The 72089-nt window shown below is 38.5% G+C and overlaps 3 protein-coding genes and 1 non-coding gene across 5 annotated transcripts in view; 3 read left to right on the top strand and 1 right to left on the bottom strand.

Annotated features, from left to right (window-relative positions):
* The first annotated feature begins 28446 nt into the window (after positions 1-28446).
* On the top strand, positions 28447-31826 carry LOC133816465 (uncharacterized). Of its 2 annotated transcripts, XR_009885265.1 has the most exons (6): positions 28447-28638; positions 29169-29303; positions 29727-29800; positions 29943-29990; positions 30860-30990; positions 31739-31826. XR_009885265.1 is itself a non-coding variant. In XM_062248942.1 (5 exons), exons 1-4 carry the CDS (start codon positions 28453-28455, stop codon positions 29983-29985), a joined length of 438 nt encoding a protein of 145 aa, XP_062104926.1. In that variant the 5' UTR covers positions 28447-28452; the 3' UTR covers positions 29986-29990; positions 30860-31159. The 2 variants fall into 2 exon arrangements, 1 of the variants encoding a protein (XP_062104926.1); XM_062248942.1 differs by lacking the exon at positions 31739-31826 and having other exon boundaries at positions 30860-31159.
* Positions 31827-50010: 18184 nt separating this feature from the next.
* Positions 50011-51178, bottom strand: LOC133815026 (uncharacterized). The gene is made up of 2 exons (XM_062247920.1): positions 50477-51178; positions 50011-50421 (listed from the first exon to the last, which is right to left on the bottom strand). Exons 1-2 carry the CDS (start codon positions 51176-51178, stop codon positions 50011-50013), a joined length of 1113 nt encoding a protein of 370 aa, XP_062103904.1.
* A 726-nt stretch (positions 51179-51904) lies between these two features.
* Positions 51905-52011, top strand: LOC133820424 (small nucleolar RNA R71). Its single transcript, XR_009886834.1, has one exon. It is a non-coding gene; the product is annotated as a small nucleolar RNA R71 (small nucleolar RNA).
* A 17751-nt stretch (positions 52012-69762) lies between these two features.
* LOC133815025 (alpha,alpha-trehalose-phosphate synthase [UDP-forming] 1-like) overlaps positions 69763-72089 on the top strand; it is a 5696-nt gene continuing 3369 nt past the window's right edge. Inside the window, exons 1-6 of the mRNA XM_062247919.1 lie at positions 69763-69873; positions 69906-70158; positions 70360-70457; positions 70619-71007; positions 71615-71729; positions 71840-71941. Coding sequence (XP_062103903.1) covers positions 69763-69873; positions 69906-70158; positions 70360-70457; positions 70619-71007; positions 71615-71729; positions 71840-71941 — 1068 coding nt within the window. The remainder of the gene's footprint in view (positions 69874-69905; positions 70159-70359; positions 70458-70618; positions 71008-71614; positions 71730-71839; positions 71942-72089) is intronic.

Raw genomic sequence — 72089 nt, 5'->3', positions numbered from 1 at the left:
TTGGTTTTAAATAAACGTACAATTTTATTATATTTGAATGTTATAATTATTGTTTGAATTAGTTATATAATAATATCAAGAAAATTCCCTATTCATTCATAAGGATACGATCTTGTACTAGTACGAGAGAATTAAGATCATTTATAATGAAAAAAATAGTCAGTAACATATTAAAGTAAGGAATCTTTAATTAATGATTACTAGTACGGTTTGCTAAGCATACGAGATGGAAGTAATCTAGATTCAGATTACTGATGTGGATAGACATCTTAGTAAATGTGTTGTATATAATTGAGATTATATATGAAAGGACCAATGAGAATTAATTATCTTTATAAACTTGTCGTTTGATGTCAAGATTTAATTCTTATCATAATAGAAATCATTTGTAGATCAGTCTAACTCCTGAGTATTCATGAACTCCTATTTATGTTTATCGGATATTTTGATTCACTCGTCAAGGTATCTTAGAATAATGAGGCTAATGACTTTTGTTTTGCAGATTCAATATCATGGATGGCTGGGAACATGAATTATAATAATGGAATCCATGCTTTCCTAAACGAATCGAATATTGGTTCCCTTAAGGGTTGATTTTGCAACTGAATAGTTATTGAGCTCAAATCTATAATTAGATTATAGGTTAATTATTTGCTAGTGAATTACTGGTACTTAAGGATTAAGAGGTAATTAGAATGGCAAAATGATAATTTGGATAAGCTCTAATTAACGAACCAATAATAGATGACAGAACTACATATATTGATTATATCAATGGACCACTAGAGAAAACTTTGTAAATATAATTCTATAAATATTGAGAGTGCAATTCCATATTTTTAATGGAGTAATCATGCAATTAATAAATAAGATTATTAGATTAAAAAGTTCAATTAATAATCTGGTTAATTGGAGTTTCGTATTATAGGTCCATGGTCCCCAGATCACCTATTTCCTACACTGACAAGGGTAAGGATGTAAAAAGAAGGATTTGTTAAGATAAAGTACTAAATTGCAAAGGAATCAATTTTTCAGGGCAAGGAAATTATTATTTGATAATCATGGGTAATTGATTAATTGTGAATTAATTAATTATTTAACTATATAGTTTTTATTTTTAAAAATAATAGGTTAAAATTAATATTAATCTTTTTTGGATTAATATAAAGAGAGAAAATAATAAATATCTTATTTATAATATGATATTTATTTATTTTATTTATAACTGATATTTTAAGATAAAGTTAATTTTGAATTAACTGATATTTATGTTGGAATAAATATCATGTCTTAAAAGCTGATTAAATAAACAAATGAAAAACATTAGGGCAACCCTAATAGGGCTGGGCGAAACACACTGTACAATACAGTGTGTGGCGCCTATCATTAGGGTTTTTTATCCCTGGGATTTGAATTTTGATTTCAAATAAATTTGTTTAATTAGTTATTTAATTATTCTTTTTTTAAATATTGTTTACCCAAAAAAGATTTGCACAATGACGTGGCAGGATTAGTACACACGAGGGCTGCACGTGGCTATTTATACTGCTATACTCTGGTCAACCATTGACCAGCTGAGACTAAGACTGATCGTAGCTTTTCAATTATTTCTAAAGATATTAGATCTTGTATTTATGTAACCTTTATTTTTCCATTATTATTTGGATATGCTTGCATTAAATAAAATTAAGAATCATCGGCCTATGAGGAACTCCTTGAGCCTATAAATAAGACTCAAAGGGCTCAAGAGAGGGGACTTTTGGGACTGGGGGACTTGGGATCTTGAGAGACCGAGAGAGAATTATAGTGTTTTTGTCCACTAAACTTGTATTGATCTCTAAGCTTGTGAAGCTCGTGAACCATAGTTCATTGATCGCAGGTTTTTGGAGTTCTACATCAATAAGAACACTAAGTGGACATAAGTCATTACCATTATTTAGGGTCGAACCACTCTAAATATTTTTTTCATTTTATCTTTTAGGCTTGAGTTCATCTTAATATTGTTGTTCTATTTGACTCTGCGTCATTGGAAATATTGAGGGTCAATATTTTGGTGCTTTCATTGAGAGTTGAACTCAAGATCTCTAAGAAGATTGAATGGCGAAAAAAACTAGGAAAACTGGGCAGACCTCCGGGAATGCGCAAACCTAGCCTCCTCCGCAAAATGTGGCAAGAAGAATTGGAAGAGGAGGAAATGGATTCAGAAACTTTGAGAACAACTATGACTGTGTTGCAAGAAGAATTAGCCAGTCTGAGAGCTAATAAAGAAAATGTAGCTAAAACAATGATGTTGCAATAAATGGAAATTGATAGGCAGTGCCAAGTACTGAATGAGCGGCAGATTGACATGGACCGCCAGCAGAGAGATGCCACTACCACCCTATAGGCAGTCATTCAGTTGGCTTGAGGACAGCCTGCACCGACCTCCCAACTTGATCACCCACCTAGTATGCACCCCTGACAAAATACACAATCAGATCATCCCCAGCATTACCACAATTCACCTCAACTGGAAAACCCTCAGAGGCCGGAGGGACCCCCTGCTACTCAACAGGATAGGCCGTTCCAAGATCCTGAGAAGCAACCACCACCTCGCGCTGGTCAAGATAATCCCTAGCAACAAAGGCAGAGTAGGGTTGGGCAACATCCCCGGAGCCCTAGACGCCAGACTGCTGAGGAACCAGACCCACCGAACAAGGGACAATGTCCTTCTGCAAGTAGAAGGCAGGTTGAATTAGGCTTTGCGGTCAGGGGTCCCCCACGACATAATAATGCCTGGGGACCTACCGACCAACGCAGACCTCCACCTATCAGTCAGGACATGCCAGCAAGGAGAGGGGAAAATAGTGCGAATAGCAGGTCGCACCGTAATCGGTCACAATTTAGAGATGGCCATGACTATAATGAGGCAGATTCTGGTAGAGGAAATGATGGTTGTCAGCAAGGAGAGAGGGGTGGAGAAAAGAACCCTCCACCAAGAGAGAACCGACCAATGAGCCAAAATGCTAAGGGGCAACCTAGACAACCCAATGTCTTTGATCGACTGGGCGCGAGTGAGCAAAGACGTAGGGAGGAATATTTGAGGGATGTTCTCAATGACAGAAGATAAAGAAACGACGAGTATGCATATCCAGCACCAATCGCTCCAATAGTACCAGACGCTGTACAGGCCCAGCTCGATGTTTTGAATCAGGCCGTCCAACAACTAGTGGGGAACTGGACATCCCATATTGAATTTGACCAGAGAAAGGGCACTCTGTTTATGCAAAGAATTGCGATGGCCGAGAATCCAAGCAAATTTAAGATGCCGGTCTTGCCCAACTTCACTGGATTAGAAGATCCTATATCTCACGTGAACAAATTCGAGATACAGATGGACATCCAAAAGGTGTTAGACGACGCTCGGTGCAGAATCTTTCCATCCACCTTTTCTGAGAGTGCTCAGGAGAGGTTTTTTAAATTCCCTCTGGCCATCATAGTGTCTTGGGAAATTTTCGTGAAGGAGTTTTACAGACAATTTTATGTTGGCCGAGTACATCCCACCGAAGCCAATCAGCTGGTTGAGATATGCCAGAAGGAGGGAGAAACCCTAAAGGGGTATGTTCAACGATTCATGCGAGCCGCTGCTGGGGCTAAGATGGTTGGCGATGAAGGAAAGATGATTGCTCTTACTACAGGAGTATGACGCCATTCATCCCTTTGGAACAGTTTGCAGAAGAATGGGGTCAAGAGCACTCAAGAATTTCTAGACCGAGCAGACAGGTACATCAAGCTCGAGGAGGCCATTGCCAATGAAGGGAAGTCTCTCACAGACGACCAGGGCCCGAAAGAAGATCTCACCAAAGTTTCCAATGGGTCAGGGAAACCAAATGGAAATGGCAAAAATAATGGGAAAAACGGAGGAAAAAAGGCAAACCATGAGCCATCAACTTTTGAGAACAAGCACCCAAAAGGTAACAGATATGAGCCGAGGTTCACTAATTATACAACTCTGGTCGATAGCCGAGTGGAGGTATATTAGGCCAATCACACTACAGTTCCCTTTAGGCACCTAGCCCTAATCAGGAAAGATATATCAAAAAGGGATACTATAAAGTTTTCTTGTTTTCTTAATGACTATGCCCATGATACCAACGAGTGCAACTAGCTTAAAGATGAGATTGAGTTCCTTATCAGACAAGGACACTTGAGAAGATATGTGCGAGCCGTTGGAGGTTCTCAGTGAGAGGCTCAAGGAGGAAACGAGCAGGCACCTGTACGCCAACGCTCGCCCCCTTTACAGCCAACACCAGTTGCTGGTACATTGCTGACCATCTGCAGTGGCCCACACCTAGCAGAGGACAGTGGAAAGGCGAGAGAAATGTATGCTCAAACCTTATGCCATGACCAAGATATTGAAATGCTGAACATAGTGGATCGAATTCCCAAAAAATCTCGAACAAAGGAAGAACGATAACTTTCTCTGAGCTTGACGCTCAACATGTTCGATTCCCCCATTCAGATCATTTGGTCGTGGATGTCCATATCGCCAATATGATGGTCAAGTAAGTGTTGGTGGATACAGGAAGCTCAGTCAACATTCTGTATAAATCTTCGCTGGAGAGAATGAAGTTATCTGTGAAAGATTTGGAACCATGCAACCAAACCATTTATGTGTTTTCTGGCAAAGGGCTCCCACCAACAGGGTTGATCTGACTTCCAGTCACAGCAGGAGTGGCACCTGCGAACATGACATTAATCGCTACTTTCATAGTGGTTGATTGTCCTGCGTATAATGCTGTGATTGGAAGGCCTATTTTAGTCGACTTACGAGCCATGACCTCAGTCTGACACTTGGCCATGAAGTTTCAACCAACACAGGAGTGGGATGCGTATTGGGAAACAAGCAAGAAGTGCGAGGTGTTACTATTTCTCGATATCCAAAGCAAAAAGAGGCAGATCAGGGGGAAAAGTCGAGAAAAGGTTGCTGTTGGCAAATGAAGTACAAGCCCTATCAGGTGAACATGTCACCAAATAGGGTGTTGGCAAAAGTGAGGATAGAGACTTAGATCCTCACTTTGGGGATTTTGAAGAAAATGTGGGACCCGTGGAGGACCTCAAGGAGGTCTGACTAGAAGAGGTAGATCCGACTAGGGGTTGTGAAAGTCGGTAAACACTTAGAGACAACAACAAGAAATAAACTGGTGGAATTTTTGAAGGAGAACCAGGAGATCTTTGCCTGGTCGCATAAAGACATGGTTGGGATAGACCCGTCAGTGATCAGCCATGTCTTGAATATAGACAAAAATTTTCCACCGGTGCAACAAAAAAGAAGGCTGCTGGACAAGGACAGATCGAAAGCCCTAAAAGAGGAAGTCGAGAAGCTAAAGGAGAAAGGATTCATTAGGGTAGCGTTTTATCCATCTTGGGTCTCTAATCCCGTACTGGTTCCCAATCCGAATGGAAGATGGAGGCCGTGCGTGGATTTCACAAACCTTAATAAAGCCTGCCTGAAGGATTGTTTCCCACTTCCAAGGATCGACCAGCTGGTTGATGCTACATCAGGGAATGAAATTTTATCATTCATGGACCCATACTCTGGGTACAATCAAATCAGTATGCATCCACCTGATGAGGATCACACTATCTTTCAAACAGATATAGGGCTTTACTATTGTAAAGTAATGCCCTTCGGTTTGAAGCTAATCCCAAAAAAATTCAGGCATTGATCAAGATGAAATCTCTTGCCAAAATTAAAGATGTTCAAAGCCTAACTAGAAGGATCGCCGCCCTGAGTAGATTCATATCCAAATCAACGGACAAGTGCGTTCCATTTTTTAATCAATCGACATTTCCCATAACGCTGTGTGACATGGGCGAACGTGCACTGGACCTTGGCAGTTAGAGACATGTTCCCCATAAAGTTGGTATGCAACTTTCTGCAATGGGCCCCGTGCAATTTGCTTGATTAATTTAAAATTAAAACCCCGAATGAGGGAATTTGTATTAATGATAAATGATTAACATTAATTACCTCAACCTCTATAAATAGGGCTTGGTATTGTAACGACCCCAAATTCGGTATTAAGGCTTAGGGCCTGGGATAGTGTGCCTGGAGGGCATAAAGGAATCCTGTGTGTGTCTTTAATGAGTTTTATGCATGATTATGATTTAATGCACGCTATATGATTATGTGATTAATTGTGATGCATGACTATGTGAATTAGTATGCATGTAGATCTGATTGAGCATATTTGTAATTTGGCCATGTTGGGCCTGACTATGTTGATACCTGTGAGCTATGACTCGAGACGATCCTAGAATGAGCGGGTTAGCGGAAAGTCAAAGCGGGAACCTGTACCAGGCTTGGGTTAAGCCTGGGGAGTTTAATTGAGAATCTGGGAATATATTTGATGATTAATCCGGTATTGGGTAGTGAGCGGGAATTTTAGGAACACTTGAGGAATTAGTGGGAATTTGGGTAATATGATTAAAATGCCCCTTTATGGACATAAAGGTTTAGAATTAGTAAGGGAGGGCATTTTGGTCATTAGGCTTGTAAGAGATAAAATAAAGAAGGTCTTTATACTTAGTGGATTTTGTAGAGAAAAGCATAGGCTGAAAAGAAAGAAAGAAGGAAGAGAAGGAAGAGGGGGAAAACTGAAGGGTTTGGCTTTGAAGATTCGGTTTGTGGCTCTCCCAACCACTTCACTTGATTTTTCTTGAGGTTAAGCTCAGTGGGAAGCTAGGGTTAGCTGAGCATCAAGGATCCTAAGCTAGGCTAGAGGATTGGCAAGGGATTAGCAAGATCACATCAGAGATTTGAGGTAAGTTCTTGAGGTTTTCGGTTTTAGGGTTTTGCTGGTTTTGAGCTATGTTTTTGAGCTAAATGGATGGGGTTTTGGGGGAAAACAGGTCAAGGTTGTGAAGGTGCAAACCAAGGAGGTCTAGGGTTCAGTTCATGGTCGAAATTCCACCCACGGTATGATTTCTAAGACCCTATCCTTGTTGTTTGAGTGATTTTCTGGTTTTTGGGTTCATTGGGTTAGATTTTGAATTGTGGGTTGCTTGAGCTTGGGATTGAGTTCATGGGGTGCTTGGGATGAGTGTGTGGTGTGTATGGGTTTTTTTTTGGGCTTGAGAAAGAGTTGGGCAAGTTTGGGGTCGAAATGGGGGAAGAAAATCGCAAGATGCAATTTTTGGTTTTGGTCTGCTGCAACTAGCGCTACAGCGCTAGGCAGGGGGCGCTGTAGCGCTAGCCCCTCTCTGGTGAGGGTGGTTCTGCTTGTAGCGCTACAGCGCCCTCTTTTGAGCGCTGTAGCACTGCACTGTTCACAGAGGGGATTTTTGGGCTTTTGTGAAGGGATTTTGACCTAGGGTTTGGGGCTCGATTCCGCCACTTTGTTTTGGGGATCTAGGACTTCCCGGGGGCTCGGGATTAGTCCCGAGGCTAGGTTTGCGACTTGAGGTTGGTGATGACTTTGACTTGTGAATTTTGCTTAGGTAAGCGCTAGGGCTCGGGTAGGATCGTGCTCAAGGAGTCAGGTGATCAAGGCTACCGAATCTAAAGGTAAGAAAACCGTAACACCCGAGATTAGGGCATGGGCCCACTGTGTGATTGTAGGGCACGACCCTTGCTTGTATTGTGTGCAAATGTGTAATCTTAGATAAACTATTGTATGTTTGAATGGTTATTTCATAATGTATGATATGTGTGATTGTAATTGAATGAACGGCAAGGCCGAGAGCGGCAAGGGCCGGGTACGGCAGTGGGGCCGGAAGCAACGCTCAGCACATGGGATGCTATAGCGAGGGTGGGACCCAAGGGATACATGAGTTATCCTACGGTAATGACCGAGACCCCAAGCTTTGGTAAGGCCTCTGGGGCGGCATGGCCGTGCTTGTTTAAATCGATGATTTTCCTATTTATCAGTGAATTATGCCAGTGATATTATTATTGCATATGTTATGTGCTATTTGGGTTTTCTTGCTGGGCTTCGGCTCACTGGTGCTCCGTGTGGTAGGTAAAAGCAAGGAGTCTGTCAACCGGCCATGAGTATGGAGAGCGTGGGGGCGGCGCGTACATGTTCGGCCTGCCTGACTGCTTTGGTTGGGGGCATTTTGTAAATGGCTGTATTGATCCATTCTTTTGATAGTTAACCTGATGTAAATCTATTTTTGAGTTGTAAATATTTTGTAAACCTTATTTTGGGATCCCAGATGTTTTATACTTACGTTTTCAATGAAGTTAAACATTTTAAAGAGTACAGCCTTAAATTCTGATTTATCCACACTTTTGGTTTTAGAAACCACTTAGAGTCAGTCAAAAGCATGATTTCTATTTTAAACTCACTTAGTAACGGCTCTAAGGTAGTAGGGCGTTACAGGTATCTTCTTGTAAAGGGTTTAGATTTTTAGAGAGAGAAACTCTGTAACTCGGTGCAATATATACGCTGCCTGAGAACCACCATTGAAGCTTGCTTAAACAAGATTCAAACTCACTAAAAACCAGAGACTCGTGGACTAAGGCTCTTTTATAGCCTGAGCCACGTAAAATCCTTGTGTTCTTTTTAATTATTTTCTTTAAATTCTTGGATTAAGTTGATAGCGAAAAAGGTCGTCAATAGTACTATTTTTACAAGGGTCACTTTTAGGACCCTTTTTGGCTAGATGGCTTGGTGGTCGTTCTAGGCTTATTGGTGGATGCTCTCCTTGAGGCCTTACCCCTCGAGGAGGTATTAGCTTTTATTAGGAGGTTATCCTCATGAAACCTATTGACTTCTTTTTACAAGCGTCTCTTTTTGGACTCTTTTTGGCTAGATGGCTTGGTGGCCGCTCTAGGCTTATCAGTGGACGTGCTCCTTGAGGCCTTACCCCTCGTGGAGGTATCAGCCTATCACAAGGTTCTCCTTGTAGAACCTTTTGGCTCCCTTGACATCCATAATGGTAGCTAATCCTCATGAATTCAAGAAATGGCTTGCAAGGTTTTTTTTTTGCTATATACCCTGCCCCTATGTGGTTGGCGGGATTTATCTCATCGGCCACTTTGATCATTTTGCTCATGTACTTTGATAATTTCAATTAAAAATGGGTATACAAGAGTCAGATATGTGCTCGCATTAGTGACAAATATGATATGTAAATAAGAAACATATTCATTATGGATGAGTAGAATACATAGGTATTCGCGGCAACAATGTGTCTACATCATCACGAGGGCAACTAGGTGACTTCTTTAATGCATAGTTTTCTTTGTGGGGATGACTTACTAACCTCTTTGATTCATCGTACTAAACGTAAAGCCTTACTAGATATTCTCTCTCAGGCGCGTATCCTCAAGTGGTCATGGTCATCCTCTGATCGGATGCATTCTATAGCTCTTTCACATAAGTCGCCCATGTCCTCTATTTTTCTCTTGAGCATAGTTCCCTAGATTCCGCTCTTCAGATGTACCTCTGCGGTGATGGCCATTTTTAACTCGTCCTTAGATAACCTTCTCCCTTTAGCTACCTCTACATTGAAGTGCTGAATATACTTTCTCAGAATTTAATTTTCACCTTGCTTTACATAGATGTGGCTCCCAGCAGGTGCTGCATGGTCGGGGAAGGCGCAGAGTTTCCAGGGGCATTCCCCTCCATGAGATGTCATGCGTGGTTCATTGGGGTGAGATGGGAGAGGTTCCACTTTGTTCTCCCTCGAAAGTGAAGATTCTTCTAGGGACTTATTGGCTTCTAGCTTCCTTTTTTGCACAGCTGCTATCTGGTTTCTAAGGTTCTTCATCGTGTTACCTAGCTCCTTCCTCCTTCTGTTTATCGAGTTTAGAAGGTCGCTGGTAGGTGGAGCTTGGGTCTTTCTCTCCTTTATGAAGGAAGTTGTGAGGACCTTCTTCCCTTTCACTCCATATTCTCTTTGTTGGGACATGTCTCTCTCATCCCTCGGCTTATTCTTTGAGGGGGTATTCACATCACGCGTGTGCTCCCAATTTCTTGACCACACTTGTGACAAGGAACCTTCTTGGTTCTTCATGCATGGGGAACTGCTCTTTGGAAGTTGGATCTTTCCACTATCAACGGTGAAGGTTGTTTCCTAATTTCTCAGTTCTTCTCCTATGCACATGGTGGAAGGTACATCAGACTTTGCTTGTGTCATGCAATAGAGCACTTCTAGTATTTTTCGCATTGTTCTTCTAACTTTTGGTTTTTTAGGCGTAGCTCATCTATCTCTCTATTATTCGTTTCAGTTCTCATCTCCTCAGTGACTCGGGGGTCTAATCCTTGCAAGTTTGGTTCCCTATGGATGACCATTGCCATGGGTCCCTGTGGCTGGGCAGTCGTGCGGAGAGAGGTATTATAACACTCTCTTGCTTCCTTTTGTTCTACCTTTATGCTTGCTATTCCCCAAGGAGTTGGGAATATAACGGACATGTGATAGATCGAAGTCATCGCTTCCAATTCTCTTAGGGAAGGTATCCCCAATGGTTTGACATGATAATGGTTTGTCTGGGTTGCTCCCCTATGGTGAGAGCTAACTTGATCGTTCCTAAGGGTTGTATCGAGTCCTCAGTGAATCCATTTAAGGAGGTGTGGCAAGGGCTCATGTTCTTGATTCCCAAGCCCATCTTCTCCAAAGCGGGACGTTATCAGATATCTATAGAACTACCATTATCCACGATGACTTGGTGCACCCTCATATGTTCTATATATGACGGTAAGGGGTTGTTGTAGGTGAAAACTTCCTTGGCATATGTAATTCTTCATTTTCTCGGCTCTCCTTCGAATGTTGGATCTCGGAAGACCGTTCTTACTTCCCCTTGTACCTCCGGGGAACGTTCTTGGTCTCATGGCGAGGCTAACCTATCCTCTAGTCTTGGGTTCTCCCTCATAGCATACCTACTCAAGTGCCGAGCCTACGCTTAGAGGACCTGGATCCCGGTGGCCTGAGCGCGGTGTAGTCGGTGGTCAAGGAGGAGGGTGGGTATCCAAGCCACCCATGGGGGTAGCTGATGGTTCTGGAGGATCCTCATTAGATTGGATAGTCGGGGATGATACCTCCTCTCTAGGGGTGGGATGTTCCTCTGGCCTACCTCCATTCTCACGTGGTGGAGTGTCTCTTCTAGAGGCTCTTAATTGGTCTTCGTCTAGGTGAATTTCAACATGAGATTCCCGTAGGCATCTTGAACGCCTTGGAATTTCATCTTGTTGGGATTAATGAAAGAACAACAACTTGATACTTGTCCTTCCCACAGACGGCGCCAAACTGTTGACGGTAAGAGCTTGCCAACCAACTTATGAGCTCAAGAGTAAAATGAAGAGTTGTATAGAAGCTTAGAAGAACTTAGGATAGCTATATGAACTTAGAATCAAATTGCAGAGTAAAAATTGAGAGAATATTTGTATTACTCAAAAATCTCTGGTTATAATGCAAAATTTTCCGACCCCTTCCCAGGTGAAGAAAAGTTCTATTTATAGGTGAACACTATTGGCTCCAAATACATGGTGGTCCCAAAGGGACATTAGGACTCATCTGCAAGCTGCAGGCAATCGTGGAGTAGGTGGTAGTGGTGCTGGGGGAGTGGAGGTCAAATCTAGTACATGTTATGGGTCTGCAAAAATACCTTTGACCTAATACTGTGTTGTACCCCCACTACTTGTCACATACGAACCTCATAGGTGTGTTGGGGGAGTCCTTGCTAAGTACCACTCTTGTACTGCCACTACTAACAAAGTATAGAACTTGCAAGCATATCTTCTATAATACAACTATACCACTATACCACTTTTCAGGTCACATCCACATCTTAAGCTCCTGCATACTTGGCTAAGTGAGAGCATTTGAAAATTCCTTCAGAATCTTTGTGTGGGGTGTATTTTTGTTGGTGGCTTTTACCGCAAGATGGGATAGGGCCCCTTCAGTAAGCCTCATGCCTCAAGAGATTCATAGGTGCTTAACAAGACCCTTGGCGCATGCGATACCCATGGCTACGTGCGAGAAAGGTGTATCTTGCGTGGCACGAAGGCACGCCGCTTTGAAACTGCGCGCGTGAGGTAGGCACATCACGTAGGAGCCTCTCAGCTTGGAGGCGTGTGGCGCGAGATGAGTGCATCTCATGAGGGCCTCTTAGCCCAGAGGCCTACGACACGAGACGGGTGTGCCTTGCAAGGGCCTCAAGGCCTAGTGGTGTGATGTGAAGCAGGTGCACCTCGCAAGGGCCTTGGGGCCTTGTGGTGTGGCACAAAGTAGGAGTGCTTCACGAGGGCCTAGCAGATTGGATGTGTGGCACAAGGTGGGTCCGTCTCGCGAGGGCCTTGTGGCCTAAATGTATGTCATGGTGGTTATGTTCGAGGCGAAATGACCTCGCAAGGTATTCGGGCTTTGCGGGTGTGTGGCCTTTTAGCAGCGCATAACACTTTTCTGCCTCTAACACTTATTTGGTGCCTTGGCGCCGTCTGTGTGAAGGACAAGTATCAAGTTGCTGTTCTTTCATCAATTTTGAGAAGAAAAAATGCCAAGGCATTCAAGGCACACAAGAATCACAAGAGGTTGAGATCCATCTGGACGGAGACCAGTTGAGAGCCTCCATGAGAGACCCTCCACCACCCGAGAATGGAGGTACGCAGGAAGAACACCCAATTCCCGAAGACAAAAGGGAAGCTTCATCCCTAGCTGCCTAACCTAGTGGAAATTGGCCAGAACCGTTGGCCGCTTCTGTGGGTGGTCTAGGTAGGCACCTTCCCCCTTGACTGCCAACAATGCCAAGCTCTGGTCACTCGGATCTTGGTCCTTCTACGCGCATGCCCGGAAAAAGCACTTGAGTACACTCCATAAGCTCCAGCTCAAAAACTCGCTTCTATGAGGATGAGATATGAAGACCACGTTAGAAAGCATGTGGGAGGTGCTGAACGACCTACTACAAGGGAAGTCAAGTATGCCCCTTCCCAAGCGTAACGAGAAGGAATACGGGAGAAGAGAGATCACCGTCCCTGAGGACGACAGGAGGACCCGTCTTTCCACTAGCAACACTCCCTGGACATAATACTGTGAAGGCCTGGGTCAGCGAAGTACCCTAAAGAGCAAGGGCAGGGGAACGACGTTGTTCGTAGAAACAAAACTGAAGTCACCTATGAAGAAGCACCCCTTGACCTAAGGGTAGAGCTCAATAGGAGAAGGCCAGACGTAAGGGTGGTACCACTCGTGACTCCCCCTAAGGATGCACTCAACGGGAACACTAACCCTTCCATCCTTAGAGACTCATTGAATAAGAGGAGGCAAGAGCTAGACTTCGAGATGAGATGCCTTTAGAGCAAGATAGTTAGCACCTCGAGAGGACACATAGACAATGATGAATTCGATCATGAATCACCATTCATTAGGGAAATTTTAATGGAGCGGCTCCCAGCCAATTTCAAGGAGCCTCACATGACCCCATACAAGGGTACTACTGACCCTAAGTACCATTTGGACGCCTTCAACGACCTGATGAAATTGCGGCGAATCAATATCACGATAAGATGCCATTGCTTCGCAGTCACCTTGAAAGGAGCCGTTTACAAGTGGTTCAAAAGGTTAAGAACAGGGACCATCAGATTGTGGAAACAATTTTCAGATGAGTTTCTCCAACAACATCATGTTGTTTGTGACTATGCAATGCCAAGTACGAGTCTAGCGAACATAAAACAGGGCAAAGATGAAAGCCTAAAAAGCTATATCCAAAGGTTCAACATGGAAGCTGCTAAGGTGGGAAGCCTAAATTAAGGGGAACTCAAGATGGTCATCATGGCCAGAGTGCGCCCGGGCAGCAAGTTGTGGAAAATATGGTCAAAAGGGAGGTCATTGACTTAGACGACTTCTATGAAAGAGCACAAAAATACATTCGCGACGAAGACGACCATGAGAACCTGAAGATAGGAAAAAGTGAACCCCCATCCAAGCCCTTGACTCATGAAGGTTTGAATGGCGCAAAAAAAAAGGAGAGTTTATGAAGGGCTAAGGGATGAACGACAGAGAAAACACACATGCGGAGGTGAAATGGGAAAAAACCTTATACATTTCATATAGACCTGAAAGATACTAGGGAGCATATATTCAACATGAATGAGAATCAAGTTCCCTTCAAAATACCCTCGCCAAAGAAAAGAGACCGACCCCAAAAGGACCCCAGCAAGTATTTCCAATACCATTAGGATATTGACCACACCATGACAGAGTGTACTCATTCAATGGAGGAAATTAAGGAACTCATATGCAGGGGGTACCTTGGTAGGTACGTCAGAAGGGAGAACCAAAGACCTCAGGATAGGTTAGCTTCACCGTGAGCACAAGAGCGAGCCCTTGAACTACAATAAGAATTAAGGATAGTCTTCGTAGGTTCAAGAGTTGGAGGAGAGTCAAGGAAGGGGCGAGATAGGTACGCTAGGGAAGCTAGGTGAAGTCCACCCCTCTGCACCATGAGCCTGGAACAGAGACTCCCAAAGAGCTTTAAGGGGGAAAACAATTTGATAACCTTCACAGAGGAAGATGCATGAGGGGTGCGTTTCCCCCATAACGATCCCCTAGTACTGACCATCCAACTGGCCAATATGAGAGTGCATCGAGTTCTTGTGGACAATGGAAGCTCCGTAGACATCTTGTATCACCCTACCTTGGAGAAGATGGGCTTTGGCATCAAGAACTTAAAACTATGCCACACATCCTTTTATGGATTTACTGGAGACTTGATAACCTTTAGGAACAATTGAGCTAGCCCTCACTATGGGAGAGCAACCTAGACAGACCGCCATCATGAAAAACTTTGTTGTAGTGGATTGCATGCCGACTTTCGATGCGGTATTAGGGAGACCCTCCCTAAGAGAATTGAAGACGGTAGCCTCGATATATCACCTATTTTTTAAATTCCCGACTTCTGGCTAGCATGAAAGGAGAACAGTAGGAGGCGAGGGAGTGCTACCATACCTTGTTGGGAAACTTATACATGATCTTTATTTATTTTCGTGTAAATCTAATATTAAACAAGTTAATATGAGACAACCTTGAACATGTTTCTAAAATTGAATTCAAAGAGAAATAATAATAAGAATACTTACATTATACGTAGGGGAATAATAGAGTCATTCCTTCAGTTTCTCTAACCATTGTATCCTTTCTGTCGCAGAATATTACCAAAAAACTAAACCGATTTTCAATTTTCTTCACAGTCTTCCAAAGTATCCTTAGAATCACCTAGACTAGAGTAGGCAATTCTCAACACATGAGAGAAGAATAGAAAAAGAACAATGAGGCTTAGAAAAAGACTTACATTTAGAGAGAATCTGAAACCAATCAGAAACCTATCAGAAACTTGTGATTTCAACTCTCTCTTAGCATTCCTTTATAGAATCAATTACGTCATTTATTTAATTAAAAAATAAATAAAATAATAGACAATTATCAGTCCTAGGTCAAAATTATCATGGGTTTTAGGCCCGTGAAATTTCCCATTTGATTATAAGCCCGGTGGACTTAAAATCAAGGCATGTATTATTTTCTAATGATTTAATTAATTAATTAAATAATTATTTAAATCCTTTATCAAATTAATTATTTATAATTTGAACCTTTATTTAAGCTTATTTATTAATTTAGATACCAATTTATCTTAATTAATAAATCTGTCATAATTTCTCTTTTCTTCTCTAAATTGTATAACTCTATGAAACTATCCAAAATTGACCTGGTCAACTTTGATAATTCTAATTGATAATTAAATCAATTAATTGAGACTATCTAGATGATTTTATCCAAGGTACAGTGGGGACCATGGGCCTATGAAATCAAGCGCCAATAAGTTATCATAAATCTAAGAAATAAATTTACTAACTTATTAATTCCTCGTGACTCCATTAAAGACTTGGAATTGCACTTTTGAATTCATAGAACACTCTATAAGAAATGTAGATACATTATTAATTATCCATTGTTACAACCATAATTGTCACTCAATCATTTTACATGATCTACAAAGAGATGGGACTAAAATAATGTTTTACCCTTCATTGTATTTTATCCTTAAAACACTTAGTTCCTTGTAAATGATATTTTAGTAAACAAATATTAATTACTGAAATGAGATCTTTATCATTTAGCACTTGAACCAAACTAAAAGGAAATAATCATTTCACTTCTTTATCAGAAGCTATAGATGTTCATATATGTGATTAACACTCCCACTCAATTATACTACCAAGTTCCCAAGATGTAAGTATGGGCTAGTTCGTAGGGTAAGCTGGAAACAAACAAGTCAAAGAACTCAAATAATACAATCAGTTAGAATACAAACCACTCATAATTAAGATTGAATTGACCTATTGTCAACTATATGATATGAGAAGAATAGATAACAACAATATGTTTACTTATCCTATCTATTGTCAATATCGGCCCAATCTAATGTAGCCAATTCATCCGATCTTATCCACTTTGCTAATGTTCTGGAAAGAACATAACACTACTATGTGTAAGTAGATCATATCATAGATTGGCAAGTCAGTGTAAATCCAGTGCACTGACTAATCTTAGGACTAACTTATTTTGAACATATAATCATATTTATATTCCACTGTAATTACGTCACTATAAATACGATTAACTATATGCTCGGGGTTTAATAGAAGTTTATATTAAACAAATAATCATGAAAATAAAACATGTAAGCAAAGTGATTGACCAAGTCAAAAAATGATTTCTTTTCTTTTATTGATAATAAACGAGATTGCAAAGAAATTGTGTTTTAATTAGGGCATAAAGCCCCAAAAAACTCCCACTTGCACTAATTGAAACTAATGTCTTAATTCTACTAATCCCGTTTCTTTGATATGTTTATCAAATTTAGCTTTCGGTAGTGTCTTCGAAAACAGATATGCAAGATTGTCTTCAGATGCAATCTTAATAACCTTCACATCTCCCCTAGCTACATATTGTTGAATAATGTGATACTTCCTTTCTATATGCTTACCCTTCTTGTGGCTATGAGGTCCTTTCGAGTTGGCTATCGCTCTTGTATTGTCATAAAACAACACAAGTAGTTTATCCATTTATGGAATAACACCAAGATCCGAATAGAAATTCTTTAGCCAGACTATTTCCTTAGCTGCTTCTGATGTGGCTATGTACTAAGCCTCCATGGTGGAATCTGCGATTGCATATTGCTTTACGCTTCTCAATATCACAACTCCACCCCCAAGAGCAAACACCATTCCAGAAGTAGACTTCCTGTCATCGACATCAGTCAGAAAATCTGAATCGGTACATCCTACAGGGTTCAGAAACCACCCTTGTAGACTAACATATAATCCCTAATCTGCCTTAAATACTTCACGATATGCTTAATTGATATCCAATGTTTCGGTCCTGGGTTTGACTGATACCTGCTCACTACTCCCACTGCATAGCAGATATCTGGTCTAGTACACAACATAGCATACATCAAACTTCCAACTGCAGATGCATAAGGGAACTTTTCTCATTGCATTTTCCTCTTCAAGAGTTTGGGGAGACTGCTTCTTTGAAAGATGAATTCCATGGCGGGATGGTAAACGTGCTTTCTTAGAATTTGTCATTGAGAAATGTTCAAGCACTTTATCAATGTAAGCTACTTGAGATAGAGCTAAGGGCCTGTACTTTCTATCCCTAATGATCTGGATACCTAGAACAAAACTTGCTTCACCCAAATCCTTCATCTGGAATTGAGTGCTCAACCGATTCTTCACATCTGATAATTTCTTAACATTGTTTCCAATGAGTAAGACAACATCTACATAAAGAACTAGGACTACCACTATTTAATTTGATTTCAATTGGTAAACACAAGGCTCATCAATATTTTGTTCAAAGCCACAGGTTTTGATTATTTCATCAAACCTAAGGTTCTAGGAACGAGAAGCTTGCTTAAGTCCATAGATTGACCTATTCAACTTGCAAACTTTTCCTTCTTGTCCAACTACTTTAAATCCTTCTGGCTGATCCATATAAATGACTTCATCAAGCTTTCTGTTAAGAAAAACTGCCTTGACGTTCATTTGCCAGATCTCATAGTCGAGAGCAGCTGCTATCGATAGGAGGATGCGAATGGACTTGAGCATGGCTATCGGACTAAAAGTTTCCTCATAGTCCACGCCTTCTCCTTGGGTAAAACCCTTTGCCACTAATCAAACTTTATATGTTTCGATATTTCCATCAACCCCTCATTTCTTCTTGTAGATCTACTTGCACCCAATGGCCCTAAAGTCACTAGGTGCTTCCACAAGATCCCAGACGAAATTTGAGTACATGAACTCCATTTCCTGTTTCATGGCTTCGAGCCATAGTTCCTTTTCAGGGCTAGCCATTGCCTGTTTGAAAGAAAACGGATAATCATCAATAGTGCCACCAACAACCAAATTGGTTTCACCATCCAAACCATAGCAAACTGTGTTTCTAGAAACCCTTCCAGCACGACGAGGGTCTGTGACTGTTTGCTTAGGAACAGTGGTACTTTCTTCATTTAAATCGACTTGCATCGATTGGACATGAAGAGTGGGAATTTCATCATCAACTCGCATTGATGAAGATGGAACATTGGTTGGAGTCAATTCTTCAACCAACTCCTCTAAAACTACTTTGCTGCGTGGTTTGAAATTTTCGACATAGTCATTTTCCAAAAAAGTCCCATTCGTAGAAGTAAACACTTTCTTTACTGAATGACTACAGAATAGTCCACCCCGAGTACCTTTAGGATAGCCAACAAACATGCAAACTTCAATTCGCAATTCTAGCTTTTCTTCCTTTTTCATTAGGACGTGGGCGAGACACCCCTAGATTCTATAATGGCGTAAACTAGGTTCATGACCATTCCAGCATTCTAAAGGTGTTTTGGGGATTGATTTAGATGGCACAACATTGAGAATGTCGTTCACGGTTTCAATTGCATGTCCTAGGATGAAGTTGGTAGAGTTGAGTAACTAAGCATGCATCTAACCATTTCCAATAAAGTTCTGTTCCGGCGTTCCGCTACACCATTTTGTTGTGGAGTACCTAGGGCAGTAAGTTGTGATAAGATCCCAAGTTGAGTTAAATGATCTTGGAACTGCATATTCAAATATTCTCCACCCCTATCAGTTCAAAAGATATTTAATGTTTTACCTAATTGGTTCTAAGAATCGCTAGGAATTCCTGAAACTTTGAAATTGCTTCTAATTTCCTATACATTAGGTAAAGACATGAGTATCTAGAATAATTTTCAATGAATGTGACGAAATACTTAAAACCACCCCTGGCTTGTACATTCAATGTTCCACAAACATCTGAATGCACAAGTCCAAGAGGTTCTTTGGCCCTATCACCCTTTGCCGAGAATGGATGCTTGGTCAGTTTGCCTTCTAGACAAGATTCATAGACGGGTAATTCACCTAAGGTGAGTTCCCTCAAAGGCCCGTCCTTTGTAAGTCTTTGAATCCTATCATAGCCAATGTGACCTAGTCTCAAGTGCCATAAATACATCATATTATCTTTATCGGTCTTTTGACGTTTATTGATCCTAGGTTTAGCTGTAACGACCCGGATTTTCAAGACTCGATAATGCGGAAATATAAATGTTTTCATTTAACAAAATGTCGCAAAAACCCATAGAAAAAAAAAACTTTTTAAAAGGTCGTATGGCCATACTTAACATTTAGTTACAAACATGTTTTATAAAGATTAGAGTGAGCCTAGTTTAGGAAAATTACACAAAATTTCCAAAAATAAAAAGGCTTCCCAAAAGGTCGGTCCACATGTACATTTGCAAGGAAGACTCCAGTGCTCACTGCTCTGCCTTGCCCTTGCTCTTACCTACAACATGAAACAGCTAGGTAAGCGAAAACGCTTAGTAAGATCAACTTTCAAACAAAGCATGTAGAGAATTAGGGTTCCGGACCCATCCGGACCCTAAACAATCAATTTCAAGAACGCTAAAGCGTCCTGGCAAACTTATGGTCATGCCTGATAACCAATGATAAATTAATTCGTAACTAGATAAAAATCCTGCACTTAGAAAAATCCCAGAACAAGCAGATATATTATATCACAACTATATCTTATCAACAATTATATCCCAGCACTCAGAAAATCCCAGAGCAAGCAGATATATTATATCACAACTATATCTTATCAACAATTATATCCCTGCACTCAGAAAATCCCAAAGCAAGCAGGTATATTATATCACCATATAATTCGAGACCAACGCTCGACAATTTCCAAAAACTCAGGCGTAACGCACCCTCAAACATAATTGCTAATCTGTAAAAAGAGAACCGAGTCTCCACACTAAGATCTAGCCAATAAATATTCTCATAAAGGGTAACTATCGTGTTACCTAGGGCATCGCTACTTATTCAAGAGTGTAATCCAATTTACACGGTTTTACAGAGACTTCTATGTTAATCAGTGGTGCTGGTGAGCAGTTGCCCCTAGGGTGTTCAGCCTCACTCAATCTTGGCAACCCCTAGTATCTCTAGGCACTCTCACTGAATGGCCAATATTCACGGCTGCTATCCGGGAATAACTTATCAGAGCACTTGCTCGGATTCTAACCGTCCAATGATTAAGTAAGCATGAGGGCCCCTAGGTCCCATTTATCTTGGTGCCCCTAGGTTTAACCAGCTTATCCTCATCTCATGGCCACTCGTCTCGGTAATGAACCGGACATAAATAAAATCAAGCAGTGTGACGGGGATCAACCGTCTAGGATATGACGGACTTCTACCGTTCATATTTTCTAAATCAGCACTCACTAGACTAACGTCTCTAAGCAACTTTCTATGACAGCCTATGTATATGCATGTATCCCTATACTAACATACAAGACAATAATCATTTCATGTTGCAGCCATACAATATAAGTTGACTTACTTGGAGTCCTTAGCGCTCAGCAAGTTTTCACCCTCCAACGTTCAGTCCAGTTACGCTTAGCCAATACTGTAGTTATCCATACAGTATACTCGGATTAATTATGGCACTCATAATTCATTATTATTATTTTGGGCAGTTGGGTCATTTTAATAAAAGTCATTTGTAAGGATTTATAATCCTTATTTGTTTTTAAACCTATTAAGGAAAGTCATACAAAATATTCGAGACTAAACCCTAAGTCTCGGGGAGACCTATCCTAAGGTCTCGATACCTAGGCTCGGGTATCACAATGGTATTTCCCCACAACCCGCTAAAAATCTTACTCTTTCAAGGTATCACTATTAACCTGCACTTTCGACTAGTCGGTTAAAATATGTAAGATTATAGTCGGTATTATATCCAGAAAATACAAATAAATTCGTTAGTTATTTTTAAAGAAAATAAACTCTTTAAATTTTCCTTTTATTTTTCTTAAGGTTTTAATATCTAAAAACCGTTTTAAGAAAATTGCCTAATTTGTCTTAAATTTCTCATTTGTCTTAAAACCGTTTTAAGACAAATTAGGAAAATCGTTATAAATTTCTCATCTTGACTAATTAATTTTCCAAAAGCAATTAATCAATTTTACTTACTAGGAAAATAATTTATTTAATTATTTTTCTCAAAATATAGGGTTTTAAACCCTCTTTTAATTTATTAACTATTAATAAATTAAATCTCTTATTTTTAAAAAGAATAAAAACTCTTTAATAAAAATAATTCATTTAAACTCAAAGGGATAATTTTAGTGAAAATATGATTTCAAGACTTACCAATTTATATCTTGAAATAAGCAAAATTTTACTTTTTACCTTATGTTCCAAAATCTCATTTTTACACTAAGTGTGAAAAACCTATTTTTCACATTTTTAACTACATACTTCGTTAGTTCATAACTTGAAATTTACTTACCCAATTGTTATCAAAATTTCCCAATTCCATTTTTGTTATGCCATTTAGCCCTTTGTAAAATCTTAGGTCAAAATGAGCATTTTTGATTGGTGAAATCATTTTCCAACAATGAGGTAAAAATGACCTTATTTTCAAGTCCTTATTTTTTCCAAACTTTGACAGTTAATAACTTTCAAACCGTTCAATATTTTCTTACCAAATTTTACAGTGGAATAATAGGTTATGCCAGTAATATTTCCACAAAATTTTAGAAAAAAATGGGTTCATTTTCCCTATATAGTGGCTGTCCAAACTTGGTTCCGAAAATAAGAACACGAAAAAACAGTTTTTTACCTAATCTTTGAAATAGCATAACTTACTCATTTCTAAACATTTTTTAGTGTTTCAAAAGCTCAATTTTATGTACTCAATCTCAACAACATCACAGTACAATTTAATTTTACAAAACCAATATACAGTGGCTGCTTGACCCCTTGGAAGTCACAGCTCAAAACATGTTTTGTTTTAGGGTATCCTACAAAACCCTTGGGGGTTTTGGTTCCCATTTTCAAAAATCAATACACATGCATCATAAAAATTATTAAACAACTACCATAACCTTATTACATCACCAACAAGAAATTTTAAGCATTAGATATACAAAATAATGCTTAAAACTAAAAACCCTACAACAAAATCATCAAAAGTAAACTTTTTACCTCTTTGGTGTTCTTGCTTAAGGTTTGGACCTTCCTATTAGCTTTGGCTCCTCCAAAACCTTTCAAAAATCCTAACCAACTTCTCCCAACAACATAGGTAATTAGCTATTTGAAACTCTATGATTAAAACTTGACAAAAGTCTAGATTAATGAGACTTTACCTTAGGGAAAACCCTTCCTAGACCAAGACTTAGCTTCCAAGTTTCTTTGGTGTTCTTGGGGTTGAAAATGGAGAGAACACTTGAGAGAGTCTCCAAAAAAATCAGATGAGAGTGAATGAGAGAGTGTGGGGATCGGTTGGGGGTTAGAATAGCTGACAATACTCTTCAAAATATCACAAAACACTTGAGTGCTTTTCTACCCACTTGCCCACTTGACTTCTTAATTAAATGAGATTTGAATTTTATCAAATTGGGTTCACACAACTCTAAATGACCACATGGCCGGCCACCCTTTGCCATATATGTGATCTTTAATTTTTTTAATTTTTTTTAATAAAGGTTTCATAAGAAGAAAAGTCCAAATTGACTTTTGACACATTTTTTTCACTCTTATTAAGTTTTAATCACCAAACTTAATATTAATTAATTAAATTAAATGTCTCTCACATTTAATTTAATTAATCACATAATAAAATTTAACCTAAGGTCCATTCATGGAATAAAATTCCCCATTTCGGCAAAATTAGGCATTTAACACAAAATGCCCTAAAATTTCCATTTTCTTTTAGGTTTATTATTTTTGACCAAATTTTAACTTTTATGAATGTATTTTATTCCCAAAATATAATTGCCATGATTTTTCGTTTTATTTTCCGAGATTTTTACCCGATCAGGGTTTTTGTGTCGGTCCAGGACTGAAAGTCTTATCTTGACTTTTAAATCACAAAATTCATATTTTGGCTAGCAATAACTCATGGAATACTTACAAACAAAATATAATATTATTTAAAATAATATTCTTAACCCGGGGGAAAAATACCGACCCGAGTCGTTTAAAGGTACCCGAAAACGTAGGACGTTACATTAGCTACTTTGAATAAATCATTGTTAAGAGCGAGGGGTTCGTTAGGTCACAAAATATAAAGCCCATTTTCCAAACATGCAATACACAATTTTGATCCATTGAAGGAAATAGATATTTTAGAACTTGTGAAAGTCATAAGAAATTGTTCTAATTGCAACATGGACACTGAAATTAAATTTCTACTAAAATCTGGAATAAAAAATACATCATTTAAAATTAAGTATTTATTTTCGAACTTCAGAGGACCTCTTCCTCTAGCTTGGACCGCAATGAATGCTCCATTCCCAACTCTAAGCTTTAAGCCGCCTTCGTCCACTTCCTCCTACGATTCAAGAAGCTGTAAAGAGTTACAAACATCATTGGATTTATCATTCTCTAAAACACATGTTTCCAAGAAAAATGAACTATAATAATTACCTTTGTTTTTCGTTGCTAGAAACTTAGGGCAATACTGTTTCCAATGCCTCTTCTCTTTGCAGTGAAAACACTTACTTTTACCTTTCTTTTTTTCTTGTTCTCTTTGCACTCATCTTTGCAGCCTTTGCAGGCTTGGGGTTGTTGTTTTTTCCACCTTTTCTCTTGTTTCCAGCATTTGAAGACGAAGTTGGGTTAGCTTAAGCCTTAGCTAGATCAGCAGCAACAACAATAGTCTCATTTTCTCCTCATTAACTAGGTCCACCCATGATAGGCTAAAAAATCTTAAACTCATTCATGAACTGCGTCAGACCATAGTTGAGTTGAACACGAACGTGCGGACACGGTGCCATCTGTACATGCGGACACGATACTATCCGAGCATTTATGTTGCCATCACGATCGTGCGAAGACGGTGCTCGTTCTGGGGATTCCTTAGTCATGATGAACTCAGAGTTCTCACCAATCAACACTATGTTGATGTTCTGCTTCCACTTAAGGAAGTTTTCTCCACTGAGTTTCTCCATCGAAAGTTGAGAAATGATGGGAGTAGACAAAACCATACTTAAATCTGCCAATTATCAACCAAATAGAAATCAATCACTTTTGCTCAATAAAACTCCTATTCATACAAATTTCAAGAAATAGCACAACATATATAAAAAATATGTAAGGTATGAGAAAAAAATACAAAAATAATCATATCTTTATTTCTTTAGGTTTTTAACTAATCTATGATATCCTTGTCCCGGTTGGCGAGAGTAAAAAATATCACTAGTTAAACAAAGTTGTAAACTTATTTCATAATGGACACCATTATTAACAACCTACTATTCGACCAAAATAAGAAAACAAAATCTCTTATTTTACGAGCTAGACCCACGGTTTCGATAATCATAGATTTAGTCCTAGTAGTCACCATAGGGGTGAGTCTAGTAGAATTTGACCTATAATTATCTGTCTTTCAAAATCTAACCTTGTCAAAATAACTAATGAACACCCTCCGTAGAGGGATGAGTTAAAGCGTCTCGAGGCCCCACTAAGCTATTGACCTTGTTAAACCAACGGTGGAGATCGAATATAATTCTTAAAAATAAGCTCATTATAAAATTAAAAATAGTATTTTTATTATTTATTTTTAGAAAATTAATGACTATGGTTCTCTAAATATTGAAAAGATTAAATTTTTAAAACCAAAGTCCTATAATTTCCTATTAATTATAAAGTGTCACATTGAAACAAATTCAATTAATTTAGAATTAATTTGTTGCTAATCAATATTTAGGTTTAACTAATATAATGAACCTATACAATTAAGTCAAACTCAGGTAAATGGGCCTTAACAATTGGGCTTGTATGGAGGAGGGCTGGGTCCAGTATGTCGTTCCCACTACAAATGCCCCCATACTTCCATACAAGGTCCAAAAGACAGGAATGTAAACATTCATTTTATTAATTATTATTAATTAATTAGGCTCACTATAGTCATGCAAAGCATATATGCCTTCACAAGAGGAACCACCTACAAGAGAGGAATTTAAATTTTACATTTTCTAATGGGCCCAAATAAAACTTGTCATTTTATGAATATTTTAATTGGCAAAAAATCCATATATCTAGAAAACATATGGGCCACTATATGCATCTAATCCCAATTGCAAAAATACCACATATAGTGTAAACAAACATATTAAAATTGAATGGGCCTAATCATGTTACTATATGAGCAATTCTATGAATTTATGTAAAAGTACCAAAATTTATTTCATTTGCAAAAATATCACAATTAATTATCTAGAATTTATGAAAAAATCAAATTAATTAATTTTCTTTTACAAAACAAAAATTAAGTCAATTTAAATGAAATTTATTAACAATTAACAATAGATAATTTAAATTTTATTTATCAACAATCAACTTGGTTTATGTTAATTTGAAAAAAATATTAATTTAATTTAAATAGGATTTATCAACAATTTACCAAAGTTAATTTAAATCCCATTGTAGAGTCCAAGAACTTTACTTAGTTAGTTAGATAGTAGTAGTAATAGTAATAGCTAGTAGTAGTTATAGTGTGTTTATTACTGTGGATTTTGGTTCCAGCCGGGACTTAGTTTGACACTCGTAGCAACACTTGTAGATTTTATAAGTTTAACCTATAGTTTAAGAATATTAATTATAACCTAAGGTTTGATTAATGTGACTGATTATGAAGATGATATTTATTATACTATAAGGTTTAGATAGACCCAATAAGATAATGACATTTGTCATGTGCATGTTTAATGAGAAATTAAGTATTTTTGAGGAATAGTTTATTAAGTGTAATATTTGAAAATCCCAGAGTCTGCCAGCAGCTTTGAAATTGTTATTAGACTCAGTCAAAGTTGTTTACTCAATTCAAATTAGGCTGAAAAAGTGTAATTACGTGTATAATATTTCACCCTATGCCGATATATCGCAGCTCTAGGGGGCGATATATCACCACACGGGGATACGAAAAACACGTAACTTCGCATGACCATTTCGACGAGCCTCAAGAATATGAGCCCAGGCGATATATCGCCTATGGTAGGCGATATATCGGCTCTAGGGCTACATTTTCAAATGATTTTGAAACCTCATTTTATTCCATAAACCTCTTGATAAGCCAGAATCTTTTTGACTGAGTCTTCAGCCTCTTCTGAATGATTATTCAAATATCTTTCAATTAAAAAGTCATTATTTTTATTCAAGCTAAATGAAGATCTTTTCATTCTTGAACTCTGTAAATAGGACGTAGTACCCAGCCATTTCTTTCATTCTTCAAGCTGAGTTCAGAGCCTTCAAGCTGCTAGGTTTACTTTAGAGTGTTAAAGACTTGGGTTGGGGTTATAAGCTTTATCTTTCTAAGCTTATTAAACACTTTGGAAGTAAGAATAATAGTGTGTATTCCAATTTCGAGGTGTAGTTCGGTTATAGTGCATTCAAGGTATTCCTAATTCTAGTTCCTTTCTGTATTGTTTCATTAGTTTTTATAGTTTTTCTCTACTCAATTCCTAACTCGATGTTTTCCATTCATGGTTAGGCAATTATGTTCTTTGAACTTAAATTTACATTTCGGTAAGTTCTTCTTCTCGGTGGTTTAGATTTATTTCCTTTTTCATCTTCTTCTTTTAGAATACTCACCTCTCTATTAATGGTTTTTAGGACTGTTCCGAAATCACGCCCTTGTTCTCACATCCCGGTCTTTGGTAAGGAAAATAGGATAGTTCCTATGTGATTATGTTATGAAAAAAGGCTCAAAATTAATGAGTTTGGACTAGTACTGTCAATCCAATATTTCTATAGAGGATTTTGTTAGTTGACAACTAATAGGGCTAAGATTTTATCAAGCAAATCAGACATATATAGCTAGTTCCAAATATTACATTGGCAGTATGAACACATTAGCTTATGTTTAATTAAGCTATTTATGACTTAGAAACTAGATAAAATTAAATGTGTCTTTCATGTTTTGATAAATATTAGTAAATCGTTTGTATAGTTTACTTTGTTAGACTTTTGTTATTAAAATTTTATTCCCTGCATTGCATACATTCAATAGAGTTTATTTCCAAACTTTAATGGTAATGCTAACTCTCTTCTTTTATGATGAAATTATGTAAAATTGCATGTATGCTGAAGTTACATATGGATTCTAAAAAGGAGCCATATAGCTAGCAATATTCTAGTGTTCTGTGTGAGTGTGAATCTTTTTTACATTACTTATCTTTGATGATAAAAAGGAGATCTCCTTTTTGAAGTCTTTGTATCATTTATTGCTCTTTACATTTTTGAAAAATGATTATAACTGAAGAAAAACTTTTATATATTGTTGCGGTGTTTGATATGAATGTGAGAAGTCAAATTGAGTGAATGAGTACCTTTTCGATATCTATCATTTTTTTAAAAAAAAAATTGCATCTATCTTTAAGTTAAGACATGATGCATGACAGGTTTTGACTTTCAAATACTTCATTTTAATTTTGCATATAAAACCATATACACTTACATATTAAAACACAGTCTCTGTTAAACGTGGGTTTGTCATACCTATTTTTTGTTCTTCTTTTCATTGAAAATTAAAGCTTTTATTTGGGTTGGTTTGTTGATATTGATTCTGGGTTGTATCAGAAAAACTGTAAAAATATATATAATAGCATTGATATGTATAATTTGTATGGTTTTGTTTTAGTATTTCTTTCCATTTGTTTATCTAGTTAAGGGAAAATGAAAGTTGGGAGATGTAATAATCATCATTATTAATGATAAATTTCGGTCAATACATTATATTTGGTGGTCGTTTTACTGATATTCTACTGATCTACATGTTTATAACTTTAATAAAGATGAATAATATATAAAATGCATATAAATTAAGTTGGCATATAAATTGTATCCATCCTCTACTGTCATCAAATGTTCCCCCCCCCCCCCCCCCCCCCCCCACTGTAGAGGAGGCATGTTGTGTTGCTATGATCAAACAAAGTGTAAAGTGAGGAAAGGCTTTCAGGGGGTCAAGAGAAGTCTCTACCTCAGATATACTGTGGACTGGATTGATTGGACTGATTCTATTTTGCCTGTAAAGATCTATACTTTTGATGTTACTGATACTTGGAATGGTTTGAACTTTGAACATCATTGTCAAGTAAGTTAATATTACCTCCTTTCTAACTATCTGAATTTTATGCACACTGGATTTCTGAAATTATTTTAACGTTTCTATGAGAAGGAATGTGAAAGTGAATCTAAATTAGTAGTGGATTCTTCTACGTTGCAATCTGTTTCCACGAAAAGTTACTAGGTATTTATGTTGAAACAGAATGAAATCATCAAGTAATATAATTTTCCTTGTGGTCTTTCTGATGCCATAATGTGCTGATCTAATTCTTTGGAATGAAGCATTAAGAAAAACTTTAGTACATTGCACTACTAATGCATGCATTTTATGAAATGCAACATGCATTAGGATTCTTATCACTGAAAAGCTGAGGAGATGGGATTCATTCAATCACATAAAGAGGCTGATAATAGTGAATCATTCTCTTCATATTTTCCTTTTCAACACTTCCACAACCATTGTTGATCATCATCACTTCATCACCATTATTTTCTCATGATTATTATTATCAATATTATTTCCCTCTTTGACCTCGCTTTCTCTCTGTTTGTTTGCAGGTGTGTAACAAGGTGATGGGGGCCCGCGGCTTAGGTCGTGTGACAAGGAGGCTTGACTCGTGGGTCTACGGTGTGGCTCGACTCGTAGGTCTATGGCGTGGCTTGACTCGTGGGTCTACGACAGTCTTGTACCAGGTTAGTTCCAAGTTTATTGTCTATATATGTATATTGATAATCTTTTCTCAACCAATAATCAATGTATGAAGTTTATTGTTTTTTTTTGGCCGTAACACATTAGTTGCTTGTATAATGTTATTTCCTTTTTTGATATGATGTTATTTCCTTTGTTGCATTTAATTTTTGATAATGATGTACATTTCGAAAACTCCATTTCTGATCATTAAAACCTGTTTTGAATTTGGGCCTTTGATCATTTTTGTTCTACTAGTTTCAGCAATGCCTTTGGTTTTGTGTCTGAATATGTGGTTTATAATGATGACAATCTACTTTAATTGTCGGCCTTATTGTTCGACTGGCTGAACATGGTCTCATCCGTCGTGATTTCAATGAATTCAACTTAATCTTATGAGTTCTCTATTTGGTGCATTTTCTTTCTAGATTGATGATGATGAGAAAATCACCATGATTGATTTTCCTCAAATGGTTTCGGTATCTCATCGTAATGCGCAGATGTAAGGAACTCTTATTAAAGACTTGAAAACTTGTCAAAATATTTTTTATCCTTTTATCCTTTTGTCCTTGTAATTGTGTATTATTTAATTATCGTACTTGATAGTTATTGTATATTTCATTCTCATATATCCTCATCCTCAGGTACTTTGACCGCGATGTTGAATGTGTCTTTAAGTTCTTTTGAAAGAGGTCAGTGATATTTTTTTCTTTTGTGTTGGAAGCTTTCTCATCTGCTTCACTTGCTTCACTGACTTGCTCACTTTTTTAAATCTACTGAGTTTCATTATTTGAGATTGCTACTCTTAAAAGAACTCTCACATATCTTCTACTAATGGAGGATTGAATTTTGATTGCTGAGTGTTGATGGGTTGATAATGCTAGTCCACTTAAAACTTTAGATGATCATATTTTTCCTGAATTTAGCTGTAGTTTTTTTATTATGCTTCTACGCCATGTTGCTGTTCCGGCTGTTGCGGTGTTTCTAGGATGCTAGTCCATATTTCTAGGATACTAAGTTGTAGAAAGAAGTTGAAAATTGGACCATATTGTTTGGAGTAGAAATACATGTGTTTTAGTGTTTTTTTTCTTTTCATGTAAATAGAAAATCATGGATTCCCTGTACTTTTTAGCTTAAGAAATTTGCTTGTCATGTCTCATTTTCTTTTTCTTGTGAACCTTTGTTATTGACACCGCGTTAGATGCATTTTTTACTGACTCAGGTCAAAAGAACACTAGAATTAAGGCACAGTATTTAAGTTTAGACAATGTTACAAAGAACTTGAGAAAGTTCTATGCACAAGCTTACTTGGGACAATCACCAAAACAAGCTCCAAAGTATTGGCTTCATTTTCAAGTTTCTGTACTATCGCTTGGTTGGAATACTTACTTTGTCTCAAAGGCATATAGTACAGGTAATTGAGTTCAAACTTGCTAGTCAAATTATATTGAACATATAGTTGATTCTTATGAAGCTCACCATTAAGATACAATATCATACAGTATGCATAAAGAGGCATTAATTGTTTAATTGCTCTGGTTTCTTTCTCAAACTATTGCAGTAAACAGGAATTTACTCTCCAAGATAAAGAATCCACAAAATGATACCATTGAAGTTGGGCCGAGAGATTTAAAGCTGACCTTTTCGTCTACCTCAGGACAACTAAAACAGATGTACAATTCTAAAACTGAGGTAAGTTGTTTAATTTCATAAAGTAACCATGGAAATATTTCTTAACCCAGTAGTTACATATTATAAAATCAGGCAAGCCAACCACAAATGGGCACTAAAAATGGAATGCTAACTTAAGTTTATACCTCAGGACTTCTGATCTGTTATCTAATTTCATGCATTTTACAGGTTGAAGATTACATTCCCTAGTTTTAACATGTTCCTAAATTTTGGTTTTAGTCTCTCTAGCTCTTCATTTCCATCTCTCAGAACTATAGTACTAAATTTCTAATTCAGATTATTTAGGAACCAGTTGAAATGAGAGTAGAATTCTTCTATGGTGTATGTTTCTAATATAACACATAAAGGAATATATAGATTGCCATGTTCTGGTTATCCAATTTATTATAATTGTTTTGCTCTTTCCTCCTTTCAAGACAATTTTTAATAAGTTAATGGCCTTTATTATAATTATTTAGTTAATATATTTATATGTTTTATATATGCTGATCTATATTCATGTGGATAAGCAAACCATGCTTGTTTGTGTCTCTCCTTGTTTGTTCAATAATGGCTGCTGTCTCTCTTTGATGAATGTGGTGCTATTTGGAGAGACCAGTGATAAGGAACACATCTTGCTATACCCTGCTGTTTCGTCAAGTTTTGGAGTTATTACAAATTTAATTTAAACTTTATATGCTTACATGTGGAAACTATCTTAAGTCTTATGTTCTTAATAATAAAAGAATTTTTTTTTTACAATGTGCAGGTATATTGAGATGATTTCTTTGGAGCAATTCTTGACAACATTTGTAGTTGAGGCCTTTAGAATGGAAGAATGTATTTCACTAATTTTTGTATACATTTCTAGTTTTGTAGTTAGTGATAAATGAATCTGAATTGGGCATAAATTATGTTGTAATATGATTTCTTAAGCCTAGACTAGTAGACTAAATATTGTAATTACATTTGAGGAATTAATAAAAATCTATTTATGTTATCTTATTTGGCTTGAACTTTCATATTTGTTTTCCTAGTTTTGTGTAAGTAAAAAAAGATTATGTTTCTCTAAGCTAATATAACACATGTGTTATATTAAAGTACAGTATAACACAAATAATGTGTTATACTAAAGTGTAGTATAACACAAAAAATGTGTTATACTAAAGTGTAGTATAACACAAAAAAAGTGTTATACTAAAGTGTACTATAACACAAAAAAACTGTTATATAATCGACTATAAATAACATAATTCAACACTTATCTATATATTAAAATAACACAGAAATTGTGTTATCGTTGACAGTACAATAACACATCTGTATAACACTGATAAAGTGTTATGTAAAGTACCCTGACCTCAAATAACATAGTCGGTCTTAACACATCAGAAAGTGTTATCGTATGTTTTGATAACACATTTTCGGTGTTATTAAAAGCATTTTTTCTTGTAGTGATGGGTACTACCTATGACAACAAGATGCATCTTCTTTTTGGTAGCCCATCACTTGAGAACTCCAAAGTTAAGAGTGCTTGACCTAGAGTAGTCTCATGATGGGTGACCTCCTGGGAAGTTTTCCTAGGAAGCGTGCGAGTTAGGACAAACCATGCTGGAAAGACTCGTATTGGTTTGCAGGGCCAGTCGTCATTCTAGGAAGCAGCCATGGTGACGTGGGGCGTTACAAAGACTATCATCATCAGTCCAGGGAAGACATAAGTACTTCAATAAAAAAGAGGGACTTAGCAAAGCCCTTTACGCATGATAGCCAAAAGAGGATGATAAAGGCTCAAATGACCAATACATCCTTGCAGTTAGTAAAAAGATAAGAAAAAGTCCTATATAAAGGTTCTGCACAAAAAAGCAAGTTTAAAAGGACCTCAAATATAATGAGGTGCTAATAAGAAGCCCATATGCATAAAAGGACATAATAATGTTCCATTACAAAATAAGCATAAGACATAGCAGGACTTGTTAAAGTTTCTCATGAATAAAACAAGAGCCCTGGAGAAACCTCTCAGGCAAAATAAGTCATGTAGCATTACAACCAAATTGAAGTAAAAAGAAAGAAGTTGCCCACACATGGGGGCAAAAGACACGGCAAGAGAAAACTTCATGGTCTCCCTCCACGAGCATTCCATTCAGCAGCCTTAGCAATAACATGATCGCCAAAAGAGGAAAAGTCAAAGCCAAGATTCTGCTTCCACACCTCATACAGGGTGCACTCCACCTACTTGTATTCGGCCACTGCTAATTTTGACTTGAGAGAAATAATCTTCTCTTGCAGTACCAGGGTATTCACCTTCGCCTTCTTCTTACCCTTGGATGAAGAGGACGCCTTCACTAGGGCTGCCTCTTTCTTGAGAGTGACCTCGACAAGCTGGCTCTATGCTCCATAATCCTAGCGGCAAGTCAGTCATTCTCTACCCCGACCAAAGATAATTCTTTTGATGAAGATACTAGATGCTATGCCACTAGAGAAGTTTGCAAAAAAAAAAAAATACTAAAGGGACAAAAGGATAAGAGGTCAAAATGTAAGAAATCATATATGTAAGGACTCACCAATGAAACTTACCCAGGTAGCCAAGTGCAAGATCGTGTCTCCTAGCTTCATCATATTAAAGCACTGAAGAGCCCTCCATTCTTTCTCAGGAATGTCCTCGATAGATCGAGCATACCTGTCCATAAAAGGAGATGCCTTATAAGTTACCCATGGCACTTCTTTGGCTCCTAGGACATCTGGATAGGTGGGGATGAATGAACCACTGGCCGAATGGGGTAGAGGCACTGAGGTGCAAGGTGGAGGACCTCCAAAAGTGCTATGACCAAGGAATTTGGTAGGAGCAACATCAAACTCATCATAAGAGAGCAAGACAAAGCGCATTGGGTTGGAAGGTGGAGCTCGTGAATGAAATGCCATATCGGGGTCCACAGAAGTTGAAGGCCCCCGCCCCTAGGAGTAGGAGAAACACGAGTCGGTCGCTTTGACTCAGGAGAGGGCTCATGTTGAACCCAGTCATCATCTCCATTAGAGGAGTTTGGGCTCGTTGGAAGGAACTTTTTCTTTCGATCTGTAATATGCCACAGTAAACCGTGATCTGAGACGTTAGAAAGACCATCAGCATTGAGAATTGCTATAGTAATAAGGTAAGCAGTCATCTTCTCCATAATGTATAACTTAGCCAAGGTCTCAATGCAATGAAGTTGTTGAGCAAATATTTTGGGAGGAACGAGGTCCCCCGAACCACCAGCTCAATTGTTCAACAATGATAATAATAACAAAAAAAAAAGAGTATGATTCTTACTCGGAGAAGTGCAAAAATGTTTTATGAATTGAGAGGCAGCCCTTGACGAAGATGAAATCCTGTTTCCATGAGCCATGATTGGAGATGCTACCCTCGATAAACGAAACTTGAGTATTGGCCTTCTGCAAAAAATAAAAGCCCTTCGACTTGGGAGTTGGCATGAGATTGTACATGAAATACATCTCATTCGTCGTAGGAGCACAACCCACACATTTTATTACGCCATGTACAGGCAACTAAGGGTCAACCAACTATTTGGCGCCCACCGAAGTGGAGCAAGCCCGAAGTAATTGAGTACTTTGTCAAAAAATGGATGGGGAGGAATCGTGCCTCTCACCTTCAGTATATGCTCATTGAATGATGTAGAACAAGGAGATGACTCATGAGCTCGACACTTATAAGTGGGCACGTAGCATTGGAACTCACCACTAATTTGATAGTTCTCCTTTAGTTCCATAAACTTATTCTCTGACATATGGGAGACAAGGGAAGCTGCTAGCAGAGGACCAGGGTTCAGATTCTCGGGCGCCACGTTTCAAAGGCCTCTCTTCGACATATCTTCAAGACCAAAAGAAAATGGTGACTTCAATACAGGACATATTACCTTCCATTTACATCCCCGCTTCTTTCTAGCCGTGAAATTTTTTAACCTAGGTGTTGGAGCTGGAAGTGTTAGAAATAAATACACTATAGACGATGGCTGAGGGGATCCAGAAGTGGCTTTGAAATCACTAAAGGAAGCCTCTTCATTAAGAGAAGAGCCAGGAGGTGGAGGTTCAGGCAGAAGGTTCCCTTTTGCAAATGCCAACTCCATTTGTAATTCCAAAAGGTTCGCTCTAAGACTAGCAATGTAGTCATTGGGGTCCCAAGAAGAAGCAACCCCTTCACCCATGAAGACGGAGTCTATTTCACTTTCAACAACCCAAATTTTTGCCTAAGGTCAGCTAACCGATCCAAGTGACGCATACATGCCTTCCTTAAGATCTCGTACACATGGTGTAAGTTATCTATAGATGGCTTCGAATCTGACGAAGATAGCTCTATGGTTCAATGTTTGGAGTTATGCTAGACGAGCCGTCAAATGCCATGACGCAACACCTGATGAAGGACACATGTGCAAATGTGTGTGGAAAATTTAGGGGGTGCTATAGGATAAGAAAATATGCTTAAAACCCCTAGACACGAGTGCATGAATGAAGGACCAGCAACGAGGTGAAGTAGATGGGTGCGGGGCACGTACGTTCTAATAGGGGCCAATGCATAACTTCTCTCTTGAAGCCTTAAGGATAAAGCAACCATTTCTAGATGATAACTTAGACCCACCAAGCACAAGGGTGCTAAAGAATAGGGTAATGCAGGAATACCTTGGATCAATAGATATGCCAACCACCACTACTACCAAAGTATCTGGCGTGAAGAATACCCACACGCACCACGGTTACCTCACTGCAACACCCCTGTGCCTACACAACTGCGAACACAAGGAAATGATCCCTCATTAGTACCTTGTTAGAGAAGTGTAAGCTGGTACATATATTAAAAGGGGGGGGGGGGGGGGAAGAGGAAAAATAAATACATGAAGGATTGAACTCCCAACCTATTAGAGTTTTAAGGAACAAGGCTCCACTAGCTAGAAGGAGTAAGAGTGTAGAAAATGCCTTTGACTAAAAGGCCTTGGAATCTGCAAGGCGAAATGATAGGTTCACATTCACTCTTAAGAATTCATGAGGAGCACCAACTCCAAAGTGTGTTTCTTCACACCACCAAAATAAAGAGGTCCAATAACAGTTCACGTGCTTTGTAGAAATAGCATTGCGAAGTCTACCTGAGCGCCTAAAGACCCTCTCATAGACTGGGGGCAAGTGTAGATGCCCAAAACTTTCTGCTCCTGAGAGATGGTAACTTTATTTTGCCTAAGGCACTAAATAAGTGTTAGAAGCAGAAAAGTGCTATGTGCCACTAAAAGGTCACACACCCACGAAGCCCCAATACTTCGTGAGGTCATTTCACATCGCACATAGCCACTGTGCCATACCTCCAGGCTGCGAGTCCCTCGCGAGACGCACCTGCCTCGCACCGCATGTCCAGGCCACGAGGCCCTCACGAGACACACCCGCCTCGCACCACACATCCTCATGACCCACTTGCTTCGCGCCACACCACCAGGCCACGAGGCCCTAGCGACGTGCACCTGCTTCAAGCCACAACACCAGGGCGTGAGGCCCCTGCAAGGCGCACCAGTCTCGCGACCCACACCTCCGGGCTAAGAGGCCCTTGCGAGACATACCCACCTCGTGCCACACACCTCCAAGCCTTGAGGCTCCCACAGGATGTGCCTACCTCGCGCTTGGGATCTTAAAGCGGTGCACCTTTGTGCCACGTGTGGTGTACCTTTCTTGCACGCAGCCATGGGCATCGCATGCGCCAAGGGTCCTGTCAAGCATTCGTAAATATCTTGAGGCATGTGTCTTGCTGAAGGGATCCTATCCCATCTTAAGATAGGAGCCATCAGTAAGAATACACCCCACACAAAGATTCCAGGAATCCAAATGCTCTCACTTAGCCAAGTACTGAGGAGCACAAGACACGGATGCGACCCCAACAAGTGGTATAGTGGATAAGGCTATCATACCAGTATGGAAGATACACATGCAAGTCTCGTACCTTGTCAGTAGTGGCAGTACAAGACTGGTACGTAACAAGGACTCCCCCAACACAGCTATGAGGTTCGTACCCGACAAGTAGTGGGGGTACAACACAGTACCAAGTCAGAGGTACTTTTGCAGACCCCTGACATGTACTTGATCTGACCTTGTAGAGTCCCAGAATATTTACTTAGCTAGCTAGATAGTAGTAGTAGTTAGTATTAGTTAGTAGTATGTTAGTTACTGTGGATTTTGGTTCAAGTCGGGACTTAGTTGGAAACTCATAGCAACAATTATGGATTTTATATGTTTAACCTCTAGTTTAAGAATATTAATTATAACATAAGGTTTGATTAATATTGTTGGTCCTAGATATATTATTTATTATAACCTAAGGTTTAGATAGAGCCAATAAGAGCATGACACTTGTCATAAACATGATTATTAAGGAATTAAGTATTTTTGATGAATAGTTTTAATAAAAGAAAGATCTAGAAGCTCTAGAACCTTCCAACAATTGTTAGGATCGTATTATGACTCAGTCAAAGTTGTTTATCCAATTCAAATTATGCTGAAAAAGTGAAAATACATGTTTAATATATCTACGTATGCCGATATATCACAGCATAGGGGCCGATATATCGCCTATGGAAGATACAGAAAACATGTCGACTTTGTACGAACGATAGAACAAGCCTCAGGAATACTGGGGGAGGCGATATATCGCCACTAGGGGGCGATATATCGGCTCCATGGGTATAGTTTTGGAAGTTTGACTTTTTGACTTTTAAAAATACCCTTAACCACTTAGATTTGCCTTTGAACGATTTTGACCGAGTTCTGGGTGTCTGTTGAACGAAAATTCAAATATTTTTCATTTTATAATAATTTATTTATTCAAATTAAAAGGAGTTAGTTTCACTCCTTGAACTCTATAAATAGGACCTAGTACTCAGCCATTTTCTTCATTCTTCAAGCATTTGATCAGAGCATCCAATGTGCTAGTGTTACTATAGAAAGATACACTTGGGTTTTGGGTTAAAGCTTTATCATTCTAAGCTTTTATAAACACTTGTGAAGTGAGAAATAATGTGATTTTGGTATTGAGGTTTAGACCAATTCATAAGGTCATTCAAGGTATTTCTATTCCTCAAGTCCAGTTCTTTATAATTCTTTAGTTTTCTTTAGTTTCTTTTATTCAGATCCTAAATCTTATTATTGATTCTTGATTAGGCATTTAAGTTCTTGAAACTTAATGTATTTCTTGGTAAGTTTCTTCTTGATGGTTTAGTTCCTATATTCATCTTTATTCTTAAAGATTCTCACCCTTTTCTACTATTCGTTTATAGGAGTTTCTAAATCTTGTTCTTGTTCCCAAATATCCTGGCTTTTGGTAAGGAAAATAGGATAGATTTTATGTTATGTTATGTTTATATTATGATATGTTTATGTTATGATATGTATACGTATAGAATATGTTCTATAGTTCTTGGGCATATGACTTGTTTAGATAACAAGCATATGATTTGTTTAGATAACAAGCCCCAAGAGTGTGTTTATAATCCTTGGGCATATGATTTGTTTACATAACAAGCCCCACAAATTTATATGACTTGTTTAGATAACGAGCCCTACAAATTTATGGGCATATAATTTGCCTAGCTAGCAAGCCCCAAGAAGTATGATGGCCATTGTAATATATGTTTTTATAGTCATATGTTTTATAGTGTATGTTTATGATGTAGTTTTATGCTTATGATATATGATATATATTTTATAGTGTATGTTTATGATGTAGTTTTATGCTTATGATATATGATGTATGGTGCTAGTAGATTTTCCTTGTTGGGCATTAGGCTCACTCCTATATTTTTAGTGTGATGCAGGAAAATAGATATGGAGGCGGAAGGATTCTTAGTAGCTTGGCTTGTGTGTTGAGGATGAATGGAATGAATGGACTGCGTGTCGATCGTGGATGACGTTTATTTTAGTCTTTTAAATTATGTTTTGATGTAATTCTGCAACTAGTTTTTAAAGTTATGTTTTATGTTTTGTAACCAATGGGATCCCATACAATATTACATTTTATTTTACATTAGTATAATATTTTGGGTTTTCAATAAAAATATGTTATTTCTTATGATTGTATCAAAATAGTAGCTATGTCTAGTAGTTTTAATTGTTCAAGGTCTTAGAAATAGTTGGGTCATTACAGTTGGTATCAGAGAAACGGTCCATTTGCATGAAGTTCTCCTTGATACACAGGCTCAAGCTCTGAATCTAACTGCCAATGTAAGTGTTTATGTTATAGTTGTTATGATTATGTGTTTAGCTAACGTTTTATGTAGAGTCCCAGAACATTACTTAGCTAGTTAGATAGTAGTAGTAGTAGTAATAGCTAGTAGTAGTTAGAGTATGTTTATTACTATGGATTTTGGTTCAAGCCGGGACTTAGTAGAACACTCGTAGCAACACTTGTAGATTTTATAAGTTTAACCTATAGTTTAAGAATATTAATTATAACATAAGGTTTGATTAATATTGTTGATTATAGAGATGTTATTTATTATACTATAAGGTTTAGATAGAACTAATAAGATAATGACACTTTTCGTGTGCCTGTTATTAAGGAATTAAGCATTTTTGACGAATAGTTTTATAGGAGAAATATTTGAAAACCCCAGAATATGCCAGCAGCTTTAAAAACATTATACGACTCAGTCAAAGCTGTTTAACCAATTTAAATTAGGCTAAAAAAGTGCAATTACGTGTATAATGTTTCAGTGTATGCTGATATATCGCAACTCTAGGGGCAATATATCACCACATGGGGAATACGAAAAACACGTAACTTTGCTTAAATGCATCGTTGAGCCTTAGGATATAGGCCTAGGCGATATATCGCCTACAATGGGTGATATATCGGCCCTAGGGCAATATTTTCAAATGGTTTTGAAACCGAGCTCATTTCAACACTCAACCTCTTAGCAAGCCTCTGAACGTTTTGACCGAGTCTTAAGCCCCTCCTGAACGAATATTCAAATGTTTTTAAAAAAAATATTCATTATTTTATTCAAGATAAAAGAAGATCTTTTCACTCCTTGAACTCTATAAATAGGACCTAGTACCGAGCCATTTCTCTCATTCTTATGGCTGTGTTCAGAGCCTTCAAGCTGCTATGTTTACTATTGAGTGATAAACACTTGGGAAGTAAGGTTACTAGTGTGTTTTTCGATATCAAGGTGTAGTTCGGTTCTAATACATTTAAAGGTATTCCTAATCTTAAGTTTATTTCAGTTTAATTCTTTAGTTTTCTTTAGTTTCTATTCAGATCCTAACTCATTGTTTTTCCATTCATGGTTAGGTATTTAAGTTCTTTAAACTTAAGATTTCCTTTCGGTAAGCTCTTCTTCTCGGTGGGTTAGATTCATTTCTTTTTCATCTCCTTTTTTTAGAAATACTCACCTTCTCATTGTTGGTTTTTAGGAGTGATACAAATCCCGTCCTTGTTCTCAAATCCCAGTATTGGTAAGGAAAATAGGATAGACCTTGTACGTTTATATGTTATCTTAAGTGATGTTATGTTATGTAATATGTATAGTATATTTATAGCCTTGGGCATATGACTTGTCAAGCTAGCAAGCATCAATGATTTATGGGCATATGACTTGCTTAGCTAGCAAGCCCCACAAATCTTTTGGGCATATGACTTCCTTAGTTAACAAGCCCCAAGTAGTATACTGGCCATTGTAGTAGTATATGCAGAAAAATAGTTATGGCGGCGGAAGGATTCTTGGCAGCTTGGGGTTGTGTATTGAGGAAGAATGGAGTCGATGGACTGCGTGAACGATTCGAGGACGACGTTATTTTTAGTCTTTTTAATTATGTTCTCTATGTATTTTCCGCACTTGGTTTTATGAAAAATTTATTTAAGATTTAAGTTATGTTTTATTTTTAAAACAATAGGATCCCATACCATATCCTGAATTTATGTATTTCAACATTTACTTAGAGTTTTTTTAATAAAGTTTGAGAATGTTTCTTATGTACATTTTCATGAAAGTAGTGTCTATGTACAGTAGTTTTAATGGTCCAAAGTCGTAGAATTAGTTGGGTCATTATAGTTGGTATCAGAGAAACGGTTCATTCGCATGAAGTTCTCCTTGATACATAGGCTCAAGCTCCGAATCTAACCGCCAAGTAAGTGTTTATGATTATAGTTATTATGTTTATATGTATAGCTAACGATTTTAGCCTTTATGTTTTCAATTAAAATGAATGGAGCATTAACTTATGAAGATATCTGAGCCATTAAGGCCTTAAGAAGAATTAGAGAACCAAGAAACACTGTATGAGTGCTAGAAAGTATTACTCGGAGACTACTTTTGTTCCACAGGGAGATAGGTCTCCTCCAAGAAACTAAGCAAATCATGATGAGATCAACGGAGCAATACGTTTTAGTAATTAGACTTATTAGAGATTATCCTACTGTGATTGCAGCCTTAGAAGATATTTGGGAGATGATAGATTATGAAGATGAATTGCCGGTAGCTATGAGATATTATTTTCTAATACTTAGGTTCACTTCAAAAATGGAATTTCAATTTACAAATGAGCGAAGACAGAGAATTTTTACGAATCTTCCACGAGGGCATTTTGAGGCATGGTGTGCAAAAATTCATGTGAGTGCAAGTGTACACTGTCAACAACAAGTAATATATTAACAAGTACCAGATATCGTATCCACAAGGACTGTTTTCTTAAGTTTAAATTGTGAAACCAAGTTCTAACAAAATGATTTAAAAACACTAAAATTAATAAAAAGGAATGTGGTCTAAAGACTAACTAATTAAATGTAGAAAATTAAAATGAACAACTCAGGAAAATTGATTCAAAGAGAAACAAATGGTATGATGGCAACTAGAATAATTATCCCCCTAATATGCAACTCTGACACTGATGCTGGACTGATGCTGCAGCAACTGGTGGTTTATTTGCCCAGAATTTTAGTTAATTTTCATAGGCTTTCGTCAAAGAACTACGATTCTAATCTTTTAATTGAATCACATATGTCTATGCTAATTCAATTTCAAAGATTTAATTGAAGCATCAATTCCATAACACTATGCATGGTAATAATATATGTCTATATCACTAAAATGTTGAATTCAAAGAGTTCAAGCATGTACCATTCAAATTGTGTGACAATTAATTTTAACCTTTTCAGAATTAAAAATTAACCCAATTACCTACTAAAGATGATCTATCAATAGCAAGCATTAACCATGATAAATATTTGAATGAATAAACATCAAATTGCATAAGCATCAATATAAAAGTGTCAAGACAATCTCATATTAGGGTTCTAATTATCCTACCTATATAGAGTTTCGCTCATACTCATAATCTCAAAAACACCAAAATGAATACAATCTATAATCTAAAATTTTAGATAATAAACTGAAAGAAAATAGAAATAAAAGTAAGAAATTCAAGCCCAAGTGATGTCTTAAGTGGTTTGTCTTCTTACTTTTCCTTCTTTCCTCCTTCGTCTCTCGTCTTTCCTTCACATTAATGGCTGCCAAAATAAATGGGTCTCTTCAATATGCACCAGGCGGCTGGTATTCTCTTTTTTCCTCTCTGGTCGTGTATATCTCAGCAAGAAAGAAGACTATCAATATCATCTAGGTCATCTCCTCCTTCTTTGGTCACGTGGGCTTCTTTTCTTTTTTTATTGATTTTTGTTTTTGTCCTCTTTACCATAAATGGGTCCAAGGCAAAATGAAGCCCAATCATCATTTATCCATTTATCATGCAGCCCAATTTAAATAATCTCCAAAGTGAGCTAGAGAATTAAATAGTAGCTTCCACGTGGGTCATCCAAGAATATTGGCTGGCAAAACGCAATGCTGCAGCATTCCCTCTTGCTGAGACCATTTAATGCTTCAATATCTTTCCAAATGTCCAAAATTCTACCAACCACTTGCCAAGGAAAAATTTCACAATTTAGGGTATATTTTTCCAGCAATAAACTAATATTTAATATTATTTTATTATGTTTAATATTTGACAAAACGAAAATAAAGAGACTACAAAACACCCTAAACCACTCTCTCTTGATAAAAAAAAATATAATTTTAAAAGCATAAAAATAACTCTAATTCCTAGAGTTATCACACCCCCAAACTTATCTCATTGCTCGTCCCGAGTGATGACATAAATAAAACAGAAGACCCACAAAAGACACCAACTAATAAAACAACTCAACACTCAAAGACACAAAATCAAAGCATACAATTTGGAATCGATCTACAAAGGATATTCAAAAGTGGGGATAATGCTCTCAAATCAATTATGCAATTGATAACTCAAACGTGCTCACAAACCAAATTCCTCAAGTATTAAAATGCTAACAAAACCAAGATTTGAATGTTATTTCGGTGAGTGTGTGAATAATCCTTTCCAATCAATCCCAAATCCCTAGATCAAGTTAAGCAAAAATCCCAAGGTTCAATTCATGCTTTCATATGTTGAACTCGATAACCCCTCTCCACTAATGTAGTTAGCTTAGCAATATAGATCAATAGGTCTTTATTTTTGGTTGTAATGTAGGCTAGGCTAAAGGTATGGATGAAATGGACATTTGTAAGCTAAAACCTCAACCTAGTTTTCCTTGGACCTCACAAACATATTGCCCTATTTTTCTTCAATAAAATGAACCCTCAAACTCACCCAATAATTCCAATTTTCCCACTTCTTTGAATACAAAACATATGCTCAATGATTACAAATACAAACTATATAAAAGCAACTTATTTATTTACAACACACATTTCCTTTTTCTTTTTTTTTTTCTTTTTGTTATTTATTTTTTGAATAAGTAATGAAAGTAAACTAATAATGACATAATCTTAACTAAATTAAATTTGAGCATATACATGTATATGAATAACAATGATAATCAAGAAATTGATACCCCAATTTGCTCTCCCCCAAACTTACACAAGGTTGTGTCCAAGACAAACTAAGCCTAAGGTTTGGTAGAGAAGAAAAGAGAGATATTCACAAAGGAGTGGGCTATTTAATTTCATGGGTAATAAAAAAAAAGGCCATTAAGCTCAAGATGGGTTAACTAGGGATAATATTCAACAAGGTAGGCTTGAAAGGCTCAAACGGTCCAACAAAATTTCCTAAATCCTTTCTAAATTGCTAAGCCTCCTAGGATTTCGCCTCAAGGGAATTATTGAACCAATTCTAAAAGCTTGAACCTTCATTCAAACTCAGCTTTTCCTAGGACTTTGGAATTTTCAAGGTTGAACTATGTGCACTGATTTGGATTCATACTTTCACTAAAGTTTGGTTAGCATCAAAAGATTTAAGTACTAAAGGCTCATTCACACACAAAAGCTATCACTTTTTATCACTATCTTTGAAATTTTATCATTGAGCCCTCCCCCAAACTTCAGCAAAACCATTACAAAAATTGATTCCAAAACAACCTATACTCTAGACTCTACATAAAACAAGATAAGAAATTTTAAGAAAGTAAAAAGACACAATTAGCAAATAAGCACAACACCCCCCAAACTTAAGAGAGAGCAAGGTCCTCATTGCTACCCAAGACAAGACAACAAAGAACAACATCAATAATATACTACAATAACAAGAGACGGTCCAAATAAAAGCTAAATAAGAGCAAAAGTCAAAGAATACTCCCTCCTCTCACTGATCACCACTATCGGCGTCTTCATCGCTAGTCTCCTTTGTGTCTATGGTGCTACCTCCTCGCCATGGTGCTAGGATGCTGTCCAGAAATTGAGGCAAGAAGCTAAAGTGGTTGGTGAAATTTCGCTCAACCATGCTTTCAATGGATTGGTCATGCACTCGGGCATAGCGCTAGTAAGCCTGTTGCTGCTGATGCATAAAATGCATCATGTCCATCATCTAGCGGTGGTGAGGTTCAACAATAGGAGCAGCGCTGGAGGAGGCATTAGTAGGCATGGGAGGGGCCTCATTCTCAGCGGGTGGCTCAACCGGTGGTTCATGGGCTACATACGGAGCAAAAGAAGAACTTGTCCCATGCTTCTGGGAATCAAACATCTGCAAGACGCGGGAGATGTCATATCTGGTGATACATCCAGGGATATACTTCTCAGTGCATGGTTCAACCATTGGGACACCCGCCTGACAACATAGTTGTGTGATTAGAGAGGGAAAGAAGGTATGCCTTGCCTTCTTACTGGCACACTTGTGTATTCCTTGGGAAATGATTCTACCCACATTTATGGTATACCCTCCAATGATGGAAAATAGCAGGAACATTCGCTCCATATTGATAGTGGAAGTATGCATGGTGGGCATAAAACTGTTGCGGACAAAGTAGAACCACACTTTAGCTTCAGCTGATAAGAATTCTCGCCTAGAAGTGAGGGAACCTTGGGTAGAGGAGGATGCCCACTGAGTGCTAGGAACCGTAAGGTCATCCAATACTTGTTGGCATAACTCCGGATCACAATTTTTAAACATGGCTGTATAGTCATCATCCTCAATATCCAGTAGGCCATACAGAGCATTGATGGCAACGAATGCAATGGGACTTCTGTTTCACACACTAGGACACTTGGTGACTGGGTGGGCCAAAGGTTGGCATAGAATTCCCTCACAATTGCATCATCAGGCATAAGGCGAGGGCCACAAAAAAGCCGCCAACGGAGTGCTTCAATAGGCGTGCGAACATATTAAGGCATTTATGCTTCATCAATGCTATTCAGATTAAATCCCTTGTCTGCTAGAAAGATTTGGTTGTTAAGTGTTCACTCATGGCAATCAACGGCCTCAGTATTGCTGAAATTAACATAAGAACTAAGCTTCCTAGTGACTTGCTTCTGTCCCCGAGGCATTCTCAACACAAAATCAGACAATTGTATATAGCCCAAAAGGTTTGATTATTAACAACCCCTACTTATCAATGTGAATGTACCAGAACTAGATCCCTCACTTTGGCGATGCAATAGCCCCAAAATGGCACTTCACAACCTACTTAGAAAAAATAAAAAATGCCCAGAAGACTTGCTGAGATGGCACCAATTCAGCTAACAATAATTCCCAGCCATAACCAATCAAGCAAGAATACCCAGTGCAAAGACAACAATAAAATTTTCCATAGCCGTGAGCAAGAAACACCAATCAATGATGCAATACTACTGCCTATTAAAAAGCTTAATATCAAGGAATTCCAGCAGAAAAAATGGGCACAATACGCAGGCATTCAGCGACAAGACTCCATTAATCACACTAAAAAAATCTAAAGAGTACCTCCGAGTCGAAGCCAACAGGTGCTCAACTTGGCTGTATAGAGAGAGACCCGAACATGAGAGAAATCGAGCTTAGGGGTGGTATGTGGGCGACTGTGTGCGTGGGTGCAAGATGAGGCTGAGTCAGGGGTTGGCTGTTTGGGTTCGTGGGTCGGATTTAGGCGGGGTCGTGGGCTTGGGAGGTGAAGATGTGGCTGGGAGGTGTGGGTTTAGGTGGGTCACAGTCGTGGGTGTGCGATGGGGTTGTGGGTTCATGGATTTTGGTGGCTGGGGTTCTCAGGTGGTTAGGTAGAGCCGTGGGTCGAAGGTGGGTTACGGGGGTGATGGGGCTTCATGAGATGGAGAAGGCGGAGTGGGTTCTTCGGGTCGTGGTGGATGGTTTGCGCGTTGGGGTCGTGTGAGGCGGAGGCAGGGGGGTTTCGGCTGGGTGATGGCTTCGTGGGTCGGAGGCAGGGATGTGGCTGGGAGGTGCGGGTTTCAGGTGTGTGAGTCAGAGATGGGAGGGAGGTCAGTTTTGGCTGTGTTGTTTTCTGAAATTTTCCCAGGTTTTCTTAAAAATTCTCAAACCTTTGCCTATCTCCAATGTTGTAGCATCACTACAAAACTTAACAGCATTGCCGCAGCATCACCTCCAGACTTTCCAGAATTCAAATGGTCTGCAAACCAGCCATAAATATCACCAAGTTCCGACCTGAAACATGTCCAAATACGTTGCAATTGACCCATAAAACTACCTGACTCCTCACAGCCATTCCAAAACATGAATTTATTCAAATCCACAACATAGATCATGAAGGGAAAAGGTGAAAATTAAGAACAAAAACATAATACTATATATATAATTTGTTTGCTGCTCTCCAAATATAGCTTTCATCACAAAAGCTCAAGAACATGATTTTTCAAGGGTCAACTAAGGTGAGTGAGGTCTTGTTACGCTCAACCTCACCACCCTAATAGTGTTTCAGCCTCTGTCCATGGACTTTGAATTCACCTCCCTCATTTCCTCTCAATTCCATAGCCCCATGAGGATACACCTTAGTAATAGTGAACGACCCAGACCACCTAGACTTGAGCTTCCTAGGAAACAACTTGAGTCTAGAATTGAACAATAAAACTTGCTACCCTTCCTCAAATGAACGGGGTTGGAGATGCTTGTCATGCCACCTCTTTGTCTTTTCCTTATAAATATTTGCATTCTCATATGAAAACAACCCCATTTCTTCCAACTCATCAAGTTGTAACATTCTTTTCTCCCCCGTAAGTTGCAAGTCTAGATTGAGTTGTTGGAGTGCTCAATAAGCTCTATGTTCAAGTTCTACTGGCAAGTGACATGCTTTTCCAAACACTAGGCGATATGGAGACATCCCCAATGGAGTTTTAAATGTCGTTCGATAAGCTCATAAAGCATCATCCAACCTCTTACACCAATCCTTTCGATTCAGATTCACCACCTTTTCAAGCACACCCTTTATTTCTCTGTTTCACAATTCCACTTGGCCATTGGTTTGAGGATGGTATGCCATAGCCACCTTATGCTTCACACTATACTTAGACAATAAACTAGCCAACACCTTGTTCACGAAATGGGCTCCCTCATCACTTATGATAGCCCTTGGGGTGCCAAATCTAGTGAAAATATGCTTGTGTAAAAACCTCATGACCACCTTGGAATCATTAGTCGGATAGGTAGCAGCTTCAACCCACTTAGAAACATAATCAACAGCCACCGAGATATACAAGTTGTCATATGAGCGTGGGAAGGGGCCAATGAAATCAATGCCCCACACGTCAAACAACTCAACCTCAAGAATACTAGTAAGAGGCATCCCATTTCTCCTTGAGATGTTTCCTACCCTTTGACAACGATCGCATCATACCACATAAGCATAAGAGTCTTTAAACAAAGAAGGCCAAAAGAAACCTGATTGGAGAACCTTGGCAGCAGTGCGTGCTCCCCCAAAATGACCACGACATGGAGATGAATGACAATGGAAGAGAATACCCTTAATTTCATGTTTGACACACATCTTCTAATCATCTGATCTGCACATTGCTTATATAGAAAGGGCTCCTCCCAAAACTAAGACTTCACATCATGCAGGAATTTCTTCCTTTGTTGGCTAGTCATCTCTGGTGGCATCAGCCCACTAGCCAAATAATTAGCAAAATTAGCAAACCAAGGGAGCTCATGAGAATGGTTGACCCCAAACACTTGTTCATTGGAGAATGTTTCTTTGATGGGGACAAGAGAGTTGGAATCTTCTTCACGCTCCATTCTTGATAAATGGTCAGCCACTGGATTTTCTACCCCTTTTCTATCTTGAATCTCAACATCAATCTCTTGAAGCAAAAGCACCCACCGAATCAATCTTGGTTTTGCATCCTTCTTGGCAATCAAATACTTTATGGCTGAGTGATCGGTGTAGACAATCACTTTAGTTCCCACAAGATAGAAGCGAAACTTGTCGAAGGCAAAGAAAATGGCTAGTAGCTCCTTCTCAGTTACAGTGTAATTCAATTGAGCTCCTGTCAAGGTGCGGCTGGCATAATAAATAGAGTGAAACACCTTGTTCCTTCGCCGCCCCATCACAGCCCCAATGGCATAATCGCTAGCGTTACACATCAATTCAAAGGGAAAACTCCAATCCGGTGCAATAATGATAGGGGCTGAAATTAATATCTCTTTCAACTCTTGAAAAGCCTTCAAACATGCTCCATCGAAGTGGAAAGGTGTATCCTTCTCTAAAAGATTGCAAAGTGGTTTAGAGATCTTAGAGAAGTCTTTGATGAACCTTCTATAGAAACCGGCATGCCCAAGAAAGCTCCTAATGTTCTTCACTGAATTAGGAGGTGGTAGCTTCTCAATAACTTCAATTTTTGCCTTAACAACTTCAATCCCTTACTTAGATACCTTATGCCCCAAAACAATACCTTCCTTAACCATAAAGTGACATTTTTCCCAGTTAAGGACTAGGTTTGTCTCTTCACATCTCTTCAGCACCTTAGACAAGTTATTCAGACAATCATCATAAGAATCCCCAAAGACTGAAAAATCATCCATGAACACCTCCAGAAATTGCTCGACCATATCAATAAAGATAGCCATCATTCATCGTTGAAACGTAGCAAGAGCATTGCATAAACCGAAGGGAATTCTTCTAAATGCAAAGGTACCATAGGGGCAATTGAATGTAGTTTTGTGCTGATCTTTTGGGGTTACTGCTATCTGATTGTAACCAGAGTAACCATCAAGGAAGCAATAGTACTCTCTCCCAGAAAGTCTGTCTAGCATATGATCAATGAAAGGAAGAGGGAAATGATCCTTCCTAGAGGCATTTTTTAGCCTCATGTAGTCCATGCAAATTCTCCACCTGGTCACGGTTCTAGTGGGTATCAACTCATTGTCTTCATTTTCCACTACTGTAATCCCACCTTTCTTTGGCACACACTGGAAAGGGCTGACCCATGAGCTATCAGAGATGGGATAAATAATACCTACATTAAGCCATTTGATAATCTCCTTTTTTACCACTTCTTTCATGATAGGATTCAACCTTCTTTGCCCTTCAACAGACCCTTTTTCATTGTTTTCTAACAAAATCTTATGCATACATAGAGAAGGACTAATACCCCTTATGTCTTCAATGGTCCACCCAATGGCCTTCGACTTCTTCAATACATCAAGCAACTTTTCTTCTTGTTCCATACTTAACTCAGCTGAAACAATCACAGGTAAGGTAGAAGACTTGCCCAAATAGGCATATCTTAAGTGTGAGGGTTAAGCTTTTAATTCCAACTCTGGAGGCTCTTCCACTGATGGTTTAGGGGCTGCGAAAGACCTCAAAGAGAGCTCCAAAGATTGAAAATGCTTTCTTGGATGCAATCCTTGTGAACTAGCTTCTAGCCAAGCCAAATATTCATCCTCATCCTCTGCATGTGAATCAAATATCAAGAGTCTCTCTAGAGGATCATCAAAATTGTTTTCTAATTCCTTTGAAGCCAAAGAATCTACCACTGAAACAACAGAACACTCTTCGACCTCATCTGGGAATCTCATAGCCTTGAAAACATTAAAAGTCAGTTGCTCATCTTGAACCCTCATAGTAAGTTCACCCTTTTGCACGCCAATCAATGTTCTACCAGTAGCTAGAAAAGGCCTCCCTAGAATGATTGGTACCTCTTTGTTTGCCTCATAATCCAACACAATGAAATCAATTGGAAAAAATGAACTTATCAAATTTTACCAAGACATCCTCAATCTTCCCATCTGGATAAGCAAGAGATCTATCTACAAGTTGTAGAGTCACTGTGGTAGGTCGGACTTCACCAATCCCCAATTGTCTATACACAGACATAGGCATCAAATTTATACTGGCACCCAAATCACATAAAGCCATGCCACAATAAGAATTACCAATGGTACATGGAATGGTGAAACTTCCAGAATCTTTCATCTTCGGTGGCGGCTTGTTTTGCAAGAATGAGCTACATTCCTTGGTAAGAGCCACTGTCTCAAATTCTCCTAACCTTCTCTTCCTTGTAAGAATATCTTTCATGAATTTCACATAGCTAGGCATTTGCTCAAGTGCCTCTACAAGTGGGATGTTGATATGCAATTGCTTCAACATATCTAGAAACTTCTTGAATTGAGAATCCAACTTTTGCTTCTGAAAACGTTGAGGAAATGGAAGTGGCTGCCTTGAAATTGAGCTGTTTGGGTGCTGATGCTGCGGCATTCCTATAGCATTCTGGGCAGAGGCAGGTTTTTGTACACTAGGCAGTTCAGCATCTTTGTGAATTTCCTCATTTATTTGGATTGAAGAGGGCTCGCCCTCATGCCCATAATTTGTCTTGGAATTCTCCAACTCCTTCCCACTTCTCAAAGTGATGGCATTACAATGTTCATTGCTCCCATTTCTAGGATTCTCTGTGTCACTTGGCAACATACCATGGGGTCTATTTCTCAGCTCATTAGCTAGTTGCCCAACTTAGTTTTCTAAGTTTCTCAATGATGCAGCTTGGCTTTGGATCATGGCTTCATTATTCACTATATACTCCTTCAACATGTTCTCAAGAGAGCTAGATTGCATTGCTTGTTGTTGTGGCCTTTGTTGTGGTGCTTGTGGGGATAACCTGGTGGGAAATTTGGTCTTGGAGTCATAGAAGAATTGCTAGGGCCAGCCCCTTGAATACTCCATGAGAAGTTGGGATGTTTCCTCCATGATGGGTTGTAGGAATTAGAATAAGGGCCATTCCTATTTTGATTCCCCATGTAACACACAGCTGTTGGATTGGAAGGACAGTTGTCAAAAGTATGACCCTCACGACAATACACACAAGAAATGTTCTCCATTTGCACAAATTGTGTCCCCATAGGCTGCCCCACTGATTGATTCATCCCCATATTCATTGTCTTGAGCATATTAGAAATAGAGGATACTTGGGCTGCCAAATAAGTGATGGCATCTACTTCGTGAATACCAGCCACCTTTCTACCTGTAGAAAATCTAGAAGTGGGCCACTGATAGTTGTTGTTGGATATCTTCTCAAGTATTTCATATGCCCCATTATAGGACATAGCAAGAAGGGCCCCATTCGCTAAAGCATCAACCACCATTCTAGTATGGGCATTTAGACCATTATAAAATGTCTCCATTTGGAAGCAATGAGGAATGCCATGATGAGGGCATTTGCGCAACAACTCCTTAAACCGCTCCCATGCCTCATATACAGATTCTTCATCAAGTTGCTGAAATGAAGTAATCTCATTGCGGAGCTTGGCATTTTTAGTGGGAGGAAAGTACTTCATCAAAAACTGATCAGCCAACTCTTGCCAAGTAGTCACAGAATCAGATGGCAAAGAGTTCAACCAAGCTCTAGCTCTCTCTCTCAAGGATTATGGGAACAAATTTAGTCTCAGTGCATCCTCTGTCACTCCGGTCAACTTGAATGAATCACTCACTTCAATGAACAATCGAAGATGAAGGTGAGGATCCTCTATTGGCATCCCACTAAACTGGCCCACAGTTCCCGAATTGAGCTCATTGAAGAGGGGGGAGCATATTTCCTGATAGCATGATCTCTGTCATCAGCCACAATAATGTCATTTTGTCCATTGTTGGCAGCTACTCGATCTTGAGCAGCTCCTGCTACATTTACTGGTGGACCATGAGCGACTCCTGCTAGATTTGCCGCCCTTTGAGCGGCTCCCTATTGAGCCCCTTGCTCAGCATCCATCACTACTACTTCCCTTTTTTATTTTTGTATCTTTCGCCTTCTTCTAAAGGTACGCTCGATTTCTAGATCAATGGGAAGTAGTTTAGGGTCTTGATTCTCGTTCATACACTGTATTAACCTGAAATTGCATGAGAATCACCCAAGTTAGCACAAAAGAATTTAAACCAAATTGCAAGATAGTTAATTTCACAATAAATGACTTTAAACAGTCCCCGGCAACGGTACCAAAAATTTTGTGTGCAAAAATTAATGTGAGTGCAAGTGTACACTATCAACAACAAGTAATATAGTAACAAGTACTAGATATCGTATCAACAAGGACTGTTTTCTTAAGTTTAAATTGTGATACTAAGTTCTAACAAAATAATTTAAAATCACTAAAATTAATAAAAAGGAATGTGGTCTAAAGACTAACTAATTAAATGTATAAAATTACAATGAACAACTCAGGAAAATTGATTCAAGGAGTTACAAATGGTACGATGGCAACTAGAATAATTATCCCCCTAATATGCAACTCTGACACTGATGCTGCAGCAACTGGTGGTTTATTAGCCCAAAATTTTAGTTAATTTTCATAGGCTTTCGTCAAAGAACTATGATTCTAATCTTTTAATTGAATCACATATGTCTATGCTAATTCAATTTCAAAGATTTAATTGAAGCATCACATAAGACTATGCATGGTAATAATATATGTCTATATCACTACAATTTTGAATTCAAAGAGTTCAAGCATGCACTAAAATTGTGTGTCAATTAATTTTAACCTTTTCAGAATTAAAAATAAACCCAATTACCTACTGAAGGTGATCAATCAATAGCAAGAATTAACCATGATAAATATTTGAATGAATAAACATCAAATTGCATAAGCATCAATATAAAAGTGTCAAGACAATCACATATTAGGGTTTTAATTATCCTAGCTATATACAGTTTCGCTCATACACATAATCTCAAAAACACCCAAATAAATACAATCCATAATCTAAAATTTTAGATAATAAACTGAAAGCAAATAGAAATAAAAGTAAGAAATTCAAGCCCAAGTGATGTCTCAAGTGGTTTGTATTCTTGCTTTTCCTTCTTTTCGCCTTCCTCTCTCCTCTTTCCTTCACATTAATGGCTGCCAAAATAAATGGGTCTCTTCAATATGCACCAGGCGCCTGGTATTCTCTTTTTTCCTCTCTCGTTGTGTATATCTCAGCAAGAAAGAAAACTATCAATATCATCTTGGTCATCTCCTCCTTCTTGGGTCACGTGGGCCTCTTTTCTTTTTTTATTGATTTTTGTTTTTGTCCTCTTTACCATCAATGGGTCCAAGGAAAAATGAAGCCCATTCATCATTTATCTTTTTATCATGCAGCCCAATTTAAATAATCCCCAAAGTGAGCTGGAAAATTAAATAGTACCTTCCACGTGGGTCATCCAAGTAGATTGGCTGGCAAAACGCAATGCTTCTGCAATGCTACATCATTCCTTCCTGCTGATACCATTTAATGCTTAAATATCTTTCCAAATGTCCAAAATTCTACCAACCACCTGCCTTGGCAAAATTTCTCAATTTAGGGTATATTTTTCTAGTAATATACTAATATTTAATATTATCTTATTATATTTAATATTTCACAAAACGAAAATAAAGACACTACAAAACACCCTAAACCACTCATTCTTGATAAAAAAAAATATAAGTTTAAAAACATAAAAATAACTCTAATTCCTAGAGTTATCAAGGCACAAGACAATGATGACTATGAAGAGATAGATGACGATATGTTAGATGAAGGATCAAATGTAGAAGATCCCGATTTTTAAGAATAGATTAGTTTATTATTTAATTTGCTTATTTGCATTTGTGATTGTAAATAGTGAAAACTTTTTTTTTTCCAAATAAATATCATTGTTATTTTGATGACATGAATGAGTTTGATTTTCTTTTGCAATCATAATGAATAATAAATTTAATAAATAATGACTAAGTTCGGTGAGGGTGGATATAAATCAATGAACCGGGTTCTCTATATTGGGAGTTAAGGGGCCATGGTAGTGGGAACGATTCTACTGATCCCAGCCCTCCCTCAATATGGTTAACTTTGGAACAAAGATGAGTTTTGAGCCTGAGAATTAAGTCATATAGGATGATTAGAAACAAACTTAGAAAATAATAAAGATGGCTTATTTTTCTAAATATAGAAACCCACTCTAATAATAAAGAAGGCTTATATAATTTTCATAAGAAATCATAATTAATAGGTCCGAGTTATGTTTGTTTAGATTAAGTTTTTGCCTTTGAGGCCGCTAGGGTAAAGTTCTAATATGTTTTTCTCAACTGTTAGAACTCTGCTAAGATGTCGCCCCGAAGATCTACGCACACCAAAGAAAATGCCTCCAACGCTGCTCCTGTAAGCAATGAAGCCCCTCCAGTTCATAGAAGGGGAGTGCGTGCTACTGCCAACCGAAATGCGTCGCCGCCGCCGGTTGAAAACATTGTAGAAATTGCCAGACTACGACAGCAAGTTGAAGAATTACTACAGCAACAGCGACAACAGGCTCAGCCTCAGCCTCAGACTCAGCCTCAACAAATGGCCCCAACACCCCATCAAGTTGGTCCATATGGGGGATGGCCAGTGGCGAACTATGCGCCATACCCAAGATCAACACATGGAGCCAGGTTATGAATAGTTTCATAAGAAACACGCTCCGAACTTTGAAGGGACTACAGACCCCTTCGAGGCAGAAGAATGGCTCAAAAATGTGGAGCCAATCCTGATGCACATAAATCTTGGCAATGTGGACCGCATATCCTGCGTTTCATCTCTACTCAAGAAAGATGCCAGAATATGGTGGGACTTAGTTCAGCAGACTCATGATGTTGCCAACATGACTTGGACCCGATTTGTGGAGCTGTTCCACAAAAAGTACTCTAATTCGGCAATCATCGCTTCAAGAGTCGAGGAGTTCGCTGGCCTGAAGCAAGGGAGTTTATCAGTGGCAGAATATGCTTGGCAGTTCGACCGATTAGCTAAGTTTGCACCAGAAATGGTTCCAACTGACTTTCTGAGGGTGACCAACTTCGTTAGAGGACTTCGACCGAAGATTGAGCTAGGGGTTAAGCTAGCAAACCCAAGAAATACTACCTATGCCGATGTTCTAGAAACGACAATAGAAGTAGAAAGGCTTCAGGAAAATGTTAGTAAAGAAGATGCCAGTAAGCCTGAGCCTAGACAGTAGAATCAACCTCAGACTAGTCGGAACAACAACCACCACAACAACAACAATCAGTCCAAAAACAACCATAAGGTTAGAAAAGAAGGCATCCTGACAATAAGCAGTCCGATAGCGATAAAAGGGCACGGATAAATAATGGAGGTAATAGGCCGGGTTATGTAGAATACCCGCAATGTGCTAAGTGCCATAAGAAACATCCTGGTGAATGTCGGGCAAACACCAAGGGATGCTACAACTGTGGTTAGGAAGGACACCGAAAGAGAGACTGTCCCAAGCTCATGACAGAAGGGAAAAAGGAAGACAAGATGGTTTCTGCTAGGGTATTTGCCTTAACCCAAGGAGAAAGTGGTGCTAGCAATAAGTGGTCACAGGTCAGGTTTTTATCCTCAATAATAAATGTTATGTATTATTTGATTCGGGAGCCACTCATTCGTATATCTCATTAGGAATGATAGAAAAACTAGACAAACCTTGTGAAAGATTTAGAACTAGGTTTGCAACAGAGTTGCCTTTGGTCAAAGTAGTTCTATCATCACGGATAGTACGAGGCATACCGATCAAGATTGAGGACGTAGAACTAGAAGGAGACCTGATAGAACTAGAGATCAAAGACTTCGACGTGATACTAGGCATGGACTCGTTAGCAAGGCATGGCGCAACCATCGACTGCAAACGCAAGAAAGTGAGGTTCGAGACTCCTGACGACCAGAAACTATGCTTCATGGGATAAGTTTCAGGACTATGCACACTGCTAATATCATCACTCAAAGCTCAAAGGATGTCAAACATTCTTAGCCAGCATCACAGATGTGGTAAAAGAAACACCACTTAAGGTTGGAGTCGTCCACATTGTAAGAGAATTCCCAGAAGTATTTCCCGGTGACTTACCACGGTTGCCGCTGACTCAGGAAATTGACTTCACGATTGAATTGGTACCTGGAACTGAGCCTATCTCCAAGGCACCATACCGAATGGCACCTACCAAACTCAAGGAGTTAAAGATGCAGCTACAAGAACTCCTAGACTTGGGTTTCATTAGACCGAGCCATTCGCCATGGGGAGCACCGATTCTATTTGTGAAGAAAAAGGACGGAAGCATGCAGATGTGCATAGATTACCATGATCTGAATAAGGTAACGGTTAAGAATAAGTACCTACTACCCCGGATTGATGATTTGTTTGATCAATTTCGAGGTGCGATCGTGTTTTCAAAGATTGATCTATAGTCAAGGTTTCATTAGCTTAAGGTGCGAGGAGATGATATTCCTAAGAAAGCTTTTAGAACTCGTTATGGGCATTACAAGTTCTTAGTGATGTCTTTTTGTCTTACCAAGGCTCTAGCTGCATTTATGGATTTAATGAATAGGGTCTTCAAGGACTACTTGGATAAATTCATCGTAGTGTTCATCGACGACATCTTAGTATACTCAAAGGACGAAGTCGAGCACGAGGAACATTTGAGGTTGATCTTATTGTGACTAAAGGAGCATCAACTTTACGCCATGTTCAAAAAGTGCAAGTTTTGGCTATCGCAAGTAGCATTCCTCGGGCACATTACATCCAAGGATGGAGTTGCAGTAGAGCCATCTAAGGTAGAGGCTGTGAAGGATTGGCCAAGATCGAAGAAAGCATCAGAGGTAAGAAGCTTTCTGGGATTAGCAGGTTATTATCGAAGGTTTGTAGGGCTTTTCTAAGATAGCCACTCTGCCCACCAACCTGACCCGGAAATAGCAAAGGTTCAACTGGACTGCTAAGTGTGAAGAAAGCTTCCAGTTGCTTAAAGATAAGCTGTGCTCAGCACCAGTACTCTGTGTACCGACACCCAATGACAAGTTTGTAGTATGCTGCGATGCATCAAAGCAAGGGTTGGGTTGCGTACTGATGCAAAATGACAAGGTGATAGCCCACGCCTCAAGGTAGCTGAAGGAGTACGAGCAACGCTATCCAACACACGATATGGAGTTGGCAGCAGTGGTCTTTGCGTTGAAAATCTGGCGCTATTATCTTTATGGAGAACAATGTAAGATTTATATGGACCACAAAAGCTTAAAGTATTTCTTCATGCAAAAGGAGCTCAACATAAGGCAGTGCAGATGGTTAGAACTAGTAAAGGATTATGACTACGAAATTCTATACCATTTGGGAAAGGCAAACGTAGTTGCTGATGCACAAAGTAGGAAAAGTTATGGAAGTCTAGCAGCGTTAGCTAGAATAAAAAAGTCGCTACAGCAAGAGCTGATCATTGCCAAAATAGAAGTAGTCATTGGTAAGCTGGCTAATTTGTCTATCTAGTCAAATATGTTAGAAGATATACAGATTGGGAAAGGACATGATGACACATTAGTGGCACATATGGATGCAGTTAGAGAAGGCAAGGGCACAAATTTCTCAATATCTGGTCAAGGGTTATTGAGATTTAAGGATCACGTATGCGTGCCGAATGATCAAAGGATTAAGATGACAATTCTATAAGAAGCACACAGTACCCCATACTCAGTTCTCCCAGAGTCGACCCAGATGACTCACGACGTTAAGGCAGTACATTGGTGGCCAGGAATGAAGAAGGATATAGCAAAATTTGTGTCTAAATGTTTAGTATGCCAGCAAGTGAAAGCAGAACTTCAGCAGCCTGCAGGCTTATTGCAACCACTTAGCATACTAGAATGAAAATGGGACGATATAGCTATGGATTTCATGACGAGTTTCCCACGAACATGTAAGCAGCATGATTGAGCTTGGGTAGTAATAGATAGACTAACCAAGTCAGCTCATTTCCTGCCTGTTAAGACTTCATACACAGCGGATCAATACGCAGACATCTATGTCCAAGAAATAGTGCGGTTGCATGGAATTCCCAAGACAATAGTGTCCGATAGAGGATCGATGTTTACATCGAGATTTTGGGGAAGTTTACAGCAAGCCATGCGTACTAAGTTAACTCTTAGTACGACGCTTCATCCTTAGACCGATGATCAGTTCGTGTGTACAATACAGATTTGAGAAGATATGTTGCGCGCTTGTGTACTTGATTTCGGAGGATCATGGAATAAGTACTTACTGCTGATAGAGTTCTCCCACAACAATAGCTACCAGTCAACGATTGGGATTGAAGCTTATGAGTTACTTTATGTAAGAAGGTTTAGATCACCGTTACATTGGGACGAGGTATGAGAATGGCAGCTCCATGGTCCCAAAGTTGTTAGAAAAGCTCAGGAAGCAGTAGCGCTGATTAGAAAGCGTATGCTCGTTACTCAAAGCCGTCAAAAAAGTTATGTGGATGCCAAGCGGCGCGATGTGGAATTCAAGGTCAGAGATCAAGTCCTCCTTAAGATATCTCCTATGAAAGGTGTGAAGTGATTTGGGAAGAAAGGCAAGCTTAGTCCCCGTTTTATAGGTCCTTTTGATATATTGGACAAAGTGGGAGAAGTTGCATACAGATTAGCCCTACCGCCAACCCTAGCAGATAGCCACAATGTGTTTCACATCTCAATGCTACGAAAGTATGTGTCAAACCCATCTCACGTCCTCAAGTATGATGCAATAGCACTCCAGAAAGACTTGAGTTACAAGGAACGACCGGTTAGCATCCTAGATGGAGGGATGAAGCAGTTACGGTCCAAGAGTATTCTGATAGTCAAAGTCCTATGGAGTAATAGTTCTCAACGGGAGGCAACGTGGGAGTTGGAGGAGGGCATGCAAGATCGGTATCTGGAATTGTTTGGTAAGTAAATTTCGAGGATGAAATTCTTTTTAGTAGGGGAGAATTGTAGAGTCCCAGAACTTTACTTACCTAGTTAGATAGTAGTAGTAGTAGTAATAGCTAGTAGTAGTTATAGTATGTTTATTACTGTAGATTTTGGTTCAAGCCGGGACTTAGTTGAACACTCGTAGCAACACTTGTGGATTTTATAAGTTTAACCTATAGTTTAAGAATATTAATTATAACATAAGGTTTGATTATTATTGTTGACTATAAAGATGTTATTTATTATACTATAAGGTTTAGATAGAACTAATAAGATAATGACACTTGTCGTGTGCATGTTATTAAGGAATTAAGAATTTTTTATGAATAGTTTTATAGGAGAAATATTTGAAAACCCTAGAATCTGCCAGCAGCTTTAAAAACGTTATATGACTCAATCAAAGTTGTTTACCCAATTCAAATTAGGCTGAAGAAGCACAATTACTTGTATAATATTTTAGTGTATGCCGATATATCGCAGCTTTATGGGTGATATATCGCCACACGAGGAATACGAAAAACACGTTACTTTGCACAAATGCATTGTCGAGCCTCGGGATATAGGCCCAGGCGATATATTGCCTACAATGGGCGATATTTCGACCCGAGGGAAAGATTTTCAAATGGTTTTGAAACCGAGCTCAATTCAACACTCAACCTCTTAGCAAGCCTCTGAACATTTTGACTGAGTCTTAAGCCTCTGCTGAACGGATTTTCAAATGTTTTTCAATTAAATAATCATTATTTTAGTCAAGCTAAAAGAAGATCTTTTCACTCCTAGACCTCTATAAATAGAACCTAGTACTGAGCCATTTCTCTCATTCTTCAAGCTGTGTTCAGAGCTTCAGGCTGCTAGGTTTACTATTGAGTGATAAACACTTGGGTTGGGTTATAAGCTTTATTATTTTAAGCTTTAAAAACACTTGGAAAGTAAGGTTAATAGTATGTTTTTTGATATTGAGGTGTAGTTCGGTTCTAATACATTCAAAGGTATTCCTAATCTTAAGTTTATTTCAGTTTAATTCTTTAGATTCCATTTTAATCCTAACTCATCGTTTTTCCATTCATTGTAAGGTATTTAAGTTCTTGAAACTTAAGGTTTCCTTTCGGTAAGCTCTTCTTCTCAGTGGGTTAGATTCATTTCTTTTTCATCTCCTTCTTTTAGAAATACTCACCTTCTCATTGTTGGTTTTTAAGAGTGATAAAAATCCCGTCCTTGTTCTCAAATCCCGGTATTGGTAAGAAAAATAGGATAGACCTTGTATGTGTTATATGATATGATATGTCATGCTTATGTTATATGATATGTTTATATGTTATCTTATGTGATGTTATGTTATGTAATATGTATAGTATGTTTATAGCCTTAGGCATATGACTTGCTTAGCTAGCAAGCCCCACAAATCTTTTGGGCATATGACTTACTTAGTTAACAAGCCCCAAGTAGTATAATGGCCGTTGTAGTAGTATATGACATATGTTATAGTATATGTTTATTATTATGTTTATGTTTTATGTTTTATGTTATTAGTCGATTTTCCTTGATGGGCATTAGGCTCATTTCTTTATTTTTATGTATGCAGGAAAATAGTTATGGCAGCGGAAGGATTCTTGGCAGCTTGGGGTTATGTACTGAGGAAGAATGGAGTCGATGGACTGCGTGAACGATTCAAGGACGACGTTGTTTTTAGTCTTTTTAATTATGTTTTCTATGTATTTTACGCACTTGGTTTTGTAACAAATTTATTTAAGATTTAAGTTATGTTTTATTTTTAAAACAATGGGATCCTATACCATATCGTGAATTTATGTATTTCAACATTTACTTAGAGTTTTTTTAATAAAGTTTGTGAATGTTTCTTATGTATGTTTTCATGAAAGTATTGTCTATGTACAGTAGTTTTAATGGTCCAAAGTCTTAGAATTAGTTGGGTCATTACATTTTAGCCCTTATGTTTTCAGTTAAGAATATTTATAAATTAGTTTATTTTCTGTATTTATTTTATTTATTATCTTTGCATTTATGATTGTATATAGTGAAAACCTTTTTCCAAATAAATATTATTGTTATTTTTGAATGACATGTATAAGTTTGATTTTTTTTTTACAATCATAATTTATAACAAATTTAATAAATAATAACCAAGTTCGGTGAGGGTGGATACAAATCAATGGACCGGGTTCTATATAGAGAGATAGGGGGCCATAGTAGTGGGAACAATTTTACTAATCCCAGCCCTCCCTCAATATGGTTAACTTTGGAACAACGATGATTTTTGAGCCTAAGAAGTAAGTCATATAGGTGATTAGAAACACACTTAGAAAATAATAAAGATGGCTTTTTTTTTTCTAAGTATAGAAACACACCCTAATTATAAAGAAGGATTGTATAATTTTTCATAAGAAATCATAACTAATAGGTCCGAGTTATGTTTGCTTAGATTAAGTTTTTTCCTTAGAGCCTATTAGGGTAAGTTCTAATATGTTTTCTTGACTATTAGAACTTTGCTAAATATGTCGCTCAGAATGTATGTATGTGCGAATACCAATGCCTCCAGCTTAGCTCACGAAAGTAATGAAGCCCCTCCAGCTCGCAGAAGAGAAGTGTGTGCTACCACTGCTGCTGCTAATCAAAGTATGCTACTACCGCCGTTTGACATAACAATAGAAATTGTCTGGCTACGACAAGAAGTGGAAAAACTGCTACAACAATGACAACAGCCTCAGCATAGCAACAGTGGTAGGCAGAAGAGAAGGCATCCTGATGATAAGTAGGCCAATGGTGACAAAAGAGTGGGAGCAAGTGATAGGCTGGGTTATGTAGAATACCCGCAGTGCTCCAAATGCGAAAAGAAACATCTTGGAAATGTCGTGCAAACACCAAAAGATGTTACAGTTATGGTCAGGTAGGTCACTGAAAGAGGGAATGTTCCCAGCTCAAGCTAGAGGAGAAAAGTGACAACAAGATGGTTCCTGCCAAACTCTTTGCCTTTACCCAGGGAGAAGCCCCTGCTAGTAATAAAGTAGTCACAGGTCAGATTCCTATCCTCGATAGTATATGTTCTAGTATTATTTCATTCGGGAACAACATCCTTGTATATCTCGTTAGGAATGATAGAGAAATTAGACAAACCTTATAGAATTAGGTTTGTGACATATTTTCCCTCAGGCGAAATAGTCCTATCATCACAGGTAGTACGAGGCACACCGATCAAAATTGAGAACGTAGAAATAGAAGGAGACTTGATAGAACTAGAAATCAAAGACTTCGACGTTATACTGGCCATGGATTGGCTAGCAAGGCATGGCGCAACCATCGACTGCAAACGCATGAAAGTGATGTTCGAGACTCCTGACGGTCAGATACTATGCTTTATGGGACAAGTTTCAAGACTACGCACACCGCTTATTTCGTCTCTCAAAGCTTAGAGGATGATAGAAAAAGGATGTCATGCATACTTATCCAGTGTCACGGATATGGTAAAGGAAGCACCACTAAAGGTTGGAGACGTCCGTATTGTAAAGGACTTCCCAGAAGTATTTCCTGACGACTTACCAGGTGTAACAACCCAAAATCGCTAATAAGGCTTAATGGCCTTGATTAGTGTGCCAGGAGGGAATTAGTGGAATAATTGTGATTAAATGAGTAATTATATGTTTATTAAAGTTTATATGATAATTGGTGGTATTATGTGGTAATGTGATATGAGATAAATATGTGATATATGTGAGAACCACATTATTATGTGGACAGGTTCGCTGAGCACGACTCAAGACGATTCTAGGGTCAGATAGCGGGAAAAGTCACAACGGGGCTTAAGATATGACTTTGGATAAGTCGGGGGTACTTTTAGATAGCGGGTAGCGATTTGGATTATCGGGTCATGGAAATAAATATATGGAGATATATTTGAGATTAGGATGTGTAGGCGGGAATATTGGGGGATTTTACCATTTTGGCCTAGGGGACGGTTTCGGCACCTCGAGCCTCAGGATTAACTTAACAGGTAAGTTAGACATAAGGAAGCTTTTAGAAGAAAAACAAAAACTGACTAAGAGCTTTTGCCTCAGCTCTCTTTCACGCTCAAGGAAAACAAAAGGAAACGAAACACAGAAAATAGGGGAAACAAGCTTGAATTTCTGAGATTGGTGGTGAGGATTTGGAGGTTTAGCTCAGGAGTAAATCAAGAACTAAAACAGGGATTAAGTTAAGCATCTGGTCTACTTTTTTGTGGTTGAATTCTGATTTCTAGCTGGGTTTTGGTTAAGTGTTGAAACAAATATGGTTTTGATGTTTTAAGGCAGAATTAAGAAGGAAATTTGGGAACCTAGCTTGGCTATGGCTTGGTGAAATGATTCAACAGCAAAGGTAAGTTTCAACTCCTGGTTTAGAGGTTTTAAATTGAGTTTGAATGATTGGTTTAAGTGTTTACAGCTCTCGGGTTTCAGAAATTGGAAAGAGAAGATTATAGTGTGCTAGGTTGTGTTTTCTGTGGAATTATGCTGTTTAGATCATGCTAAAGTGGTTGGGAATTAATTGGTTAGGAGTTGGGAAGCTTTGGGATGGTTTAAAGTGAGGTTTCAGACTTAAAAATGGTGTAAATTCTTGGTTTGAAAGGGAGGGTCGCGGCTCAGTTCTAGAGCGCTGCAGCCCTAGCATGCAAAGGAGCCAAGGAGGCTCGGCCAAGGGAGAGCGCCGTGGCGCCCAAGGCAAGGGCCGCGGCGCGTGTGTGGTTCAGCATGGGTGTTGGTTCTATTTTGGGGAAGGGTCGCGGCTAGGCTTCGAGGGCCGCAGCCCTTAGTTGCACACATGGGTTTTTGAGGGTTTTAGGCACGGGAAGGTGGTCTAGTGCGCTCGGGTTTGGTTTCACCACTGTACTTGGTGGAATTTGGAATCCTGGGAGTTAGTTGTGTAATTGGAAACCTATATTGGAGTATTAATGGAACCCTATACTTTGGTTGTGACTAGGTGATAAAGACTTAGGCTCGGGAGCGGATCGTGCTTGAGGCGTTGCTCGTAATTCAATAACTGCGCAGACTAAAGGTAAGAAAACTGCACCTGGTTGAATATATGCGACGGGACTAAGGGTTCCCTATTGTAAATGCTTGAAAAGATGGTATTATGCCATGCAAGCCATTTGGTGAACCAATGGCCTAAGGGTGCCAAGGGTTACACCAACGCACAGGGCGCGGCTCGGCCACTGGTAGCCAAGGACAGCTTATTGTGCACTGAGCTCGGTTTAAGCGGGCCGGAGTCAGTGGGTTAAACAGAGGGTGCGGCCTAAGTTGTCGGCCCTGAATATTATGTGATATGAGTATTATATGTGGTAGAATGTATCTTGAATTGGATTGTATATGTTGAATACCTGTTGAGGACTATCTGATGGGAATACATGCATATTGAACAATTTGTCTGTTATTATTGTCTGAGTTGTTTATGATGTTTTCTTGCTGGGCCTTGGCTCACGGGTGCTACGTGGTGCAGGTAAAGGCAAGGGCAAATTAGATCAGCCCTGATTGGAGAGCTCAGCGAGCTGAATGTACATAGCCAGGTGCTCGGCCGCCACGGTTGAGATCTAAGCAAGGACATGGAACCTAAAGGTTGTCTGTGTTGCCTTAGTATGGCTAGTTGATATTCATGTATTTTTAGGAGTCTGTAAACTTATTGTAACTTTGTTTTCATATGGGATCCCATGTTTACTATAGTTTAAATATATGAAATGAGTCTTTCGAGACCAAAACTTTTTTAACCTCAGCTTTTACATGTTTAGTGACATGTTTTCAAATTAATGACTTGGTTAGCAAGTCCTACACCTTTATAAGTACACAGTGCAACGGTCTTGGCTATCCAGGGCGTTACACCAGGGCTGCTACAGACTCGGGAAATTGACTTCACAATCGAACTAGTGCCAGGCACCGAGAATATCTCAAAGGCACCATACCGGATGGCACCTACCGTACTCAAGGAGTTAAATATGCAGCTACAAGAACTCTTAGACTTGGGTTTTATAAGTCCGAGCCATTCGACATGGGGAGCACCGGTTCTATTTGTGAAGAAGAAGGACAGAAGTATGCGAATGTGTATAGATTACCACGAGCTAAACAAGGTAACAATTAAGAATAAGTACCCGCTACCCCGGATTGATGACTTGTTTGATCAACTCCGAGGAGCAACCGTGTTTTCAAAGATTGATCTACGATCCGGGTATCATCAGCTCAAGGTACGGGAAGAGGATATTCCTAAGACAAATTTTAGAACTCATTATGGACATTACGAGTTTCTAGTTATGTCTTTTGGTCTCACCAACGCTCCAGCCGCATTCATGGATTTAACAAATAAGGTATTTAAGGATTACTTGGATAAATTCATTGTAGTGTTCATCAATGATATTTTTGTGTACTCAAAGGATGAAGTCAAGCACGATGAACATTTAAGGATACCCTTGTTACGACGAAAGGAGCATCAACTTTAAGCTAAGTTCAAGAAGTGTGAATTTTGGCTTTTGCAAGTAGTATCCAAGGAAGGAGTTGTCGTAGACCCATCTAAGGTAGAGGATGTGAAGGATTGGCCAAGACCAAGGAATGCATCTGAGGTAAGAAGTTTTCTGGGATTAGCAGGTTATTATCGGAGGTTTGTAGAGGGATTTTCTAAGATAGCCACTCCACTCACCAACATGACCCGGAAGCAGCAGAAGTTCAACTGGATTGATAAGTTTGAAGAGAGCTTCCAGTTGCTTAAGGATAAGCTATGCTCAGCACCAGTACTTTGTGTACCGACATCCAAGGACAAGTTTGTAGTCTACTGCGATGCGTCAAAGCAAGGTTTGGGTTGTGTGCTGATGTAGAATGAAAGGTAATAGCCTACGCCTCAAGGCAGCTAAAGAAGTACGAGCAACGCTATCCAACACATGATATGGAGTTGGCAGAGGTGGTCTTTGAATTGAAAATCTGGCATCATTATCTTTATGGAGAATGATGTGATATTTATACGGACCACAAAAGCTTAAAGTATTTCTTCACTCAGAAGGAGCTTAACATGAGGAAGCGCATGTGGTTAGAACTAGTGAAGGATTATGACTACGAAATCCTATACCACCCGGGAAAGGAAAATGTAGTTGCTGATGCGCTAAGTAGGAAGAGTTATGGAAATCTACCAGCGTTAGCTAGAATAGAAACGTCGCTACAGAAGGAGCTGATCAATGCCGAAATAGAAGTAGTCATTGGTAAAATGGCTAACTTGTAACATTCAGTCAAGTCTGATAGAAGATATACGGATCGGGCAAGGACATGATGACACATTAGTAGCACATATGGACACAGTTAAAGAAGGCAAGGCCACAAATTTCTCGATATCAGGATAGGGGTTCTTGAGGTATAAGGACCCGGTATGCGTGCCTAATGATAAAGGGATTAAGATGAAAATTTTAGAAGAAGCGCAAAATACCCCATACTCAGTTCACCCAAGGTCGACTAAGATGACTCACGACCTTAAGGTGTTATATTGGTGGGCAGGAATGAAGAAAGATGTAGCAGAGTATGTGTCTAAATGCTTAGTATGCCAGCAGGTGAAAGCAGAACATTAGCTCCCTGCATGCTTATTGCAACCACTTAGTATTCCAGAATTGAAGTGGGACGATATAGCCATGGATTTTGTGACAGGACTACCACGAAAAAATAAGCAGCATGACTTGGCTTGGGTGGTAATAGATAGACTAACCAAGTCAGCTCATTTCCTGCCTGTTAAGATCAATACGGGAGACATTTATTTTCAAGAAATAGTAAGACTGTATTGAATTCCTAAGACTATAGTATCCGATAGAGGAACGGTGTTTACATTGAGATTTCAAGGAAGCATGCACCAAGCCATGGGTACCAAGTTAAGTTTTAGTACAACATTTCATCCTCAGACCGATGGCCAGTCCGAGCGTACCATACCGATTTTAGAAGATATGTTGCGCGCTTGTGTACTTGATTTTGGAGGATCATGGAGTAAGTGTTTGCCACTGATTAAATTCTCCTACAACAATAGCTACCAGTCAATGATTGGGATGGCACCCTATGAGTTTCTTTATGGAAGGAGGTGTAGATCGTCGTTACATTGGGACGAGGTAGGAGAAAGGCAACTTCTTGGACCCGAAGCTGTTAAAGAAGCTCAGGAAGTAGTAGCGCTGATTAGAAAGCGTATGCTCGCTAATCAGAGCCATCAGAAAAGTTATGCGGATGCCAAGTAGTGTGATGTGGAATTCAAAGTTGGAGATCAAGTCTTCTTAAAGATATCTCATATGAAAGGTGTGAAGCGGTTTAGGAAGAAAGGCAAGCTTAGTCCCTGGTTTATAGGTCCTTTTGAGTAATTTGACAAAGTGGGAGCAGTTGCATATAGATTAGCTCTACCGACAGCACTAGCAGATAACCATAATGTGTTCCACATCTCAATGCTGCGTAGATATGTGTCAGACCCATCTCACATCCTCAAATATGATACGATAGCACTCTAGAAAGACTTGAGTTACGAGGAATGACCGGTTAGCATTCTAGATAGAGGGATGAAGGAATTACGGTCTAAGAGTATTCCTATAGTCAAGGTCCTATGGAGTAATAGTTATGAAAGGGAGGCAACGTGGGAGTTGGAGGAAGACATGTTAGCCCGGTATTCAGAATTCTTTGATAAGTAAATTTCGGGGACGAAATTCTTTAAAGTATGGGAGAATTGTAGAGTCTCAAAATATTTACTTAGCTAGCTAGATAGTAGTAGTAGTTAGTATTAGTTAGTAGTATGTTAGTTTCCATGGATTTTAGTTCAAGTCGGGACTTAGTTGGAAACTCATAGCAACAGTGATGGATTTTATATGTTTACACTACACCAAATACCTCTTTCTATAATACATAATTATAAGCTAATTGGAAAAGTATTATAATAGGTAAAGTTAGAAAATGGTAAAGTTAAATGGAGGGAAAAAAATGGTTGGGTAAAATTAAAAGGGAGGGAAACAAAAAAAAAAAGGCATATGTAAAAGCATTTTTTTTAGCAAATGTAAAAGGCAAAGGCTCCGAAAGCTCCTCCACACCAATTTTCTCTAATTCCTCTTCTACTCTACCGCAAGAGCTACTTCGATTGTCCCTCAGGCATGGACTAAGGCTCGACGACTATGGGACGTAGGCAGGGACTAAAGGTTGACAATGATGGGATGCAGACGGTGCTTTGGAGGTGAGGGCTAGATCGGTGCAGGAGTTGGTCGACTGTGTCTTGTGCAAGGTCGGGGACAGACGGGGACTGAAGGGTGACGAATGGGTAAGATTTTTTCTCACCTGTTATTTTTATTTTTTTCATCACCTTGTCTAACCTCGTACTGATTTTGGGAAATAACAAGTTTTCTTTTTGTTTTCTTATTTGGTAAAACATTTTTTTTTCTTTCTGTTTTCAACCCAGTGTTTGGTGTTACCTGCATGGATTTAAAGCTGTCTATACCCTATAAAGCTTACACGAGGATTCGATTGTTCGCTTTCTTTTTCTCTCACTTCGTTAACTCTCTGCCATTCAGTTTCCGGAGATTTATCTTTTCTCTTTTTATCATCATCCCTTCCTATCTCTTTTTCTATCTAGTTCATACCTAGTAGTAGTAGTAGTAGTAGTAGTAGTGGCTGGGATATAGATTATAGTTGAATCTCATCTGCAAAAGAAGCTTGACAATTGAACTCTTGCTCTTTTATAAAGAAATTGGTAATTGCTCTTTTGAGTGCTTCTGGAATTGGGTTTTTGAAGATTTTCTTCTTATTTTGTTTCTCAAGTTTCTGAAGTTAACTTTGGCATCTTAAGATATATCACGATAATTGCTTTCTCAATATCACTGAATTGCAGTTCCAACATGTTTTCCACCAATGCAATGTGTTTGTTGTTTCGTCTGAATGATGTGATATATGTACCTATGGTGGGGACTTGCTCGATGTACCTTTCGTTCATTTTTTTCTTTCTTTCTGGGTAGTAGTGGGTCATTTTCTTCACTAGTTAATAACCTACTTTTTTTGTCTTATTAATTGGGTTGTTTTCCTTCAAATTTATGGACTCAAATAATTGATTCAATGACATAACTGTGTTTTTCACTTACCCTTTTGCCTATCTCATTGCTTAACACTTTTATTAGAGTAATTCTACAGCAATATTTATGTTTTTTTTTAATTAATTTTCAAAGCTTTGTCTTGTTTACTAGCCCCTGAAGACTCACTATTCCAAAAATATAATGTAGGAGGCGCAGTTGTCTTGAGAAGCATTTGTGGTTATAAATTTTGGCACACAAGGTTCAGTTGCATAGAGAGCGCATGATAGGGAACAAGTACGAGAGTAACCAAACCTGGTCGACCAGTCGAGTTGGACAGCTAGTGAATGATAGGAAGATAAGGAAAAACAGCAGAACTTCTCAATCAAACGAAGTAACTTCTGAGAATAATAACAATAATAACAGGGGGCTCAGTATATTGAGAATGATGTCTGCTTAACAGAAGATGATACTTCGAAAGTTGCAACTGTTGGACAATGCCCTGAAGGTGATACTGCAACGACTAACAATTATGAGCGATGTGAAAATCCAGATAAAAAGCCTGCTAGGCAACGGTTATTGGCAGTTGCTAACAGATTACCAGTCTCTACTGTAAGGAAAGGTGAAGATGTATGGCATTTAGAGATTAGTGCTGGGGGTTTAGTTAGTGCTCTTCTGGGTATGCAATTCCTACTCTTTATTTTTTAAGATTGTTTGGTCTATTTATATTTATATTAAGATTGTTTACTTGATGATATTATTGCGTGTCTAACAAAATAGTTCCTCGTATTAATAGTTTTTTGTTACTTTTTTTACCTAATGATTTGGTTTTTTTCTTTGTAAACTTGTTATTCACATGTACTATATGGTTGTGTTAAAGGCGTGAAGGAATTTGAGGCAAGGTGGATAGGTTGGGCTGGTGTGAATGTGCCCGATACAGTTGGACAGAATGCGCTTACTAAGTCTCGAGCCGAAAAGGTTAATTTTCGAATCTTGACATAGAGTCATTCGGACCATTTAATATTACTGCCTTTGCTTATTGGGTTGATTTTTTTTTCCTCTAATTGAGTAAACATGTTTTTTTAGTTAAATTATGAGAAAATCAATTATGTTCATGCTTTTCTATTTCTGCCTCACAGAGATGTATTCCAGTATTTCTTGATGAAGAGATTGTTCATCAATATTATAATGGCTACTTCAACAACATTTTGTGGCCACTTTTTCAATACCTTGGACTTCCACAAGAAGATCGACTTGCTACCACCAAGAGTTTCCAGTCGCATTTTGCTGCATATAAGAAGGCAAATGAAATGTTTGCTGATGTGGTTATCAAGAATTATGAAGAGGGTGATGTTGTTTGGTGCCACGATTACCATCTTATGTATCTTCCAAAATGCTTGAAAGATTTCAAAAAATCAATGAAAGTTGGTTGGTTTCTACATACTCCTTTTCCTTCATCTGAAATTCACAGGACATTGCCATCTCGATCAGAGTTGTTGTGCTCAGTTCTTGCTGCAGATTTAGTCGGGTACGTTGAGTATTCGGCAGCACTTGTTGAATATTATATATGACTTTTGTTTAAAGTTGTCAAGAACCAGTCTTTTAATGTCAGCTGGAGTAGAAAAAATAGGTAGTTTGTTCAGCATATGCAAACGTGCTTCACTTATTATGATGTTCTTCTGTTAAAAGTATTCTAGAATGTTCTAGGAGAAACCTAGAATTAATTAGACTATGATATAATTATTATAGAATTATTTAGAGAATAGTAGAAACTAGTTAATGACTTGGAAAATTCTAGAAAGTTTTAGATTTCTTCATTGTAGCCTAATAGAAGAGTGGTGTGTGCTTAGAGGGCAATTGGAAAATAGCAGGTGTGTCAATTATAAAAGTGACTTGGAAAGTTCTTTTGTCATGAGTGCTCTAACCTAAACATCTTGTGTTGCCCTTCAATATTAATAAAGTGTTATTATTTTCCACTCAACATCTTCTATTTGAATGTTGTTGGTTTAAGTAGTAGTTTGATTAAATATAATGTTATTTGGTAATTCGACTCTATATTACTTTCTTCATTTTAAGTGTTTGGACTATATGAATTTTTGAACATGTAATTTATGTATTAATCCTCATTTTTCTAGTTTTCATACATATGATTATGCACGTCATTTCGTTAGTGCTTGTACTCGCATTCTTGGATTGGAGGGTCCTCCCGAGGGAGTTGAGGATCAAGGGAGGCTTACTCGAGTGGCTGCAGTAAGTTGAAATTACATGCCCGTTTAATTTAAAGTTGAAGACATATTATATGAGTAAACTTTAGTATGGAAACTTGTTACTCATTCAGACTCCAGTGCTAAAATTTTCAGTGTCCCATCGATATAGATTTAGATCGCTTTATACGTGCACTGGAGCTTCCTCAAGTCCAGGAACACATTAGAGAACTTAAAGAAAGATTTGCTGGGAGGAAGGTAAATAATATATTTTTAGAATAAAAGTATGCCATGCATACACTCAACTTCCACAACATAATGGGAACATGAATTAATTCTTAAGCATAGTTTATCTCACTGTCTAGTTTCCTATGACATGAAGTTTTAGGATAGCTGGTCGCTTGAT

This window comes from Humulus lupulus, chromosome 2 (assembly GCF_963169125.1).
Source record: "Humulus lupulus chromosome 2, drHumLupu1.1, whole genome shotgun sequence".
NCBI classification, from domain to species: domain Eukaryota; kingdom Viridiplantae; phylum Streptophyta; class Magnoliopsida; order Rosales; family Cannabaceae; genus Humulus; species Humulus lupulus.
The sequence above is the reverse complement of the archived record's forward strand: the minus strand, read 5'-3'. Positions and strand labels throughout refer to the sequence as shown.

What these genes read in the sequence shown, in the direction of transcription:
- LOC133816465 (XM_062248942.1), top strand. Translation starts at nt 28,453, where the DNA reads ATGTTGTGTTGCTATGATCAAACAAAGTGTAAAGTGAGGAAAGGCTTT. An exon ending in ACTTTGAACATCATTGTCAA is followed by an intron (nt 28,639 to 29,168) that starts GTAAGTTAATAT and finishes GTTTGTTTGCAG; the next exon opens with GTGTGTAACAAGGTGATGGG. An exon ending in CTACGACAGTCTTGTACCAG is followed by an intron (nt 29,304 to 29,726) that starts GTTAGTTCCAAG and finishes TTTTCTTTCTAG; the next exon opens with ATTGATGATGATGAGAAAAT.
- LOC133815026 (XM_062247920.1), bottom strand. Translation starts at nt 51,178, where the DNA reads ATGTTGCCAAGTGACACAGAGAATCCTAGAAATGGGAGCAATGAACAT. An exon ending in GGAAGATTGAGGATGTCTTG is followed by an intron (nt 50,422 to 50,476) that starts GTAAAATTTGAT and finishes TTGGATTATGAG; the next exon opens with GCAAACAAAGAGGTACCAAT.